Source organism: Malania oleifera, chromosome 10, assembly GCF_029873635.1.
Source record: "Malania oleifera isolate guangnan ecotype guangnan chromosome 10, ASM2987363v1, whole genome shotgun sequence".
In the NCBI taxonomy this organism is placed as follows: Eukaryota; Viridiplantae; Streptophyta; class Magnoliopsida; order Santalales; family Ximeniaceae; genus Malania; species Malania oleifera.
The window spans coordinates 55,851,304-55,923,392 of NC_080426.1; the positions used below are offsets into that span (position 1 = coordinate 55,851,304).

The following is a 72,089-nucleotide window of genomic DNA, read 5'->3' on the forward strand; positions in this document are numbered from 1 at the left end:
ACTTAAATACATCTGATTTAAATTAACGTACGAGAATTGGATTATATCCATTTTAATTCAAATATACCTGGCTTAAATTAACATATGGGGATTGGATTATATCCATTTTAAATCAAATATACCTGATTTAAATTAAAATATGGGGATTGAATTATAACATTTTTTTTTATTAAATATACCAAATTTAAACTAAAAGTATGGGGAGTACATGAAATTGTTTTAAATGAAGTATTTTAATCCACTCAGGTAAATAATAGTGTTATAATTAATAATAAATAAATTAGCATGTAAATCGTGTGATATGAACTTATTTTCATACATATTAAATAAATAAGTAAGGATGAGATTTTTATGATGTTATGTTACTTGTTTTATAATGAATAATGATGGAATTTTATTACATGTTTTATATTGAAAAACGATGAAATTTTTATGATACTTATTTATTGTATAAATTATAATGGTATGTTTTAAGAACCCTGATGGCTCGACGAATACAATGCTCAGTACCATAGCTTACAAATGATGATGTTACAGATGATTATGAGTGCACCCACACTGTTTATAGAGTGATTTTATATGACAGTCAATTTCTACTAAGTACACACCTGGATCGGACCAGGACTGAATAGGAAAAATCATACTTAATGATGATGCTTGATTTATTTTAGTCAGTCAACCAACTAAATCTAGTCTTTGGATTGCACAACCCATTCATAGGGGTAAACATGTCATACAACTATAGGCTAAAAGGAGTTTTTTATACATATTTATATATTTATGCGATCAGGGCCATTTAATAGGCATAAATGATGATTTGAAGGAAATATATGTATATACCGTATTTAAAGAGCCTACATGATGATTTAAAGTAAAGAAAGTATACAAATATTTATATATGTGAACAGGTCCCGTTTAGTAAGACTAAATGATGATGCGAAAGAAAAGTATAAAGGGAAGTACATATATGCATAAGGTTATTTGGATGAAAATAATTTATAATTGATTTACAGTTGTTCAAATGTGGTTTTTAATAGTCATAGTATTAAATATTAATTATTAAATGAATTTTGATATTGTAAAACTCATATTAGTTATACATTGATATTATTCTTTTCCACTTACTGAGCGTCGTCTCACCCTAATTATTATTATTTTACATTATAGATAGCTTTGAAGAACGTACAAGAAATCAGGCATAACAAGCGCGTGGATGGGATTAGAAAGAGCAATTTATATTAAATATTAAATTAATTATATTTTTATATTTTGAAATTTTTACAGATGTTAAATTTGATATTGGTGATAGTTTTGTAATGAAGTTATTTAGCACTTTGGTATAAAAGTATTAAAGGTTTTATTTCTTTTGCTGCAAAAACTTTATAGAAAGTCGCACCCTAGACCCCTACTAGGTTTGGGGCGTTACATTTTGCTATCAAAGCAAAGAGGTAGTTATCTACAATTCCTGGGAACTCTCACTTATGAATGATTGTGGCGAAATAACACTCTCTACTTGGGGGCTTGTTGAGTAGGCCTATCGAAAGGAGTAGGGTGCTTGGTAAGTGTTCTGATAGATACCCAGTGTCGCCACGAGCGAAGCCCACATCGAAATAACAAAGCCTGAAAAGGGGTTTGACATTCCGCATTATTGAAACTTGATGAATTGGAATAAAAGAGTAGAAGAGATACATCCAAGTTTGATTGACCCCATAGAAATAGTAGAAGGTATCTCATACTTCATTTTCTGTATCCTTACTTGATTATGGTTCATAAAATAAGTTGAATATGCTTTTTTATGTAAATTTTCTAACAATTCCTCATCCTAGTTCTAATACATTTAGATCGTCAAATGATCCTTAATAGGATGAGACAACTACACCTCCTTTAGTTCAATTTCATCATTCTACATGGGTAAGAGAACAATTATTGATATGCATGGTTTCTATTGTTATTATTCATTTGATACCCTTCAACAAGAACCTAGCTATTTCCTACGAAGAAGCATTTACTAACCCTAGTAGGCAAAAGGCCATGTTTGAGGAATTACATGCCTTGGAGAAAAACAACATATGGGATCTTGTCAATTTGCCTCACAAAAATTTTGGGTTAGAAGTATATAAGTAGAAAAAAAATAAAACTATGGTCGATGATTTAGTGGACAGTAGTTGTAGCTATATGATGTTGGTCATTGCTTGAAATATATGTTAGGAAAAAATGTTCCTTGATAGCAATTCCAATAAAGATGTGCATATACACACATTTATAATAATTCTTGTTACAAATGATGCTATATATAATTGCAAACTTAAGTAACAAAGTATTTAAGATAGGCTGTTCTAAAATAATATAAAAGTTACTTTGCTTCTTTCATAAATGTTAAGAGATTATTAACAAACTATATATGATGTTTAAGTAACATAGACTCAAATTTTAAAGGTTGAAATATTTAAAATTTTTAAAAAATATATGATGAAAAGTAAAAGCAAGTTTTTTTTGCCCTTTTATTTTATTTCATTTTATTTTATTTTATTTTAAAAAAACCAGATTTTGTTCAGTTTGACAATGTCTAAAAAATAAAGCCAGGGTTTGTCTACCCTCTTAATCTACCTGGTAATTTCAATCTTTAGAAGACAATTCCATTTTATTGAACAACGCGTGAGTCTTCAGAAGTCAATTCTATTTTATTGGCCAATGTGTGGGGACAGTGGTCAGGAGACCTTGACTCGCGAAGACTAGGCCTGTGGCTATGCCTCGATGAGAATGGTAATTTCCTGGAGGCTCCCTTGGATCTCTCCTCCGCTCCCTCTTCTCTCTCTCTCTCTCTCTGTTTTACTCTGTTTCTCTCTGCTCTCCCTCTCTTTATCTCCCAGTTCCACGAAATTTCTCCGTGTTGCAGCCTTTACTTTTCTTGACTGATAAATAGCATTTTGAGTTAAGAACATGCATGTAACTTTCTATTTGCTTCGTTGAACATTCAATGGCAGCAACGGCGCCTACAAGGTGGCTGTACAAGTTGTCGTAGTTGTATATATATCGTTCACTCTGCCACTGCCGCGTTTGGATGCCGGAAAATTCCATTGAGCAGAAGGAAAACAGATTGAACCCATAAGAAACAGAGTGGTGCTGCTTGAACTGTGAGCCCGGGAAGCGCTTACCAGAGGTGGGTTTTTTTTTTTTTTTTTTTTTTATGTTTGTTTTCATTTTTTCATTAGGTTCTGATCAAAGCTGTTGTTTTACTCTTCCATATTTCTCAGCTACCATGCGGAAAGTTAAAATTTTGGTTTCGTGTTGTTTCGCCTTTGTTCATTTCTAGCTTGAATTGCGCATGCATGGCGGACTGTATGTGCTTTTATGCTTTAACTGAACCTAAGAGAACCACTTGTTGAGGTATTTTTATTGATCATTGGGTTCGAAGGCTTCTCTTTTTCCTTTCTTCAATCCTTAATTTTCTCAGCAACCGAACAGGGAGCCGTATTTGCTTTTATAATTTCTCGTTCGGGTTATTTTCCGGCTTGGATTTTACATTGAGGGGAGTTTGGTTTGCGAAATCAAAAAGATTTCTACGGAATCGGGAAAGGGATGCTTGCCCGGAATATTTTTGTTGGATTCGTGATGTTAGATTCCCAAGAATGTACGGAATGTCCTTTTAGATAATTTTCATGAGAAAGATTTAGTTTTACTTTATGAACTATAACCAAGTATGATGTAGAAATATAATTCATGTTATACTTTGCTCTATTTCAATTCACTTGAGGGAACTGACATTTGATGAAAGTACCTCCTCTTTCTTTTTGTTAATTTTGATCAAATATCTATTATGCAAAAACTACTTAATCTTCTTTATATAATTTGATTCATTTTTATGTTTAATTTAGTGATAGAAGTTTTATCGAGATGTTGGTGGTGGGTCTGCTAAACATTCTAATGAGGGCATGATGGTACTTGGTAGTAGGAGTTCTAAAAAAAGAAAAAAAGAAAAAAAAACATGGAAGCATAATAGGATTGGCCAAGAAGTGGGGCCTTGTCTGTTCCTCCCCACCAGCCAACCCCGACTAAAGAAAAAAGAGATTTTGTATGACGCCGAATGCTCGGTGATGCAGCCTCGTCCCAAACTCCTCTCCTTCCACTGCGATGGCTGAACTTCGGAGCCGACAACGGCCGAAACAGCCACTTGAAAAACCTTCTTGGTCTGGAGTTCACGCTTGCGACCGCCAGAGATTTCTTCCAAAACAGGTTGTGCGTTGGACTTGGATTCTAGAATTGAAAGATCGGCTAGCACTTCACTGACTTAAACCTCCTCTTTCTTCTCTCCATTGGTAAAAAGGTGCTGAGGCTTTGGGATCTTTTATGCTTCTCGCTCCTCTTTACTGGCGTAAGAGTTAGGCTTCAGAGGTTTCAAAGTGCACATCCCCATGACGCAAGCTAGAATCACAATCTAGGTGCTCGCATTCACGGCATTATTTGTAGAAGATCAAGTGAATAATCCAGAGTCTATAGATTCATAAGGTGGAGTGACTTCATGGAAACTAGCCCTTCTTCGTCTTTTCTTCAGAGAGAGAGAGAGAGAGAGAGAGAGAGAGGGAATGACTTCAGAAATGGAAGAACACTCACAAGAGAAGAGAGCCAAAGAGGTGAGCTAGAGATGCAAGCCAAGCTAGGCAAATGCCCTAGTGATGCTGCCCCATCCCCATCCGTGGCCCAGTCCAGTCAGTTGAATATTGGTATTTTAGTCTTTTTGAATCTTCAGCATATTCTAAGATATTGCAATTCAATCGTGGGTAAGGACAATATTAATAGGCAGGCCGGTTCAATCTAGTTAAGCCCAGTTCAGTCTTATAGGCCTTAGCCATAGAACCAAACACACCCTTAGTGACTCAATCCATTAAAGGGTCATAAATGTGTATATGACCTTTTCCTTCTTCCAACTACTAGGGTGAATGTACCTTTAATTTTTTGATTTAATGTGATATATTCCTTAAAGATACATGGATTAATGAGATCCCACGACTTCGGCCTATGTATTTTCATTATTCCAATGTGTCTTGAGAGACTATTCACTGACTAGTAAGGATAAATGACTTCGGTTATTATATCTTGCACATCTTAACTTTGGTCAATGTACCTATTACCTATTCATGAACTAAGATATAACTTATTAATTAATTATTTATAATAGATACACACACCCCATGTGATAATGAAGATTCCACACATATACATATAAAATCCAACATTGTCCCACTTGATCAAACGATTGCGTTGAGAATCATAGGCCTTTAATTTAAATTAAAATTCACAATATACTTAACTATACAAGTAACTAATATAAATCATAAAATTTTTATGACAATTATTTGACATAATTCCTTCTATGTATCATACGGTTAGCATTTATTTAGATAACTCATTTTCCCTAATTTATCCATTTCAATAATATGCACATACATAAATTACAAAACATTAGCTCGATCTGAAGAACGTACAACCTCATTATACATTCTACTATGCTAACACTTTAATAAATGGGTATGCTGTCATCATTTTGACACTAGTTTTCTCATTCAACACCTTTTATCTCTTATTCTTTCTCTAACAACAAGATCTCTCAACTCTATTTGTTTTGATTGAGTTAAACATGTTGTTTTAGAGAAGAAAAAATCACATAATAGTTTGATGGATCTTGAAATAGAACCCATTATTTGAAGTCTCGAAGTGAAATTCCTCAACCAAATTTCTTGGGAAGTTACCTCATGGCATGCTACAAATGCTATTTCCATTGTAGAAGAGGTTGTAGTTATAGGTAAGCATACAATCATTTGTTCCTTGGAGATACTGCTTTTTTTTTTTTCTGTAAATTTCTGGTGATCCATTCCTAAATTTCTTTAATTAACATTCTAATACAAAAATAATTATCTTTGCAAGTATATAAGTATGAGCATAACTCATGCTTCCAACAGCTAATGCATATGGAATATATTCCATTTGCTTTCATTCCACTTCACTGGCAAGACTTTGATTTTCAATTAATTTCTCTCCTTTCATGATAAGGACTATAAATGTTAAACCTTCAAGAACTTCTTTTTAATATAAGTCTTCGAAGATAGACCAATATTCTCGTAGACCTATCACGACATATTTCAATGCCTGACATAAATGAAACATCTTCCATTTCTTCCATTTCAACTTACAAATAAATCTTTTAGTTTCATGTAATAAACCAAGAGTATTATTAGTGAGCAGTATATCATCCACATATAAAATCAAAAATATTAACTTGCTAACATTGATCTTTAGATATATACATTCATCAACATCATTTACTTTAAAATTTATGGAAGTAATGGTATAAATTAATTAAGATACCATTGGTGGGAGCTTGCTTAAGTCTATATATGGATTTCTCTAAAGTTTCCATTATATGCTCTCGCACACCATAACCCCATCATATTTCTTAGTAGAAAAAGTTGCCGTTAGTGTACCTACTAATGCTTTGTTAGAAGTTTGATATTGTCTTCCAATAGATGCCAAATTTTCGCACACATTTCTGGTTGTTGAAATTAACTTGCAAATTTTTGGTTCTCATTGTCATAAGGCTTAATCTATTAGAATGCTCTCAGCTTTCATAAAGACTTGTCTCTGAAGCTTAACTAGAGTAATAGTTTGTAAACATGCCAGGACTCATAAATAAAACATAATGTGACATTTAATTATATTTATATTAAGCAATCCATTGTATCATCACATCCATTCCTTGGGTTAGATAATGGCATATCATTAATTCACTCTGTAATACTTTGAAACTTTTAATGCCATAATTTTTTTTTTTCAAAATAATTAAAGAAAAATATATAGTCAACCAGACATAAGAATTATATCAAATGTGGGGTGAGAATAAAAAATGCTCCAACTATTTTCTCAAGATTAGGAAGAATGAGAAAATTGTAGCTTTCACCAGTGATGCCCATAGCTTCGTCAAACCAGAGGTTAGACATGATAGGCTTGGTTATGGGTATCCACTATAAAACTGAAGCTTTTAGTTTTCTTTTATCTTGTTAGAATCATATTATTTGGATGGGCCGCTTTGGTGACAAATTCAATCAAAAGCACAATGGTTGATTACATATTTAGGTTGAATACATGAAAATAGCTCTTATGGGTTTATAAATGAACTTAAACCTACTTAGAAAATTTCCATGAGAAGGATCTTTTGAACTATAACCAAGTAAGGGTATATAAAAATAATTCATGATATACCTTGCACAATTTCCACCAAGACAAGTGATCTTTGATTCAAGTACCTTATCTTTTCTTCCATTTGTTTCGGTCAAGTATCAATTATGCGGAAAATACTTTGTCATCTCTACCCTTACTCACCCTTATGCTTGGTTTAGTTTGAAATTCTATCAAACTTGGTTGAATGGTAAGAGAGACCAAGAGCCCTTTATATAGTTCCATAAGTGAATCAATCCATCCAAGAATCATAAATATATATATGACTCTTTGATTTCTTTAATTTCTTTGATTTAATGTGATACATTCTTTAGTGTTACATAGATTAATGACATCCCATGACTTTGGCCAACGTATCTTCATTATTCCAATGTATCTTGGGTGACCATTCATTGATCAATAAGGATACATGACTTTGGTCGTTGTATCTTGCACAAAAATAAATATGGTACTTACTTTTGTCAATGTACCTATTACCTATTCATGAATTAAGATATAACTTAATTAATTATATATAGAGACACACACCCCATGTGATCAATTAAGATCACACACATGTGCAAATAAAAATCTGACATGTGATCATAAAGATCACACACATATACATGTAAAAATTTAACATGTCCATGTCAAAGATTGATTTAAAACACAAACATTTGAAGAAGATGGCTATTATACCTTGACCTCTATATGAACATATATGAAGAATAATCATATTTTAAGCACAAAAAGTTGGGGTGAATTTCATAAATATTCAAACTTTAGTTAGTTTCGAATTGGTTGCCTAACTTCAATTTGTAACATATAATGAACTTTAGACATTGTTTCAATGTCATCCAATGTGCAGCAATAGTCTCTCTTACTAATGAATGCTATGTTGATGTCTTGATAATCATCCTACTAAGCTCTTTTGTTCCACTCACATTCATTTACCACTTCATTACTTTTTTTTTTTTTTCCAATCATATTGGGGTTAGAGATTAGGATTTTTCTAGTAAAATCAAGAATAGCGATGCTTTTGATGGATTTTTTTAATTTTTATTGCCATAAGGGTTGTCCAAGATGGCTTAGTGGGATGCTAGGAGAGTTATCCATCAATTACAAGAGATGATGGTTGCACATTGGATAAGATTGAAACAATGTGCAAAATTCAGTGCATAATGTATTGCAAATGGAAGCTTAGAGACCACTTTGAAACTTCTAGTAAAGTTCAAACCATTTAAGAAATTTACTCCAAAAATCTATGAAGAATTTGTACCTATGCCCTAAAATTTCAACCATCATAAATTGGAAAATCAGCACTAGCTTATAATCTAATTAACTGAAATAATTGAGGGTAATATAGTCTCAAAATTTCAACTGTTGTATGTTACTATAACATATAATATAAAATACTATTTTTTGATGAATTTCTACTTTTTTTTTATAATAATTTATTTTAAAGACATAATAATAATGTCTTAATGTCCGACTAGCCAAAATCATAAGGGCACTTTAGTCCAAAAAATAGAATTCCTATGGGAATGAGATTCTATGAGACTTACCTATGGCAGAGACTAGGAATGAGATTCTTGTGTTTTAGTGGGATTTAATATTTTGTTTCTAAGAAATGTGAGATTATGCCAAATCAGATTCCATCCCCAAAACAACCATGGGATGTGATGCCATACATTTCACATTTTCAAAAATGTTGAACGATGTTGTGGACCAAATGCCTCCTAAGGATAAGCTTTTAGTAGTATCCCTATTTTCATGAAAAGAACTGTTTGAAGGTGAATCTTGCGGTTGCAAATTTCATAATTGTTTACTTATTGTGGTCTATGTGAGGTTTTATTTTCTGTTTTTTTTAATAAATATTTGACATTGTCATATTTATTTCCATACCAGTTTTTACTTTTCTTTTTCATTCAAATTTGCTTTTACCTGCCTTTGCAGTTGTGGTTCCATTTTCAGATTTACAAAGAATTACAAAAGTACCACATTATTTTCCAGTTTTTCAACATTTGTACAAAAAATATGAAAAATAATAAATTTTCAATTTTTTTTTTCACAAATGTTGAAAACTGAAAAATAAGGCGATGTTTTTGTAATTTATTTTAAATTAGAAACTAGAAATGGGAAAGAAACTCGTTTTTCACAAGTGAATATGCCCTTAGATTTTATTGGATCACTTGTGAATTGTCCCATATATCAAAGTGAGTGAGGTGGAGAGGTTTACATACATGGTGGGCCCAACAGCCCTTAACATAATGGCTTAAGCAATTGGGCTAACTTGGTACTCATCCATGTATATTAAACCTCCACACTCCTTTGCCAACAAGTGGTATGAGAGCCAATAATTTGTGATTAGGTGGATGGTACCACAAATAGAGGTATAAGATCTTATCCTCCCAAGATGGGAGATCGCTTCTGCTCAGGGTAGGGTGATTGAAACTCACAAATAAGGGAATGAGTGTTTGAATATCACTTGTGATTGGAAATTATTGTTTGAAATTTCATTTGTAAATTAGAGTGAAGAGATGCTGTGGAGCCGGACTTACATCTTGAAGGCCTAAATTTAGGCTACTTAATTTAGTTGTTATTTTAGCCTTGATTTGATTTGATTTTGTTTTGGGATTTTATGAGTTGACTAAAAGTTTAGTGTGTTGTCTTGAAGGCTTGATTTTAGGCTTAACTCTAGACCCAATTTTATTAAATTTATTCTTGATTTCAGGGTTTTGAGGGCTACAAAAAGCCTTGTAATATTGTTGGCTATACCCACTATTTTTTGATTAATTGAAAGTTCAATTTTTCTTCTATCCTTCCTCACAGGACCCTTACAATTGATCTGGGACAGGATGAACCGTTAAGTGTCAATACTTTAAACCCCCTATGCTTTCATTTTATGTTAGTTGGTATCAGAGCAGGCTTACCTTGACTGATGGCAAATGATGGAAGAGGAATTAGTAACTCTGCAATGAAGCTCTTAGAAGAGTTGAGTTCATGGAGTATGTGCAGCGGAATGAGCATGTTGCAGGATCTACAAGCTGCAATAGAATGACTCACATAGGTCCTAATAAACCCCCAACAAACCCTGCGCAGCACGCTCACATGGGTGCTGAGGGACGTTGATGGGCTGAACCAAGCCCTCAGCCACCATGAAAACAGTGCATAGTTAACGATGACTCGTATGAGGAGGAAGTAGTGAATAATTTCTGTCTAGTTGAACAAGGTCGAATTTCCCTACATATCCTCTAAACTTTAGATGAAGCATATAACTTGACTTTCAAAGTAGAGGTGCAGTCGGAGAGGATTTCCTCAAACTCAGTGTATGAGCAAGTCAGTTCCTGAGTCAACTCATGGTGTAGCCAGCACAGCCAGTAAAGAAAGGCAAGTTGTAGAAGCCCAACTTAAACCAAATATTGCTGGAACTGGGAGGGAAACAATAATAGGCCTAAGGCTGGAAGAATGAAAACAAGCACAGGGAATGAGGGAATTCTTAATGCCAAGCCAATTCCTAACAAGTAAAAGAGTATTGTGTTGATCCGACCAGTGTCCAAATAAAGATAGGGGAAGCGATTGGAGTTAGGTCAATGTTGTAAAGTGTGAACAACCCAACCCAAAGATGATGCTGAGTGTGATGATGAATGGCCAGAATTGTATATTAATCCAAATGATGTGCAGGATGACGAGTGAAAATCTTATTCCATTATATATTGATACAAATGATGTGTAGGATGAGGAAATAGAATCTTATTCCTTCATAGTTAGGAGATTGATGTTAGTCAAACCCAAGCCCAATGAGACAAAGGAATTCCAACTCGAAACATTTTTGGACTTGTATAATGTCATTATAGATAGTGGGAGCAATGAGAGTATTGTGTCCAAAGACACAGTTAGAAATTTGCAGTTGCCAACTAAGAAGCATCCAAACTCATATAAGAGTGGTTGGATTAAGGCAGTTGGTGAGATTAAAGTAAGCAAGTGATGCTTAATTTCTTTTTCTATTCGGAAGTATCGAGATAAGGTTTTGTGTGTCATGTAAGATCACTTACTCTTAGTTAGGCCATGTCAGTTGATGTGAATGCTGCTACTCACAAAGGTAAGGATAAAGTCTATCAGTTTCTAAATGACAGGAAAAGAGTTACAATTGACCCTTTGACTGATCGCCCAAAGCTACCAAAGCCAAGGGTAAGTGGAATTCTTGACCGTCTCAAGCCCAGTGTCCTGTGTAAGATGTAAAGCAGGTCCCAGTGAGTTACACTCTGGCAGTAAAAGACCCCAATAAAAGTACAAACTACAAAGTTTACTAGAGGAGTTCAAGGAAGTAATCTGCACGACCACCACCTATGTGGAATATACAATTCCACATCAACTTTGTTCTGGTCCTCTGAACTTGCCACACTACTGTATGAGCCCATAAGAGTACATCATTACAGGAGATTTTGGAGGGCCTACTGCTAAGGGAAGATTCAAGAGAGCATGAGCCCTTGTGTAATGCCTGCATTGTTACCCTAAAGAAGGATGGTAACTGGTGAATGTGTGTCGATAGCAGGGGAATAAAAAAAAAAATCATACTAACATATTGATTTCCTATTTGGTGCTTGGAAACCTGATTAGATGTGTTGGCAGGTTTGGTAGTATTTGAAATTGACTCACAGAGGGGCCTTCACCTAAATTAATGTGAAAGAGATGAGTGGAAGACAATATTAGATAGCAGGGGAATAAAAAAAAAAATCATAGTAACATATTGATTTCCTATTTGGTGCTTGGAAAACTGATTAGATGTGTTGGCAGGTTTGGTAGTATTTGAAATTGACTCACAGAATGGCCTTCACCTAAATTCATGTGAAAGAGATGAGTGGAAGACAATATTCAGAACCAAGGAGGGTCTGTGCGAGTGGTTGATGATGCACTTCATACTGTCGAATGAGCCTAGCACCTTTGTGCGCTCAGGGATCAGTTTCTTAGACGATTCATTAGGAATATATTTTTTTTGTAGTTTATTTTAATAATGTTCTGATTTATAGTTGAAGTGAAGATAATCATTTGCATCACTTAAGGTGCATATTAACTGTATAGGAGAATAAGAAAGTTAATGTAAAGGAGTGTAGCTTTATGAAATTTCAAAAGAAAATAAGGGTAGATGATATTGTTGATAGATTCAAATGTCAATAGCTGTGGGGTTCACACAATAAGAAGGCATTAATTATTTTGACACTCCTATTGCTAGAAGTTCCACTCCTAAATTATTAATTGTTTAGCTTCAATTTATAAATTAGTTAGTTAGTAAATGGGTATTAAAACAACATTTGCAAATGGAGAACTAAATGAGGAAATATGATTGCAACAACTTGAAGGTTTTTTCATACCTAGATAAGAATAAATAGTATGTAAAGATCCTTATACAATTTAAAACAACTTTAAATAGTGGCATAAAAAATTTGAGAAAGTAGTTATTTCTAATAAATTTAGAATTCAATCATATTCACCAAATTGATGTTAAAACAAAATTTTTCAATAGAGACTTAGATAAAATATATTTGCAACAGCTTGAAGGTATTTGCATGCTTGGACAAGGACAATAAATTATGTAAATTAATTAGATCCTTGTATAGTTTGCGACAAGCTTCAACCAGTTGCATGAAAAAATAGGGAATGTAGTTTTGTCCGACAGATTTAGAATTCATAAATTACATAAATGTGTATGTCACATGTTTATTAATAATAGAGGTGTGATAATTGTATGTCACATGTTTAATCATAATAGAGGTGTGATAATTTGTTTGTATTTTGATGTTTGATTGAGATTCAGAATATGTAGAAAATACTGAGAAATTCTCATTATCTAATTTTGATATGGAAGATATGAATGTCTTTGATTTTCTAAATTATTTTGGGTATTTGAACCATAAGTGACAATGGCTCAATTTTTTCTCAAACTCACCATATAGCATGGTCTTAAATTTCCACGAAATTGTCGAAATTTCCGTCGAAATTTACGATTTCCGTCACCCTCGAAATCGAAATGGCAATCAATTTCCGTATTGCATAATTTCCGTTGAAATCTCAACGAATCATCCGAAATTTATTGAAATCTCCAAATTTTAGCGAAACTTGTCGAAATTTTAACTATACGCTGAAATTTTGTCAAATTTCAAATGAGAAATTTAGGAGTGAATTGAAATTTCAATCTTAATTTATTTTATCGAAACAAAAGATTATTACAAGTTCTTTTGAAATTATTACGGTAACATTTTATTTAACCATTCATGTCTAAATTATCATTATTTGTATAATAAATAATATTAAAATGATTTATGAATTTCATTTGTATTAACTGAATATGTTTAATGTATATTATCTTACAAATATGTTTAATGCACATACTATTTCACAACTTTTCCACCTCATACAAAACATAGATGTATTTAATTTGTAATATATTAGTCCTAAAACTTATATTATCATGTTTTTTAACCATTTCTAAAGTTTCACAAAGAATTTCATGCTTCACTACTAATTTCCGTTATATTTTCAAATCGAAATCGAAATTGTCATCGAAATGGAAATTTCCGTCGAAATTTCCGTACTTTTGGAGCTTCAAAATTTGAGTTGAAATCGAAATTTAAGACCTTGCCATATAGGGAAGATGCTCAAATTTTTTTAGCATTTTAATTGCAATACAATTAATACTCTGTTTGACTCTAGTGTAAAATTATGTAAAAATATTGATAGACTAGTTGGAGTATACTAGAGTTATTAGATGTCTTATGTGTGTCATGATGAGTACTAGCTTTGATGTTTTATGTCTAGTTGGCAAATTTTGTTGTTATTCTAGCTATCTAAATAAATATAACAATAACAACAACAAGCCTGAAGTCCCACTAAGTGGGGTAGGCTACATGAATCCTTTTTTGCTAATTCACTCGATTGAGAGCATTTTTCTCTACTAGATTAATTAGATCCTCTCTCACTATCTCATCCAAGTTTTTTTAGGCCTACACCTACCCCTTTTCATGCCAAAAGCAGTAATTAATTCACTCGTCCTCATAGGTGCTCTACTAGGGCTACATTTCAAATACCCAAACCATCTAAACCGTCCCTTCCTTATCTTGTCTTCAATTGGTGCTATGCCTAAATTATTACGTATATGCTCATTCCTTAGTTTATATTTTAATGTTATACCACTCATCCACCTTAATATTGCATTTTGATAACTTCTACTTTTTGTATATGTTGTTTCTTAGTTGCCCAACATGCTAAACCATATAGGTGCAGTTCAAAACAACTATTCCCTAGACGGAAGGTATTCTTGATTATATACATTCTGATGTTTGGGGGCCGGAGGGAGTAGCATCACGGGGTGGACATGTGTATTTTATGAGTTTTATTGACGATTACTTAGGTAAGGTCTCAGTGTACTTCATGCGGCACAAGTTAGATACGTTTGCTAGGTTTAAGTTGTGGAAAGTTAAAGTGGAAAACCAAACCGGGAGGAGAATTAAATGCCTCAAGTTAGACAATGGGACCGAGTACGCTGATTCTAGGTTCATGGAGTTCTGTGAGCAGCAGGGCATTAGGGGACATTTCACTGTTCGTCGGACACCTCAACAAAATGGTGTGGTTGAAAGGATGAACTGAACTCTAGTTGAGAGAGCTCAGTGTCTCAGGCTGATTGCAGGGCTAACGAAGAACTTCTGGGTCGAGGCAGTTAGTATGATTTGTTTCTTAGTAAATTGATCGCCAAGGGCATCACTAAAGGGGAAAGTGGCTGAGGAGGTATGGACAGGTAATGCGGTAGACTACTCCAGCTTGAGGGTATTTGGATGTCTAGCCTATGTAATATCTAGTGAGGAGAGATCGAAACTTGACGTAAAGTCTAAACGTTGCATTTTTCTGGAGTATCAGAAAGGTGTGAAGGGGTTCAAGTTATGGGATCCGATGACAAACAAGGTGGTGATTAGTAGAGATGTAGTTTTCGATGAGAAATTTATGGTGAAGCGTACTCAAGAAGTTGGTGAATAGAAACAGAAGTCAGAAAACTGGAGCAGAGATGAGCATGTTGTGCAGGTGGAGTTAGAAACTTAGGGCAATGATCTTGGTCCCCCAGTTGTAGGGAGTTCTAGCTCGAGAAATCAGCAAGTTGACAGCGTTCCTATATGGAGATCTAGGCGCACTATCAAACCACCGCCTAGGTATGGATTTGATGATCTGGTATCTTATGCTTTCATTACTAGCTGCAAAAATCCAACTACTTTTCAAGGGGTAGTACACAGCCAGGAGAAAAGTAGGTGGATGAGTGCTATGATTGAGGAAATGGAGTCATTACATAAGAATCAAACTTGAGATTTGGTGGAGCTTCCAGATAGGAAGAAAGTGATAGGCTGCAAATGGGTATATAGGAAGAATGAAGCAATTTCAGAAAAGAAAGGAGATAAATTCAAGGCACAGTTAGTAGCAAAAGGGTACTCACAGAAGAAAGGAGTAGATTATGATGAAATCTTCTCACCCGTGGTCCGACACACTTCCATTAGGGTAGTGTTGGGATTAGTAGCTCATTATGACTTACATTTGGAACAAATGGACGTGAAGACAAAATTTCTCCATGGTGACTTAGAGGAGCATATCTACATGGTACAGTAAGAGGGATTCAGTCAACTCGGGCAAGAGCATTTAGTTTGCAAATTGAAGAAGTCTCTTTTTGGGCTGATTAGTCTCTAAGGCAATGGTACAAATGGTTTGATTCATATATGATCCGGATAGCTACAAGAGGTGTGAGTATGATTGCTGCGTATATGTGAAAGATCTTGATGATGGCTCTCTTATTTTCTTATTGCTATATGTTGATGACATGCTAATTGCTGCAAAGGACATAACTGAGGTAAATTAGTTAAAGATTCTGTTACATAAAGAGTTCGACATGAAGGATCTTGATGCAGTCAAAAAGATACTTGGGATGGAGATTCGCTGGGACAAAATTGCAGGGAGGTTGTGGTTATCTCAGGGTGGTTATGTGAAGAAGGTGTCGGAAAGGTTTAGCATGTCTGATGCAAAATCGGTATGTACACCTTTAGCGAATCACTTTAAATTGTCTATTGTTGAATGCCCATGGACAGATGATGATATTCAGGACATGTCAAAGGTCCCCTATGCTAGTGCTATGGGGAGTTTAATGTATGTCATGGTATGTACAAGACCTGACTTAGCACATGCAGTAAGTGTGGTGAGTAAGTTTCTTTCTAATCCAGGTAGACAACATTGGGAAGCCGTCAAGTAGATTTTCAGATACTTACGGGATACTTCTAATTATGGCATCATGTTCGGCAAGTAACAGAATAGTCCATCAATTGTGGGGTTTGATAATGCTAATTATGCAGGGGATATGGATAACAAAAGGTCTACAACGGGTTATGTATTCATCCTTGTGGGAGAACCTATTTGTAGGAGGTCCATGGTACCATCCCTGGTGACATTATCTACAATTGAGTCTGAATACATGGCAGTCGCCGAAGCTGCACAAGAATCGTTATGGCTTACTGGTTTAGTCAAGGAGCTGGGTATTCAGTAAGGTGGAGTTGTACTGCGTTGTGACAGTCAGAGTGCCATCTATTGCTTGGACTTGCTTCATGTCTCCAGTTGCTAAAAGGGAGACAGTCCCAACCTAATGTCCCAAGGTCAAGGTGGAGCATCGGGCTATGTTTTCGATATCTCCTAAGGGGCGTATACTCTCCAAAGTGGAGATTGTTGTGATATGTGGCTCATATACTGAATGAGATGCATATAAAAGGAGAGAACATAGTGAAAAATCTAAGTGCTGAGGAGCAGCAAGGAAATCGTCGACGACTCTGACCGTCGACGATTTGGCACCAATTTCAGACAATTTCCATTTTGTTTGAAACCGTCGATAGTTTGGCTCGGGAACCCAACGCAGATTTTTGAATTTTGAAAGAGGGACGTTAAGTTGGTTAGGGTTTGGAGAGAAAGTCTATGGGAACTTTCTATATACATTGTTCTTGATGTATTTGTGATGTTGAAAACATTGTAAGTGTCTTTGACACCAGATAGTAAGAAATCTTTGCTGATTGCTCCCGTAGATGTAGGCATTGCCGAACCACGCAATTCCTTGTGTTGTTTCTATTGCTTTCATACATACTGCGTGGTTGTGTTCTGTAATTGTACTTTTATTGATTGTTGCATTTGATTGATTCAATATTCCGCTGTGCAAATACAATTTATACAACAATACTTTGTTACATTTGTTGACGACTACTTTAGGATGACATGGTTGTATTTTATGGAAGAATAGTTCAAGTTATTGAATACCTTTTTGTGCCTTTTGTTCTTAAATAAGGACTCATTTTGATATGCTAGTTAGGATACATTGTAGTGATAATGCTAAGGAGTACTTTCACTACTTATATGACTAATTGGTATAATCCATCAATCATCTTGAGCCCACATTCCACAAGAAAATGGAGTTAGGGAGCGAATAAATAGACACATTCTTAAAGTCACTGATACCTTATTGCATCAAATGAATGTCCCCAAAGTCTTTTGGAGTTGTGCCATTCTTACAACTTTCTATCTTATCAAAAACGCCATCCCATATCCTTGATGGTAAAATTCCATATTTAGTTATCTTTCCAAAGGATCCTTTTTTCTCACTTTCTCCTTGTATATTTGGTTGTGTCCTTTGTCCATTAGTTAATTCTGGGAATGACAAATTGGATTCTCGTACGATAAAATGTATTTTTTTTTGGGCTATTCCCATACTCAAAAGGGATATCGATGGTATAGCCCTACTTTGCATTAATTATTTATCTATGCTGATGTCACTATACTATTTTGATTCCTCGAGTTCTGTTGACGTTGATGAATTCATTCCTTTACCTAGCCTTCTAGACCCTAGCCTTCTAGACCCTAGCCTATTATCTTTGCCCAATCATCTTATATCTTCATCCATTTTTGAGTCCTCATTGCTTGAAGCATCCCAATTTTCAAGTGTACACACACCGTTTAAGGAAGGAGAGCCTCCTCCAACTTCTAATTTTATGCCTCTAGTTCTCTTACCAGATGATCCTATTTCTTGAGATATTGGTCTTCTTATTGTTGTTCAAAAAGGTAAACACATTGGTTCCCAACATCCACTCTCAAATTTTGTTTGTTATGATTTCTTGTTTCCTTCATACTATTGTTTTCTTAGTACTTTGTCTTTTGTTGCTCTTCCAAAATCTACTTTTGAAGCTTAATCTCATTTTGAAGAGATGCATGCCTTACAGGATAATGACACTTGGGAGCTAGTAGCTCTTCCTCCTCATAAGTCTGTGTTGGTTGTTACTGGGCATATACTATGAACGTCAATCCAAATGGTTCCATGGTACATTTTTAGGTCCATTTTGTTCCTAAGGGGTGCACTCAAGTGTATGGTTTGAATTATTCTACCACTTTCTCCTCGATTGCCAAACTTGCCTTTGTTCATTTGTTTATCTCCTTAGGCACCACATGCCATTGGCTTTTATATTAGTTAGATATGAAGAATGTCTTCTTATAAGGTGATCTTCAAGAGGAGGTCTATATAGAGCAACCATCTGAGTTTATTGCTCAGGAGGAGTCAAATTTAGTATGTCATCTTAAAAGATCCTTGTATGGTCTCAAAAAGCCTCCTAGAGCATTGTTTGGTTGATTCAAGGCCCTAGTACTTGAGTTTTTTCTTGAGCGTGCGCAATAGATCACTTTATATTTTATCATTATGCTTCTAGTAGGATTCCGCTCATTGTAAATGTGGATGGTATCGTGATTACTAGTGATGATGATTGAGGCATCCAAGGTCTTAAGCATTTACTACAGCTAAGATTTATATCAAAGATTTGGGACCATGGAATAACTTCTTGGGTATAGAAGTATCCATATTTTGTGTGGAAGTAATTGAACCATTTTGTCAAAGAGGAAGTATGTTATTTATTTTTTATATGAGACTAGGTCCACTAGGATGTTGGGATATGAACCTATTGATACACACATGGATACTAACGAAGTTGGTGCCATATATGGGTGATTAGTTGCCTGACCTTGGCTTATATCCGAGACTTGTAGGAAAGTTGAATTATGTCACAGTTGTTAAGCTGAAATGGAAATAGAGAAAATTTGGAAATAGAGAAAATGGAAACGCCTTGAAGAGGATGAGCTGCAGCGAAGGAGAATGATAATATCGCGTGCCAAATTCATTCCATCAAAAACACAATTATCACGTGCTAAAATAATCCATTAAATACCACGTGCTTATTATCCCATTAGAATGTCCTTTCCTTCTATATTTATCCTATGTATTTATAAATAAGAACATTTGTGTTGTGTGTTGAGTTGAGTGTGTGTCTCCTCCTTTTGTTTTCTCTCAGGTTATAGTATATTCGGTGTGCTCCGTGGACGTAGGTTAGATTAGACCGAATCACATAAATCTGGTGTTCTTATTTTGTGTGTTTATTTTGCTTGTGTGTGTGATTATTGTTCCTAGATCCCTAACAACAGTTACTTTTGCAACAAATGTTGTGAGCTCGTTTCTTGATTCTCAAAGAACAAGTCACCAAGATATAATAATTTGCATCTTGAGATATTTTAAAGGTGTATATGAAAGGTCTCTTATATCAAGATTGGTGTCACACTTATACTCGGGGGTATATACATGCAGAGTGGGTTGTGTTGCCTTCAAAGATCCATAACCAAGTACTGTATTTTTGTTTATGGTAACTTTGTTTCCTGGAAGAGTAAGAAACAAACTGTGGTGACCTGGGCAAGTGTTGAGTTAGAGTATAGGGCCATGCATGACTTACACTTTATGTGAACTTGTTTGGAAGAACCCGGTTTGCTGCATTCTCATTCTATGGAGTTGATGTGTGATAATTGAGCTGCTATTCATATTGCCTCCAACCAAGTCTTCCATGAGCTGACAAAATACATTGAAGTTATACCTTGTTCAAGAGAAGCTTGTATAGAAGCTTGTTACAAGCATTTATGTGAAATTTGAACTCCAATTTGCTAATTTATTCACTAAAACCTTGGGGGTCGCTCGAGTTAAATTCATTTGTAACAAGCTAGGAGCATATAATATCTATGCTCCATCTTGAGGGGAAGTGTGGTAGATTATTTTGTCATTTAGCATTATTAATGTGTTATTGTTATGTTTGTAAGTGTGAGTTAGTACAGGTATTATTGTCATTGTTATGCACTTGATATCTATTAAATATAGAGGAAGAGGCCTATTTTTGTGATAAGATCTTCTAATTTATCAAATACTTCAAAAATTAAAGGGACCATCTAGGCTAGGTAGATGAATTTGAATGGACTTAATAGATTATTCAAAAGGCACGTGAAATGTAATCCAAGGCATGTTAGGCATGGTGATAATGCCCTCAAATGTTAGACAATTAGGCTTGCTTCGAAGGATATAGCTTCCTCTCTTCCTCGCAAGGGGAAGTGGTTGAAAGATACAAGTAAGGTGGAAATTGGAATAAATTTCACTCATGAATAGTCCCACATCTTTTGAAAGTGAGGAGGGAGGCTTATGTTGACGAAAACAGTAAGATCTAAGGGATTAAGTTTTTGGATCAAGTTTGTGTTCATCCATGTATGTCGAGCTCACATGCAATGACTTTTACAAGCCCTGAAAAGTTGTATCAAAGCTGATGATTCATGAATTGTTGAGTGGCAACATAAGAAGAGATGTTAAAGCTAATTCTTGTGACATGCTAATAGTTGAAGGACTAAGATTGATTAGGCTAATAAGGATCCTCTGGACTAGTTAGATGAATCCAAATAAGATTAGGACATGGATGTTGGATCAGTCATGTGAAAATGCAATCCGAGACAAGTAAGGCCTATTGTTAAGGCCCACTAGAGAAATTGTTGGAGAATTAGGATTGCTCCTAATAGGGAGATAGCTTCCACTTGAAGGGGTGATTCAAACTCAAATGTGATGAGGAGATTGTTGGAAATTCCATTTGTAAGTTGTCTTACATCATATAAGAGTGGAGAGGAGGAGAGGCAAATATATACGGGTGAGCCCAACACGTAAAGGAGTAAGCTTTGGGGTACTCCTTGGTCAAGTTGCTGCTCATCCATGTATATCAAGGAGCTTGAGAACAAGAATTCTCCTATGCCCAACAAGTGGTACCAGAACTCATGGTTCATGATTGGGCAAGTGGTGATATAAATAGTGGTGTAAGTGCTAATTCTCATTACTAACAGTTGGAGGACTGAATGTATGATTGAGACGTGTAAGGATCATCCAGCTCACGTTAAGACATGGGAGCTTTTAGATTAAGTTGGTGCTCATCTATGTATATAAAGCTTGTTCATGAACGCTCTTCCATGACCCAGCCAATTTTCCTTATGAGAAGTAGAAAATGCAGTTGGTGTGATCGGATGAATTGGATTTGGACTGAACTATGTTTTACATGGATAAACCATTCATACTGAAATATATTTGTTTTTTCTAATTAAAGAGTAGCTGTTTATTGCGTCTACACTGTTGAATCAACCTTGTTGATGATAGCTAATCAAAATCAATAAAGGAAACATGTGCTTTATATAATTAGGCTGTATGTATCTAATATAGGGCTGTATGTTTCATGTGTATATTCCCCCTTTTTTTTCTTGGGTTTCTTTATGGGGGGTGGATTATTTAATCCAAATTTAAAGCTAAAGATCAGAATTTTGCAGGGCCTTGATTTTTAGCAGGCGAAAAACAAAGTGCATCCAATTTAAAGGTCTGACTCCACTTATTGGGCAGTTGGACAGTGCACAGAAAATAAGCAGGATTTATGGATAAATCTGTAAGGTTAGTTTCTCTGAGGTCTACAATCTTACATTGCTGCTAGTGTTGCTTTATTTTACTGATATTATCCTACATTTAACTCAGTTTGATCTATTAATCTGTCTTCTATTCTCCTGTATATGCATAAGGGTTTTTTTCCTCATAAAAAGATGAAATGGTTCAGTAACTTCTTAAACAGGTAGGCTATTGTTGGGTAGTGTCTAGCCCATGTAGTGGGACCTGCATCCCCTTGCAACATATACTTTTTTTTTTTTTTGAAAAAATAGAGAGAAAATATAAGAAGTCAAAATGGTTAGTGCGATTGCATGGAAACTTGCCACATGTAATATTCGTAGTTTGTTTGAGTGGATATTTTCTTGGGTGAGAGAATCAAAGGATCATATTTGTCTTGCATTTTTTTAGGGTGTATTGATTGCACAAGGAGTAAATCAATTTCTTGGGCTTGGTATGTTTTTTTGTGTCACCCCAAAACTACTGATAGTCAATGTTGTTGGCAGGCATTAGATATTAGTGCTTAACTTCTCACGAAGGGTTGTTGCACAATGGACTTATATAATTATTAACTCAATCTGAGTTTGAAGGATACTTTGTAATATAAATGAGGTCATTTTATGTAATATAAATAATGTCCTAAAATGACTCATGTAGTTTCTAGGTATTAAAATTGCAAATATAAATGTAATATTAGAACCCTTAAATTCTGTTTGCTTATGGAACAGTTTGAAATCTGCTTAATTATTTGTGTCCTTAGTAGCACAACTATGAAAACTTCTGCCATGTATTACGATGGAACATTAATGAGAAACTTCCACCTAAATATTCTGTTTTCTAGATTTCCTTTGTTGATTTATTTTCAATGGAAAATGCTATCTTGGTTTATCCATTTGAATTATGTGGCAGCTGGCGTAGAATTAAAAATATGGACTAATGATGGTCTATTTTTTTTATTTTATTGTAAGATAAAAGAAAGAAAGTTCCACTTCATGTAAAATGGATCAGATTGAGGCAATCGTAATTTTTGGCATTATCTATTATTTTGAATAATTATAAGAAATTTATATCTGGATGAGGGGACAAGTTCAAGCCTATGCTATCTGCCTTGAGTAGTCTTCATTGAAGAAGGAAAAGTAAATGAAGGTAAAATATTGCTGTGTTAGGACCGGAGGAGCCTATAGGTGGGCTTGATACACATGGGTGACACCAACTTGACCCAAAAGTTTAAACCTATACGGTCTTGGGCCCAACCTTGTATATAAGCACCTATCATCCACTCAAATTTTCCAATCTGGGACAAGCTCACAAGTGAAATTCTCAAAAATCTCCCCCCTCACTTGTGACTTGTGAGTTCCAACCGCTCCCCCTTGAACGGAAACCATCTCCCTTATGGGAGTAAGCCCAATTCCCCAACAGTTGCTCAAGTGGGTCTTACCATTGGCGCCTTACGTGCCTCAGATTGCATTTCACATGCCTCCAAACCGATCCTACCTCCCACGTCTTGACCTTATTTGAATCCATCCTAGGCTTGGATGATCCTTATTGGTCTCGGTCACACACTTGGTCCTCCAACTGTTAGTACATTAGGAGAATTAGCTTCACGTCTCTCGACTTTTATGATGTCGCTGACCTAGAGTTACAAACCGTCGGCTCTGATACCGCTTGTTAGGACCGGAAGAGCCTATGGGTGGGCTTGATACACATGGGTGAACACTAACTTGATCCAAAAGTTTAAGCCTATTGGATCTTGGGCCCAACCATGTATATAAGCACCCATCATCCACTCAAATTTTTCAATGTGGGACAAGCTCACGAGTGGAATTCTCAACATAGTGGTTCTATAGTTTTTTTTTTTAAATTGCAATTGAATTTTATTTTCTAGTTGATCATCTGAATTCCTTGGGCATTTTTCAACAGGATCATGGGCATTGTCTTGTGGACACTGCCTTATTTACTACTAAAAAGTAAATTCCTTGGGCGTTTTCTGTGCATTGTTTGCATTGTTTACTACTAAAGAGGTTGAGCTCAAAATGGCGATGGTAGTAATACAATTTACAATTTTGATATATTCTTTTCTTTTTGGAAAAAAAGGGCATAACATGCAAAAGAATTTGCAAGAATTGGTAACATTCATGACAATATTGAAAATATTCATATTAAAGTAACAGGATTTTTGAAATCTTAGCCGTGAAATAGCCTATGAAATTCTTTCCTTAGTTTACTTGATAATCTTAGCCATTTAAGAAAGTAACAGGATTTTTGAATGTTTATTATAAGTATTGGGAAGCAGCCACGACATGAGATTTTCTATTATCTTGGAAAATTTAGGCAAAGATATTGCCAACCATGGCACACATGAAAAGTATAGCACCGAGAATTTAAAAGAAACACCTTTCGTTGAAGTTTTTCAATATTTATCATAATTATAGGCAGTGTTTATTCAATTTGTATCCATATATGTATCATCATCTTGTATTCGTATATGATGTCATGAATTTCTACTTCTGTATAAGTGTAAGTAAATTTTATGTTATTTTGAAGTGACTCAACATGACTGCACGTTCAAATGAACAGCTATTTAAGAATTTCTATCTTTTAATCTCGGTAATGATCATTTATCATTCACAGAACCTATAATCAGAAATACATACCGTCTATTTGTACTTAAACAGAGAGAGATCATGCCAATTGAGGCATTCTGCTTAGGTGATTTGACCAAGTGTGAAGAAATTCAGAATGTGAAATAACATAAAGGAAGAGAAGAAGAGAGGAAGAGAAATGTATATCTTATATATCTCGGTATGAATATTACAATGCACTATAAGGGTATTTATACACAGATTTACACACAAATTACTTAAATCAAATCCAAATCACTACAAATCAGCCCATGTCTGGTGAGTATTCCTTTTGTGTTATTTTGACCAATTCAAAGCATGATTTCTTGCATTTATTTGCTTCCAGTGAATTTGCCTTTGTCCGGGCAATTTCCTTAACACTCCCCCTCAAGTTGGAGTAGATATTTAATGACACCCAATTTGTCAAGTAAGAGGTAGAATTATTTTGGTCCCAGTGCTTTGGTAAATAGATCTGTGGGCCGCTGACTTGTGGGTATGTGGACAGTTTGAATAACTTGAGTTTGGACTTTCTCTTGAATGATATTACAATCAATTTCTATATGCTTTGTTCGCTCATGAAATGCTGGGTTTGATGCAATATGAATAGCTGCTTTGTTGTCACAATGTAGCTTGACTGGTTGTGGATGTGCTATCTGGAGATCCGTCAGAAGTTGCTTTAATCAAGTGACTTCACAACAGGTTGATGCCATAGATCAGTACTCTACTTTAGTAGGTTCTTTCTTTCTGAAAACCCACTTACAACCAATCAGCTTCCTGTCCTTGGGCTTCTGAACCAACACACAAGTGTTATTCTTATGAAGAGACTCCATCTCCTCAACCATGGCTCCAAGACAACTATCTGGTTCAGAACTTTGAATTGCTTCTTGAAAATCAGAAGGATCTCCACTACTAGTAATCAGAGCAAATGCAACTAAGTCCTCGAACCAATACCTGACTGGAGGCTTAACATTCCTCCTTTCTCTGCCAGTGTTTAGCCCTGTAGGCTCATGTCTATCACCTGTCTGAGAAATTTTCTGAGGAACTGTAGTCTGTCTCATTGTATCCTGTGCAACATAATCAACAACAGTAGTCTGAGTATTACACATACTTGAATTCTGAATACTATCCAACTCCACCTGAATAGGTACTCCCGCTGAATTAGACTCCACCTTCTTATTAGCATTCTCCTTCAACATGTCTTCCTCATTGAAGACCACATCCCTACTAATGACCACCTTCCGTGCCATAGGGTCCCACAACCGGTATCCCTTCACTCCTTTTTGGAAGCCAAGAAATACGCACGATTTGGACTTAGAGTCCAACTTTGATCATTCATGTTCCTGCACAGGCACATACGATGGATAGCCAAATATTCTCAACACAGAGTAATCTACTAGCTTACCTGTCCATACCTCCTTAGGAATCTTTGCATTAATAGCTGCAGAAGGAGACCTGTTTACTAGGTAGCATGCCATACTCACTGCTTCTGCCCAGAATGACTTAGGCAGATTAGCCTGAATCCTTATACATCTTGCCCTCTCTAGTAATGTTCTGTTCATCCTTTCAGTCATCCCATTCTGTTGTGGCCCATGTAGAATTGTATAGTGCCTAGTGATCCCCTCTTTCTTATAGAACTCAATTAATTGGCTGTTTTTGTACTCTAGTCCATTGTCAGATCTCAGAAACTTCACCTGTTTCATTGTTTGTTTCTCTACTTGAGTTTTCCATTCCCTGAACTTACTAAATACCTCACTCCTGTGCTTCAAAAAATACACCCAGACTTTCCTGGAAAAGTCATCAATAAATGAGACAAAATAAATAGCACCACTGTGAGACTGTACCTATACTGGACCCCATACATCCGAATGAATGTACTCGAGCACCTCCTTGCTCGTGTGCTTTCTTGTTCTGAAACTCGCGTTGCGCTGTTTACCAAACAAATAGTATTTATAGAACTTGAGCTTACAACAAGAATTGCCTCCCAGTAAGTTCCGCCTGTGCAGCACCTACAAACCACGCTCATTCATGTGACCCAGCCTCATATGCCATAGAGTAGTATCATTTGTATTTGTATCTGAAGAGGTACTAGCTGCAGCTCCACCTGTCATTGTGCTACCCACCTGAGTATAGAAATTGTTCTTCAAATGACCCTTCATTACTACCAGTGAACCTCTAGCCACTTTCAGCACACCATCCCTAGTTGAAAAAGAGAAACCATTACTGTCCAAAGAGCCCAAGAAAATCATATTCTTTTTCAGATCTGGAACATTCCTCACATCCCTGATGGTTCTAACCACACCATCAAACATCCTGATTCTGACCATTCCAATACCAAGAATACCATAGGACGCATCATTACCCATCAACACTGTCCCTCTAGAGATTGGTTCATAGGAGTCAAACCATTCCTTGTATGGACACATATGATATGAGCACGTCGAATCCAAAGTCCAGGTATCAGCTAAGTAACTGGAACTTGTAGTAATAACCCAAAGATCCCAATCAAAAATTGATGAACTGCTCTCCACTACAGTAGCCTGCTCAGTCTTCGTCCTGTTCTTTTCCTCTAAATCTCTTTTCCTCCTTAGACGGTCCTTCTTCATATGCCCTTCTTTCCCACAATAAAAACAATCACTCCTTCAGTTCCCATTCTTACCCCTGGACTAGGATCGAGATTTCCCTCGATTCCAATTACCCCTGCTTGAACTCCTGCCTCGTTGTTGGCTAGACTCACCCTTAGCCACCAACTCTTCTCCATGTCCTGGATAATCTGGTTTGTGAAAATTCTCACTCTCCAAAATGGCAATAGTCACCTCATCAACTGTAAGAGTCTCCTTACCTAGCAGTAGTGTGGTTTCAAAGTATCAAGTGAACTGGGAAGCGAATACAACAGAATCAATGCTTTATCTTCCTCCTCAATTTTTACCTCAATACTCAGCAACTACGTGATTATCTTATTGAAATAATTGAGCTGGTCTTTGACTTCCGTGCCCGTGCCCTCAGTCATCCTCAACTGATACAACTGTTTCTTCAAATACAGCCTATTAACTAAGGTCTTGGACATATAAATATTCTCCAATTTTTTCCAAAGCTCAACTTTTGATGTTTCATTCAGCACACTGTATTTAATTTCTGGAGCTAAACTTAAGCGAATGGTACTTACCGCTTTCATTTCCAGCTCCTCCCACTGATCATCTGACATGGTCTCTAACTTTTTGTCTTTCCCATACAGTGCCTTAATCAGTCCCTGTTGGACCTACACATCCTTCACAGTGCTCTGCCACAAAATGAAATTATTTTTTCCATTAGAGGGCTCCACCTTTAACTTGGCCGTCGAAGTACTTGCCATTTAAAATAAAAAAAATTCTTTCTCCGCTTTTTTTTTCTCTCCTTTGATGTTAGCACTTGTCAGGATGACGTTAGCGTGACGTCAGCGCTCCAGGGGAGTATCTGCTCCTCGACCCAACCAGTTCTGCTCGACCCCGATCCCTGATCCACTACACATGCGACCCGCACGTGTTCTAGCCGACCCGAATGCTGACTCGCGCCTTGACTCGGCGGGTTCCACTTGGATCCGACCCGCAATCCAGCCTCTTGACCTGTGTGTCAACCCGTTGTATTTCGTACCCAACCTGATTCTAAATCCGGCTCTGTCACCCAATTCTGGCACTGTTCATCATGTTCTTCATCCGCTAAAAATTTTTTTTTCTTCTTCCGATTTTTTTTTTCAAACCTTCAAATGAAAAAATGATCCTCCTTCAATTGAAAAAATTCCAAAATAATTTTCTGACACCTGATCTGAATCTGCGTACCTCAATTCGATTTTTCAATTGAAAAATTTCGAAATAATATTTCGGCACCTGATCTGAATCCGTGTACCTCAATTCAATCTGAACAAACCGCTCTGACCTTGAGCACTCCTGCAAAAAAACTATCCAAAAAATTTATTTCGATCTGATATGATCTATCAGATCTACACCCAATCGAAACCGTGCTCTGATACCACTTGTTGACGCGCAGCGATTTTAATCTTCCGATCAACAAAATAAATAGCACAAAGAACATTCACAGAAAAAATGTAGACGAGAGATTTTACGTGGTTTGGCAAGATTGCCTATGTCCACGGAGTGTGCACTTGGAGAAAAATTCACTATGAAACAATGACAGTACAAGATCTGATCAGACTCTCCCCGATCCCAGATCCCCTGTACACCCCTTCACCTGTCAAACCAATGAAGAAAAAATCTTCATAGAGAGAAATCCCCCTCTAGCTCTCCTTGCACAAAATGACAAGAAATACCCTTTTTTTTCCATGACTTACAAACATATATATGACACCACACAACCATTAGATTTAGAGATGATCCAACGGCTGTGATAAAAGCCACAATAAATAAATAAATAAATAACATATTTTTTAACAACCTCAAAAGTGTTTAGGCATGTTGGCTTGAAATAGGAGGGCCCGAGAAACATTCAAAAGGTGACAATGTTTACGTTCCACTATTCCATTTTGTTGGGGAGTAGAGACGCAACTAATTTTATGAATGGTTCCCTTTTCTGAATAGGAGGAAATATCAAATTTTGGCCCATTATCACTACGTATAATCTTTATAGTGGTTGAAAATTGATTTTCAATGAGCCGAATGAAAGATTAGAGTAAAGGACAGGAGACGCATTAAATATACCCAGGTACATCTTGTGTAGTCATCTACAATGGTCAGAAAAAATTGATCCCAGTGAGAGATGGAACACGATAACCGCCCCAAATATCCACATGTATTAAATGGAAAGTTGCATGAGAAGAAATTGAACTAGAAAGGAATTCAATGCAAGTTTGTTTAGCCAATGGGCAAATAAAACATGGTTCTAAATTTGAACAAATGCTAGAAGCATTATTGGAAAGTGAAGACATAATTTTATTGGATAAATGGCCGAGTCGACAATGCCAAAGTTGGGAATTTTGATGTAGCCACTTGACAACGAGCAGGATTTTTTTTTGTAAAGTAATACAAGTCATCCCGCTCAGTTCCTAGTCCAATCATCTTCATCGAGCGTAGGTCCTGAATTAGGCACATATGAATAGAAAAAATGATTAGACAATTGAGAGTTTTACATAATACATAAATGGATATAAGATTGAAGTGGGATGAAGGGACACATAGGACATTTTTTAAAATGAGAGAGGGAGAAAAAACAATGGATCCAATATGGGCTACCACAACATTAGATCCATTTGGTAGTCGTACAGTACGACCATGCACAGGGATAGTTAAATCAGCGGGAGAACACACCATATGGTTGGTGGCTCCACTGTCTAGAATCCAAAGAGTTTCAGGAGAAAGACGGGATTGTATACCTGATAAGGATGACTCAGCATTACCTACATGGTGTGCCATAGAAGGTGTCTGGGTGGCATGGTTAAGCATGACTAGAAGTTGTTGGCATTGTTCGCTAGTGAAAGGGAAAGTGCTGGTGGATGGTTGGTTGTCAGCGAAAGAGACTTGGTGAGCACTTGGTTTGGGACCTAATCCAATCTTGCGGGAGCTAGATGGGAACCCATGGATGAAGTAGCAACGATCAATAGTGTGGCCTTTTTTGTGACAGTGAGTGCATTTCAATTTGGTTTTACGAAAAGGTCTACCATTATTTGGAGTGGAAAGGATTCCTTTGGCAGCTAATGCAATGGGTGGAGGAAGTTGAATGTTTCGTTGACACTCCACTTGAAGGACAAATCCATAGATTCGATTGATTGTGGGAAGGGGATCTATCAACAACATTTGAGCGTGAATGGCTTCATAGGATTCATTAAGGCCCATGAGGAACTTCATGGTTCGCTAATACTATTGGTATTGAACTATATCTCCTTCGAACAAATGAGATTGAAGTGATGCAAGTTCATGCCATAAGAACTTTAGCTTAGTAAAGTAGGTGGCTATCGATGTATTGCCTTGGACAAGGTTATGAATTTCTTGTTCAAGGTGATACATTCGAGGGCCATTGACTCGTGAGAAATGGTCCTTCAAATCGACCCTAATATCTCTAGCAAGATCACAAAAAATAACACTAGCAAAAATATCCTTTAAAAGAAAATTAATCAACCATGCTTTTACCATATTTTTGCAACGTAACCACTAGCGATATTCTGCAGTTGAGGATTTTGAAGGCTTGGGAATGGTGCCATCAATGAAGCCGACCTTGTTTTTGGTGTTGAGTGCAATGAGCATGGATTGACTCCATGAGGTGTAATTGGTTTCGGTCAATGGATGAGAGACCAAAGTAACACTCGGATTGTCAGAATTGTGGAGATACAAGGCATGACTTGGATCATCAAAGTGTGAAGAACTTTGTGTGCTTTCAACATTAAAAGCCATTGGGAAGGAGGAATCAGAGAAATTTTTTTTTTTTTTTTGTGAATCACGGGCTGGTCACGTGATCTTTTTCTTCAATAGCCTTGAACAGTGAATTTCAGATGGTGTATTTCACTTGTTCGACAAAAGAACTGAGAGAAAGAAAAATTTCTGGTTAGAGGTGTTTAGGGTGGCACCTGTACTTCGACTTACAGAAATAAAAGAAGCCCCAATATATGAAGGGGAAAATGAATGCCAATCAGCGTGTGATAGTCACATTGATGGTCAATCGAAAAGAAAAAAACTCTGATTTTTCTTAGGTGAAGGGGAAAATGAATGCCAATCAGCGTATGACAGTCACATTAATGGTCAATCGAAAAAAAAACCTCCGATTTTTCTGAGCAAGAACAGAAAGAAATTGAGAAGAGAAAAGAAATTTTATCCCAAAGAAATTTCACGCTCTGATACCATGAAAAAATTCAGAATGTGAAATAACATAGAGGAAGAGAAGAAGAGAGGAAGAGAAATGTATATCCTGTATTTCTCGGTATGAATATTACAATGCACTATAAGGGTATTTATACACTTAGATTTACGGACAAATTACTTAAATCATGCTTAAATCAAATCCGAATCACTACAAATCAGCCCGTGTTTGGTGAGTGTTCCTTTTGTGTTGTTTTGACAAAATCAAAGCATGATTTCCTGCATTTATTTGCTTCCGGTGAATTTGCTTTCCTTAACAAAGTGCATTGCAATGCAAAGAGTTTTATGAATCAAGTTCAAGGTGCAACAAGGACAAGGGGCAAGCCAAAACAGAAAACAAGGTTCAAGTTTATTAGAGCAGACTTAATGGCTGATGATTTGACAGAAGATTGGAGCCATGTTACCAGGGACAGATTGGAATGGGAAAAATATATCAGTATAGTCAACCAAAAATGGTGGTGATAGAGATTTTGCAGGGTCAAGTTGCAACCTCCATGTGAAGACATATAATTGTAGTGCATGCGTATGATAAAGGATGATGAAGAATATGCCTTGAGTTGTTTGGTGCAACTTAGAGAGCTCTGACACTGGGGGGAAGTCTTGGATTTGTCACTTCAACAGAACATATGATTAATATTAAGCACAAGTTATTATAATGATAAATCTCTGCTTCTTTGAACATATTTGGGTAAATTTGGATTTAGTCTTCCCAACAATCAGCATGATGAGTATCTCTTTATTTTTAAAATAATTTTTTAGTGTAGATTATTTGCATCGATGCAATTCTCACGTTTTCTTAATAAAAATGTCATACATTTCCCCTACTGTAGACACTAAATATATACATTTTTTGGTCATTGCCCACAAGGTTGCCTTTTCCATGTTTGTGTGTTGAGCATGACAGACCATCAACAAAAATTATCTGAATCTGTAGCACCACTGCTGGGTCATTTACAAAGTTGTTGGCCGTTTTTGCATAGAATATATTTCCCACTTTTATTGTTTGGTGTCATAATTAATTTTTTTCTTTATTTTCTTTGTCAAGCGTCCATCTATGGCTAGATACCTCCTTGTGACACTTGGGAGTTTACTTTCTAAGTTGCTATATTGCCCTTTTTCTTTCTTTTTGCCAACTTTTTCAGGTTTCAGGATAATAATTCAGAGAGGTCTCTAGGTTCTGAGCAGCAATATTCCACTGAAAATGGATTTTCTCCCAGGATTGGAAGACCAACTGGAAGATCAGTTGTCAGGAGTATCTGGATAGGATTTGAGAGGTGTTTTGAGAGGATCAAAAGCTTGAGGAAACCATCAAGACTTGATTGTCTAAGTGATCAACTGGAAAAAGAATTGGTTCCCAGGAAGAAAATTCTTGAATCTCTGAGTGATCGGCCAGGAAAAGTATTAACTTTGAGGAAGAAAATTCTTGATCCTCAGGGACGATTTCTTGAGTCTTGGAATAAAATATTTGTATTCTTGTGTGTGATTGCGGTGTCCCTGGATCCACTGTTCTTTTACATCCCAGTGATTGATCATGAGCAGCAGTGCCTTAGTTCAGACAAGGCGTTAAAGATAACTGCTTGTGTTCTTCGTTCATTTACTGATATATTTTATATTCTTCATATTATCTTTCAATTCCATACTGGGTTTATTGCTCCTCCATCTCGAGTTTTTGGAAGAGGTGAATTAATAGAAGACCCTCTGGCTATTGCTAAAAGATACTTGTTCTCCTACTTCATAATTGACATTCTATCAATTCTTCCCCTGCCACAGGTACGTAACCTTTCTTTAACAAATCCAGGATATTACTAGCATTGTGTGGTTTATATGAATTGATGACATGCTAAATTCAGACTAACTTTATCTTAGGGGACTGTAATTGCTGGGAAGAAACTTTTTTCCCATCCTGTCATGCCATTGGTGTGTGGCACTGATTCTTCTATCTTTTGTCTCACAATCTAATTTTCTTTCCATTGGCACTCAAAAATATGTGTCTGGAGTTCTCACCAAGAGAAAAATAGTTTCCTCTGTGAATAACCTCTCTTTGGTGATCAACCCTAATATTAATGCATGTGACTTGATTAAGAGGTTGGATTTGCATGCCTCAATGCTTCTGACTCTTAATGCATGTCATATAAGTAGAGAACTACTGCTAACTATTTCTCATGTTAAAACTATTCTTGGTTAAGCATTTGCTATGAAGGCATGGATTACCACAATTTTTGCTAGTTTTTCAATTCAATGGGTCCTTTTAAATCCATTCAGGTGGTACTTTTAGTCATCATCCCCAAACTGAGAGGTCCTGTTCCATTGGCTACAAAGGACTTGCTGAAGTTTGTAGTTTTCTCCCAGTATGTGCCAAGAATTATTCGGATTGGCCCATTATTGAAAGAAGTAACAAGAACTGCTGGCATGTTTACTGAAACGGCATGGGCTGGAGCTGTTTTCAACCTCTTCCTCTATATGCTAGCCAGTCATGTAAGTTCCAGTTAATCATTCTGCTTTTCCATTATCTAATACCCGCTCCAAAAACATTTCAAGATGTCAAAAACTCAATTTAACCAGGTCTAACATAATGATTTCCACTTTATTTTAGGCTGCTTTGGCTTGTTCATGTGTGTGTGTGTGTGTGTGCGCCTGTGCCTATCCTATCCAAGGTCTTACATTTCTAGGGTCCTAGAGTGGAAATTTCAATGTAAATTTTGATGCCAATGTCAATTTTGATTTTGATTTTTCGAAATGATGGAAATTAGAAGTAAAGCGTAAAGTTCTTTTTATAAAAATTTAGAAACTATTAGTAGACATAATAATCCAAGATTTAAAACTAAGAGATTATACACAATAAATATATCAAAACTGGTACTAGGTATATAAGGTGCAATAATTGTAATATATAATCATTTTAAGCATATTCAATTAGTATAAATGAAATTTATAAAACAATTAAATATTATTTATTATACAAATATAGATAATTTGGACATAAATAGTCAAATAAAATGTTGTAGCTAATATCTAAGTTTAATTTTTCATATAATTTCAAAAATCTAAAAGCTATAATTCACATCCTTCTCACTCTTTAGTTTCAAATTTTTTTTTTTTTTTAAAAACATAAATTAAGAGAGAAAATTCAATTTTGGTTTTGAGTCTCAAATTTGAATTTCAAGGAAATATCAGTTTATAGTGAAATTTTGACAAATTTGGCTGAAATTTCAACATTTTGATAACAAGATGATTTTTGTAAATTATGATGGAACTTCCATAAAATGAAAATTGACTGCCATTTTGATTTTGAGAGAGGTGGAAAGCGAAAATTTCAGCAATTTTGTGGAAATTTTGAGAACATGGTCCTATCTACCTAAGAGCAGTGTATGGAGAAAAATGTAATATGAATTAGATTCTTGGGCAACTAAGAAACAATATATTCAAAAAGTAAATGTAGAACAAATTAGAATGTAAATTAAGATATGAGCAGTATAACTTTAAAACATAAAATAAGGAGTGAACACATTTGTTAAATTGCGCATAATGCCTATAAAAGATAAAATGAAGGAATGACAGTTAAGATTGTTTAGGCACTTGCAATGTAAATGAACTAACACTTTTGAAGAGTGATTTAGCTGATGTTGAAGCTAAAGGAGGCTAGGAAAGGTGGGGCCAAATTTAGAATAACATGGATTTTTTTTTTCGGTGGGGGGGGGGGGGGGGGGGGAGCAAGGGTAAATATGGAATGATAGCACTCCAACTAGTCAGAATGCGGATATTGCCTTAGATCATGTTAAGTTTCGGAAAAGGAAGCACGCAGTCACCCCACTTAATGGGAATTAAGACTTTATTGTTGTTTTTTTGTTATGTATATTCCTAATTTTGTCTCTTTTAGCATTCTCGGAATACTGAGGCCCATATAGATCTATGTTAGGACTAGAAGTATGATAATTGAGAAATAAAGAAGTAATGAAAGAGAAATTCAAAATCTAAAAGACACAAGATTTACGTGGTTCGGCTTATAGCCTAAGTCCAAGGGAAAAGATGGCAAGACAATTTTACTATTGAGGAAGAGCCAAAACACAAAAGCTTGAAAAATGTCACTCTTTGTCACTATCTAGAAATACCCAAAAAAAAAAAGCCATTAATACAGCCCCTCAAAATTAGCTCCCTCCTAAAATCAGAGGCAAATTAACTCTCCCTCAAATAAATTAGCTCCACCTTGAAGTCAAAATTCTCTTTATTATTATTTTTTTCATCTCTTTAAATGATGGAAAAATTCTCTATTTATTAAGTCTTCTATTTGAATAAGTGGGAACAAAGAAGAGGAGCCTTGGCACAACATAGAGGTCTCTCTGTGTGACTTGGAGGTCATAGTTTTGAGACGTGGAATTAGCGTTTTGCAAAAATGGAAGGTAAGGCTGTAAATTGTAGACCCATCGTGGCCTGCCCTTTCCTCGGACCCCACATAACAGGAGCTCTGTGCATTGGAATGAGGGGGACAAACCCTCTATTTGTTACAAATAGGTCTCCTTTAATGAGGGATTTATTATGAAGCATAGGTGTATTGACTAAACATAGAAGAAGAAAAAAATGTGAGCCTTTATAAGAGGTTGTCCCATGATAACAAACCTATTCCTCCAATCTTATATGGGATGATAAATTTCTTATTTCATCTTTTCCATCTTATGCCCCTATAGGGTATATTTTTGGAATAAAAAATTTTAATAGAGGCCAAGCGAGGCTTGAACTTAGTTGATGCTAGAGGCTTTGTCAACATATTTGCAAGATTATCAATGGTGCCAATTTTCTTTGCAATATTTTGTATTGTGAAATAATTTCATGAGCAAAATGGTACCTCTATCAATATGTTTTTTCCTTTCACAAAACATTTGATCCTTAGTTAAATGAATTTAGTAAAATGAATAGAACTTCGGTCGTGATAGAACAATAGTCTTGTCCCAACAAGATGTAAGCTCAACCCCTTAACCAAACAACTTCTTTGACTACCTTTGCTATTGCTATATATTTTTCCTGGTTGTAGATAATGCAACATTTTGTTGTAGGCTAGACTTCCAACTTATGGGACATCCTTTAAAAGTGAACGTATAACTAGTTCTTGATTCAATTGCACAGCGGAAACACACACAACTTGAATCCAGAACAAGTAATGCAAGCACTCAACGATGAATATACGAAAATTAACATTCAACTACAAAGATAATAAAATCAAACAATAAGAACACACGATACAAGAATTTACGTGGTTCGGCAATGTGCCTACATCCACGGGAGCAAGCGGCTGATTTTCACTATCATATTGTCAAGCTTACATTAAGGGTTACAAATATAGTTTATATATAAACCCTATGCGTACATAAGACTTAGACTATATCTAAAACACTCTTGTAGCAATCTTTGGAGGAAAATCCTCCGAGATTCAGAGAGTTTTGCGAGCAGCTAGGCATAAGGAGGTATTTTATTGTGCGTTGGACACCACAGAAAAATAGTGTGGCGGAGAGGATGAACCGAAACCTGGCTAAAAGAGCTCGGTGCCTTAGGTTGCAGGCTGGGCTCACCATGAATTTCTGAGTCGAGGCGGCTAGTATGAAGTGTTTCTTGGTAAACAAAACACCTAGGGCATCACAGAATGGGAAAGTTGCTGAGGAGGTGTGGAAAGGAGAAAAGGTAGACTACTCTGGTCTTAAGAGTATTTGGGTGTCCGGCCTATGCTCACATTCTCGGTGAGGAGAGATCTAAGCTTGAGGCAAAGTCTAAATAGTGCATTTTTTGGGACATCAGAAAGGTGTGAAAGGGTTCAAGCCATGAGATCTAGGGGCAAACAAGGTGGTGATCAATAGGAACGTGATTTTCGATGAGAATGCCATGTTGCGGCGTACTCAGAAAGAAATAGAGAAATAGAAACCAGAAAATTGTATCAGCAATGAGTGTGCGATTCAGGTGGAGTTAGAGACTCAGGGCAAACATGCAGGGAGTCCTAGCCTAAGAGATCGGCCAACGGTGCTGGTGGAGTCAGAAACTCAGGGTGCAAATGACACAGGGAATTCTAGTTCAGATAACCAGCAGCCACGTCGTAGCATAACTATAGATAGACCTAGACGCGTCGTTAGGCCACCCCCTAGGTACGGTTTTGAAGATCTAGTGCCTTATGCGCTTGTCACTAGCAGCGGGGATCCTACAACCTATCAGGAGGTCATGCACAGCCAGGAGAAGGGTAGCTGGATAGGCGCTATGGTGGAGAAGATGGAGTCGTTGCATAAGAACCAAACATGGGACTTCGTGGAGTTTCTAGCTGGGAAGCGGGCAATTGGATGCAAGTGGGTATATAGGAAGAAGGAAACAGTTTCAGAAAGGGAAAAAGAGAAGTACAAGGCTCGCTTGGTAACGAAGGGATACTCGCAGAGGAAGATAGTAGATTATGATGAAATCTTCTCCTCTATGGTCAGGCACACTTCCATCAGGGTAGTGTTGGGACTGGTGGCGCAACATGATTTGCATCTGGAGCAAATGGACGTAAAGATAACGTTCCTCCATGGTGATCTAGAGGAGCCGATTTACATGACACAGCTAGAAGTGTTTAGCCAACCTGGACAGGAGCACTTAGTCTGCAAACTAAAGAAGTCACTGTACGGGCTAAAGCAATTTCCGAGGCAGTGGTACAAGAGGTTTGACGCCTATATGACCCATATCGGCTACGGGATGTGTGAGTACGATTGTTGCGTCTATGTAAGGAAACTTATGGACGGGTCTCTTATATGTGTGTTTGTGTATATTTATATATTATCAGTAAATGGTAAATGTATTGATCAAAACGAATATGTACAGTAGACACTGGGCATACACAAGAGGCCTCGGGTCACAGAGGCTTCAAGACGCTAAAATAGCAAAATCAATCAATTTGAACACTTCAAGCAGGCTCGGGTGACCGAACCGACGCAAATCTGCCAATAATCAGTCGACTGATCCGAAAATTACGGACCACCACATTCAGGTCCACTGTGCCTTGGCTCTCTTGAGTAGGCGAGCAGGGGAAATCTTTTGTGGACACCGAGTGCCCTTGGCAGAATTTGTTCGGAGCTGGGTAAACCCCTTTATGCAGACAAGATGACCACAAACAGGGGAAAGACTTACCTACGCAAGAGTGTTGGTGGAGGTTGATGTTGCAAAAGAAATTAAGCATGAAGTCAAGATATGGCTGCCAAATGCTAAGGTGATTACCCAAGAGGTTATCTATGGAAAACTTCACAGCTTCTGTAGGTTATGGAAATCTTTGGGGCACTTAGAAGGCTTGTGCAAATCAAAGAAGACGAATGAGCAACATAGGAACACAAAGGAGCAGACTATGGGTTCTTTTCTCACTGAACCTGCAGCAATGGAAGGCAGGGTGGAGGGTGCAGGCACTGCAATAAATTCCAAAAGTCCAATAGTGTTGGCCACAGCAAAGTCAGGAAAGGACAACAGAATTGTAGAAGCTGAGAACACAACCATGAATGATAAGTCTGGAGATCAACAAAACAAGGCCAAGGCTTCCATTGTGTCATCTGTAGATAATTCAGGAAAGGACAACAGATTTTCAGATGCTGAAAAGGACAGAGAAAAAGCTATTGTTAATGCTTCTTCAGGAGCAAAAGGGGGTGGAATGGGGATGGGTGTGTCCACAGACAGAGGTAAGGCCATCCAAATTTTTTCCAGGGAAGAAAAAGAAAGGATGCAAGGAGTGGAATTTGTTCCAGTAAGGAATAAGAAAAACACAAAGGAGGGACGGGCTGTTAACCAAGCTGAAGGGAAAGGAGAGGCTGCCCTCCTACCTGCATCATGAAGAATGCCGCGTGGAATGTCAGGGGTTTCAACAATCCCCTGAAACATAATTGGGTTCTTGACCTCGTTAGAAGTAATATGATCGATGTGTTTGGCATCCTTGAATCAAAACTCTCACCAATCATCCTTGAAGAGTTAATGAGGAAGTTTCAAAGTTGGAGGCAGGTGAATAATTTTATGCATCACAGAGCTGGCAGAATTCTGGTTTTTTGGAATCCCCTTAAGGTTCAGCTTCAGCTAATTTACTGCAATGCCCAGGTTGTTCACTGAAAGTTAAATTACTTGATTTCTGCTAAGAGTTTTCTTTGAGTTTTATATATGGATTCCATTCAATTGTAGCAATACGTAACCTGTGGCAGGATTTAATTCAGTTTGGAAGCTCTTGCCATAGTCCTTGGCTTCTCTTGGGAGACTTTAACAATGTTATTTCAGATGAGGAGAAAATGAATGGCCTCCCAATTATAGCCTATGAAACAAAAGATATTTTGAATTGCTTCATGGAAGCTGGCCTTTCTGAAATAAATTCGACAGGCTGTTTCCTGACATGGTCTAATGGCAGAATATGGAGCAAGCTGCATAGAGCTTTAATAAATGCAGATTGGAATATTGCAAGATTTGGTGCTCATGCTCATTTCATGCTTCTTGGGCACCTTTCAGATCACTCCCCTTGCATTGTGTCTTTTCTTGGGGATGATTGCTTAGGGAGAAGACCATTTAAGTTCTTCAAAATGTGGACTCATTACAACAGATTACAGGAGATAGTTAGAACTGGGTTGTTTACCAGATTATAGGGTTGTAAACAGTTCAGATTAGTGAAGATGCTCCAGGCTCTAAAAGACCCTTGAGAACTCTAAACGCCATTCCTTTTTCCCATATCTCAGCTGGAGCTGAAAGAGCAACCACGGAACTTTTGGAGACCCAACAAAGGCTTCATGACCATCCGAAAGATGAGAACCTGTAGAGGGAGGTCTTTTTGAAGAAGGAAGTGGTTGTAAGGCTTGATGGGATGAACAAATCTTTCTTAGCTCAACAAGCAAAGAATGATTACCTCAAGAACTGTGACAGAAGTACAACCTTTTTTCATTCCTTGATGAAGATACACAAGAGAAGGAATCATATTGCTGCTATCACTAAGAGTAATGGGGAATGTACTACCTCACAGAAGCAAGTAGTTGAGGAGTTTCTGGTGTTCTATAAAGATCTGCTGGGTTCTAAAGAGAGCTGTTGTCCTGTGGGTCCTTGGGTTATATATAAAGGGAAGACTCTAAATGATGTGTAGGCAAATCAGATGTTAAAGGATGTCGCGGATGAAGAAATTAAAGAAGCCTTATTTAGTATTGGTGAGGAAAAATCACCTGGCCCTGATGGGTTCTCCTCGGGTTTTTTTAAGAAGGCTTGGTGCACTGTTGGCAAGGATTTCTCTCAAACTGTGAAAGAGTTTTTAAAAATGGGCAAACTCCTAAAGCAAATAAATCATACTGCTCTGGCTTTGATTGCAAATACTAAGCATGCCTCTTCGGATCAAGACTTCAGACCAATTTGTTGTTGCAATGTCGTCTACAAGGTGATAGCAAAAATCATAGCTAGTATGGTAAAACCTTGTCTTGAATCCCTTGTGAACCCAGCTCAGTCGGCCTTTGTCAAGCAGAGAAGTATGATTGAGAATATATACCTAGTGCAAGAGCTTGTGAGGAAATATGCTAGGAAAAGAATTCTCTCCTAGATGTATGCTTAAAATTGATCTAAGGAAAGCTTACGACTCTATGTCTTGGTCTTTTCGTAGACAAATACTTGTTCATCTCAGGTTCCTTAACATTATGATGGATTGGATTATGCGATGTGTTTCTTCCACCTCTTTCTCTCTTGCTCTGAATGGAGGCTACTATGGTTTCTTTTTGGATAAGAAGGCCCTTAGACAAGGGGATCCTTTCTCCCCTCTTCTGTTTGTTATATGCCTTGAGTACCTTTCAAGACTTCTAAAGTCTCTTGAAGAAAATTCTGATTTCAACTTTCATCCTAAATGTGCTAAGTTGAAGATTACCCATTTGGTGTTTGCGGATGACTTGATTATGTTTGAGAGGGGTGATATCCCCTCAATAGAGTTGATTATGGACTGCCTTCAGAAGTTCTCAGATTGCTCAGGGTTGAAAGCAAATAGCCTGACATCTAATCTTTTTTCTGCTTGCAACATTGGTCAGGACCGCGAGGAAATTAGAAGAACTGCTCCATCTGATTCAAACCCAGGAATTGTGCCACAACTTTGGCGCTGCCTATTATTTGCAAAGAGACTCACCCATGGCGCTTTTAGATTGTTTTTCTTGTAGGTTTTACCATCTAGTTCCTTCTGTTGGTCCTTCAAGTTTTTATATGGGTTCTATTCATGCCTAGCAGGCAATATATCAATATGGACAGAAACTTCATCTTCATCCTCCTTAACTTCATCTCTATTATCCTCTCAGCCTAGGGTTTCCGATTCAATGGAATCCTCATCACCAACTTCTCTGCTCATCAATGGAGGTATCCCACAGACATCCTCCTTTACCTGCATCTTACTACATAATGGTACACCTACAACTTCAACCTGCTCCTGTGACATCAAATCCATATTCGCAATACCCATATATGCGATACCCTTTGACCCATTCGAAGCCTTATCATCTACAAAATTCAGGCCATCTATCAAGTCATTCTTCAAGTTCGTATCCTTCTGGGGGTTCTTCTCTGCCCTGCGCGCACTTTTGCACACCATTGCAGAATGGAACACGCTCAAAATTTCAAACATAGATTTGGCGGGAGAGGAGAAATGGCGTGTGAGACGAACGGAGAAGGGAGAAACAGCAACGAGAACAAATGGACATTCGGGATGGAGGAAGGAAGAAGGGAAGGGGATGGGGAGGCTGCCAGTGCCGGTGATGGGCATGGTGGTGGAAGATGGGTGGCGGAGATCAGTCCATAGGCCGAACATCCCTTCTAGAGAGGGATGAGAGCTTCTCTCTACACGTTGACGATATGCTAATTGCTGCTAAAGACATGACCGAGGTAAATCGGTTGAAAACTCTGTTGGGAAAGGTATTCGACATGAAAAACTTGAGTGCAGCCAAGAGGATACTTGGCGTGGAGATTCGCAAGGATAATGCAAGGAGACTATGGTTATCTCAGGGCGGTTATGTGGAGAAGGTGTTGGAGAGGTTTAGCATGGCTAATGCTAAGCCGGGGAGCACGCCTTTGGCGAGTTATTTCAGGCTGTCTACCGTCCAATGCCCAAGGACGGACGATAAGGTCTGTGATATGTCGAGGAGTACCCTCTGCTAGTGTAGTGGGGTGTTTGATGTATGTCATGGTGTGTATGAGGTCGGAACTGACAATTGCCGTTAGCGTAGTGAGCAAGTTCTTCTCGAATCCGGATGGACGACACTGGGATGCTGTGAAGTGGATTCTCAGGTACTTAAGGGGTATGACCGGATATGGTAGTGTTCAATGTACAACAGAGTGATCCGTCGGTAGTAGGGTATGTGGATGCTGATTACGCAGGAGACCTAGATAACAGGAGGTCTACCACAGGGTACGTATTTACCCTTTTGGGAGGACTTATTTGTCGGATGTCTATGGTGCAGTCGCTCGTAGCATTGTTTACTACTGAGTCGGAATACATGACAGTGGCTGAGGCTGCTAAGGAAGGGTTGTGGCTTACAGGGTTGGTCAGAGAACTGGGTGTCCAGCAAGGTGGAGTTCGGCTGCAGTGTGTTAGTCAAAGTGTCATCTACTTGGCAAAGAATAAGGTGTACCATGCGAGGACAAAGCACATTGATGTGTGGTATCATAGGGTTAAGGAACTGATTGCTTCAAGGGAAATCCTTCTTGAGAAGGTGTTTATACGTTTGACAATGCGGTTGATATGCTGACGAAGCCGGTCATAACGGATAAGTTCAAGCATTACTTGGACTTGATCAACGTCTCTAAGTTCTAGATGGGAGATGGACCCAATCTAATGGCTCGGGTCGAGCAGTGGTTATGCTTTCAAATTTCCAATGTGGTGAATATTCGCCAAGGTGGAGATTGTTGGGGATGTGGCTCATATTCAGAGTGAATCACATGCACCGAAGAAAACTACGTGAAGCGAGGGATTGTTGTTTGTCGTTTTTATACTTCAATTTTTGTAAGCAAAGAAGGAAGAGGGAAAAACATGAAGGGGCAGCACAGCAGAGCTTGTCGACGAATGCCCTATGTTCGTTGACGAGGATACAACAACAGTTCGCCAATGAGAGCTCTGAATTCGTTGATGAGACAATACTGAGAGTAGGAAATCTCATACTTATGGACTCATTGACAAAAGCCAGTTATCGTCGACGAGAAGTCTTCTACAGTTTGTCGACGAAGTTCTGTACTCGTCGACGAGGGGCACCTAGGTTGCGAAAGTTTTCTGAAATTTTGAATTTTTGAACATTGGGTGGTTGGGCAAACGGAGGGAAACCTCCGAGGAACCTTTATATATGTCATCTGGGCAGATTTTGAGGGTGTGTGCGATCATTTGAGAAGTGTATTGTGTACATTTTGATTTCCATAGTGACATTTGTGTGTCATTGCTTTCGTGGATGTAGGCTTTGCCGAACCACGTAAATCTTCGTGTTGATCTTGTTCTGGTTATGTGTTATTTACATTTACTTGTTGTTTATTCCGCTGTGCGTCTTCATTTTTAGATCTGTATCTCAATAAATTGGTATCAGAGTGATTGTTGTTATGGCATCAGGATCATCTTCTGCAAGATTTGACGTAGTCAAATTCAATGGAATCAAAAACTTCGGTTTTTGGTAGAGAAGAATGAAGGACATTCTTGTGCAACAAGGAATGACTAAGGTTTTGCTTAATACTCAACCAGAAGGAATGGATGAGACAACATGTGTAGATTTGAAAGCAAAGGCAACATCCACAATACACTTGTGTTTGGTCGACGAAGTTCTCTATCCGGTGATGGAGGAGGATTCTCCAGCGGCTATCTAGAGAAAGTTAGAAAGTCGGTACATGTCCCTCAATAACAAACTTTTTCTTAAGCATTATATTAGCTTAAGATGGTTGAAGGATCAAGTCTGGATCAACACATTAATTTCTTTAATCAAATTATAAGTGATTTGATTAGGGTTAATGTGAAGTTTGATGAGGATGATAAGGCTTTGATGCTGTTAAATTCTTTTGCCCTTGATTCATACCTACGAAAATCTTGTGACCACTCTTACGTGGGGAAAAGAAACACTTGATTTGGAAGAGGTAACAAATTTTTTGTTAAATTTTCATCAAAGGTTGAAAATATGTGATGAAGGAGAAAGACTTGTGGTAAAGGGTAGTAATGAGCAAGGCAAAAGAAAGTTTAAAAATGGGTTTAATCAGAAATCCCGAAATCAATCCAAGAAGAAGAAGGAAATCCGATGTTATAAATGCTATAAAAAGGGGCACGTGAAACCGGAGTGTCTGGATTGGAAGAAGGGAAATGCTAATAAGCATGAGGGGATTTCTAAATCAGTGAATATTGTTCAAGAAGAAGATTCAGCGGATGGTGATGTTCTATCAGTTTCAACGGAGTCGGGTAATCTAACGGACTCTTGGATACTTGACTCGGCATGTTCTTATCACATGACTCCAAACAAGGAGTGGTTCAGCTATTACAGGTTAGTAAATTCGGATTAGTTCTTATGGTTAATGATGCTTCTTGCAATATCGTTGGCATAGGAAATGTAAAGATATAAATGTTTGATGGTGTTGTAAGAATATTGTGTAATGTTAGACATATATCTGAGTTGAGAAAGAGTTTTATATCTCTTGGTACTTTGGATTGTAATGGCTTTAATTACAAGTCCAAAGGTGGAGTCGTAAAGGTATGGAAAGGTAATCTGACTTTAATGAAAGGGCAGAAACTGGATGGGAATATTTACACATTGTAGGGAACTACTGTTGTAGGTGGAGTTGCAGTCATGGATGCTGAATTAGATGAGACCGTCTTGTGACATATGCGCCTTGGGTATATGAGGGAACATGGCATGAAAGAACTACACAAGAGAAAACTCTTAAAGGGCTTGAAATCATGTCAGTTGGAATTTTGCAGGATATGTGTTCTTGGAAAACAGAACAAGGCAAAGTTTATATCAGCTACTCACAAGACGAAAGGAATTTTTGACTATGTGCATTAAGATGTTTGGGGCCTGATAAGAGTTGCATCAAAGGGTGGACATGTGTATTATATGAGTTTCATTGATGATTACTCATGGAAGGTCTGAGTTTACTTCATGCGTCACAAATAAAGTATGTTTGCCAAGTTTAAGATTTGAAAGGGTGAAGTGGAGAACCCAACGGGGAGGAGAATCAAATGTTTAAGGTTGGATAATGGGACTGAGTACGCTGATTCTCGGTTTATGGAGTTTTGTGAGGAGTAGGGCATTAAGAGACATTTTACAGTTCGTCGGACACCTCAACAAAATGGTGTGGCAGAACAGATGAATCGGACTCTTGCAGATAGGGCTCGGTGTCTCAGATTGAATGCAGGGCTTTCAAAGAACTTATGTGTCGAGGCAGTTAGTATGGCTTGTTTTCTGGTAAACTAATAACCAATGGCATCACTAGTGGGTAAAGTGGAGGAAGAGGTTTGGACGGGAAATGCAGTAGACTATTCCGAATTGAAAGTATTCGGGTGTCTAGCCTATGTCCACGTGTTTAGTGAGGAGAGGTCTAAGCTTGACCTGAAGTCTCATCGTTACATCTTCTTGGGATATCTAGAGGCTGTGAAGGGGTATAAGCTGTGGGACCTAGAGGCAAACAAGGTGGTGATCAGTAGAGATGTAGTCTTTGATGAGAAGGCTATGGTGAAGCGTACTCAAGAATGTGATGAATAGAAATAGGAGCCTGAAAGCTGGGGCAGTAATGAACATATCGTGCAGGTGGAGTTGGAAGCTCAGGACAAAGGAAATGATCATGGTCTTGTGGTTGCAGGGAGCTCTAGCTTGGAAAACCAGCAAGTCGACAATATTTTGTTAAGAAAATCCAGTCGCACTATTCGGCCTCCGCCAAGGTATGAGTTTGAAGAGTTTGTGTCTTATGCTTTTCTTACTAGTTGTAACGATCCAATTACACTTCAAGAGACAGTGCACAGCCAGGAGAAAGATGGATGGATGGGAGCAATGATTGAGGAAATGGAGTCACTACGTAAAAATCAAACTTGGGAGTTGGTGGAGCTTCCAGATAGGAAGAGACTAATAGGGTGCAAATGGGTGTACAGGAAGAAGGAGACAATATTAGAAAAGGAAGGTGAGAAGTTCAAGGCACGGTTGGTGGAAAAAGGATACTCACAGAAGAAGGGGATAGATTATGATGAAATCTTTTATCCAGTGGTCTAACATACTTCTATCAAAGTTGTGTTGGGGTTAGTAACTCATTATGATTTTCATTTGGAACAAATGGATGTGAAGACGATGTTTCTTCACAGTGACTTGGAAGAACAAATCTACATGGTTCAGTCCAAGGGATTCATTGAACAGGGAAAAGAAAATTTTGTTTGCAGGTTGAAGAAATCTCTTTATGGGCTAAAATAGTCTCCAAGGCAATGGTATAAACAGTTTGATTCCTATATGATAAAAATTGGCTACAAACGATGTGAATATGATTGCTGCGTATATGTGAATAAACTTGATGATGGCTCACTTATTTTCTTGCTATTGTATGTCGATGATATGTTGATAGCTGCAAGAGATTTAATTGTGGTGAATCAATTAAAGGACCTATTGTATAAGGAATTTGACATGAAGGATTTTGGTTTAGCCAAGAAAACACTTGGGATGGAGATTCGCCGAGACAAGATTGCAGGGAGATTATGGCTATCTTAGGTCGGTTATGTGCAAAAGGTGTTGGAGAGGTTTAACATGACTGATGCAAGACCGGTGTGTACACCTCTAACGAATCATTTCTACTGCAGATTGCCCAAGTTCGGAGGAGAAAATCATGGACATGTCAAAGGTCCCCTATGCTAGTGCTGTGGGGAGTTTAATGTATGCCATGGTATGTACAAGACCAGATTTAGCTCATGCAGTGAGCGTGGTGAGCAAGTTCCTCTCTAATCCAGGAAGACAACATTGGAAAGCTGTAAAATGGATACTCAGATACTTGCGGGGTACAGCAGATTATGGCATCATGTTCGGCAAGCAACAGGGTTGCCCTTCAGTTATGGGGTTTGTTGATGCGGATTATGCTGGAGATATGGATGACAAAAGGTCTACAACGGGATATGTGTTTACCCTTGTAGGAGGACCAGTATGTTGGAGATCCATGGTACAGTCTCTGGTAGCATTGTCCACAACTGAGGCGGAATATATGGCAGTTGCCGAAGTTGCAATGGAGGCCTTATGGCTTACTGGTTTAGTTAGAGAGTTGGGGTTACAGCAAGATGATGTGGTGCTGCATTGTGATAGTCAGAGTGTCATTTACTTGGCGAAGAATTAGATATACCATGCTAGGACCAAGCACATTGATGTAAGGTTCCACAGAGTTCGGGAATTAATTGCTTCGTGTTAGCTTTATCGTGATCCCAAGAGGGGGGGGGGTGAATTGGTACTTTTAAAATTTAAGCCCTAGGTAAATTTCCTAACAACAGTATATTCACAACCCTATGGTCAATCTAGTGCAAGTAATGTAAATCAATTGTAATATGTACCAGTAATTAAATAAAGTAATTTAATTAACAACACAAGCACCAGAAAGCAGGAAATTAAGAGTGACACGCAGAAATGTTATCGAGATTCGGCCAATTACCTACGTCCCTCCCCGCTTTGGCTAACAAGTACAAGGATTACCACTATAATTGCTCACTTAAACGAGTGGAGCGGCACCTAAACAAACCAGGTCAATTATTATAGAGCTGACCTCAACCTTTACAACCAATCCTTATCGGGCTGGATTACCGCCCCCTCAGGCCACGCCTAGAAACACTCAGATTTTACAATCAAAGAATATTGGTACAGTGATTATGCTTTCATGTAAAACTGATATGTACCCAGTTACACGCAATCACATACACCACCAATATGAAATAATATGTAAGCTCAATGTGGTTTAATATATTCTCTCAAATAAATATTTTCTATCAATGTAATCGGTGCGTGAGAATGCAATCAATATACTCTTTGTATCACAAGATGTATTCAATCAAAGCGCTCACAAAAAGATATTAATCAAATCTCATATATTTCAACCAAATAGGTTTTCTCAATCGTGTAAAACTCAAATAATGTATATGCTTGGTTTGCAAAAGAAGTTTAATCTTTTTATTCAGCAAATGATATATAAATCAAGGAATATTGCAACAAAGATTTTTATCACATGAACAAATATCTTTTCAAAGGTATGTCAAGATAAATCACACAAGATATTTGAAAATGTTTTGAAAAGATTTTGCAATCCAAAAACAAATACAAACTTCCCAAGATATTGTAATGAATATGTAATACTCAGAAGTTTAATGAAAGTCTTCTTAGGAGAGACTTATTAACAAAGTCCCCTAAGAAGACTTAGGTTTGGCTCTCAAGAAAAATTGTATCAATCAATCACAAACCAAAGGAGAGTAAACCCTTAGAGCAAACAATCACTCAAAACAAACTTACGAAGGATTTTGACAATAGTAGAAGGTAGGTATGAGTGAATGGAGCTTTGAAATGAATAGTAGGAATTTTGAAATTTGAGAGAGAATTTTTAATCAAGTTTTCTAATCGAGTTGCTGCTAATCATTCCAAATGAAGGGGTATATATAGATTTCCCCTGAATTATAACCGTTAAGGACATGGTTGGAATAATTAGAAAATATTTAATATTATTTAATTATTTTAACCCTATTTTAGTGAGTTAATCACAGTAAAAAAATAGGTCCAACTCGAGAGCACCGGTCGACCAGGACAAGTTCGGTCAACCCAAGTTCTTGGGGTTCGGTCGACCGGGCGTGAAATGTATTGTGGTCTCGGTCGACCGGACATATAAGTCTGAAGGCGATTTTTCAATTCTTGTGAGGTTCGGTCGACCAGGGTTAATTTAAACTAAGCTCGTCGGTCGACTAGACCGTTGAATTCCCACACGTGGGAACTCGGTCGACCAGGTTGGTGGTATTCAAAAAGTGTTCGGTCAACTAGGAGGTCAATAAAGTTGACCACTGGGGTGTTCGGTCGACCGAAACCAAATGAACTGCAGGATCGGTCGACCAGGCTGTGGTCAACCAGTTGACCAGGTCCATGTTTGGTCGACTGAGGGAAAAATGAATGTGAGGTGCCGGTAGACCGAGTGTGTACATTTTGTGCAATTCGGTCCTATTTCATCTAACAAACACCCTATTCAAGTCACGAACATATACAAGTGAGTGAGTGAGTGTCCTAAGGTCATTTCTAGGTCCTGTTTCAGTTATGTTTCGGTTTGAGCTTACGTATTAGATCATGCATGTGATGTGTGTGTGATTATTACAAACCATAGACCCTAATTACTATTACAAACCCTTTGCATAAAAATGAAATACAATACAATACATAAAAATAGGGTCTTCAACTTCACTCTCTCTTTGTGCATTATGATCTGTCAATCTGAGTTTCTGCACATAATCTCAAATATGCATTAAATACAATAGGTATTTGTCATTATTAAAACTGGGTGTGACCTATAAGGTCAACACTTCGGGTGAACTTGTGTTGGAGAAAGTTCACACGTCTGAAAATGTATCGGATATTCTAACGAAATTAGTTACTTTTGAGAAGCTCAAGCATTGCTTGAACTTACTCCATGTCTCCAAGTGATAAAAGAGAGACAAGTCCAAATCTAGTGTTTTCAAGTTCAAGGTGGAGAAGATCATGTTTTTCAGGATTCTCCTAAGGGGCGTATAATCGCCAAGGTGGAGATTGTTGTTTGTGGCTCTTATACTTCAATTTTTGTAAGCAAAGAAGGAAGAGGGAAAAACATGAAAGGGCGGCACAACATAACTCGTCAACGAATGCCCTGTGTTCATCGACGAGGGTACAGCAATGGTTCGTCGATGAGAGCTCTGAATTCGTCAACAAGACAATACCAAGAGCAGGAAATCTCATACTTCTAGACTCGTCGACGAAAGCCAGTTATCGTCGACGAGAAGTCTTGTACAGTTCGTCAACGAAGTTCTATAGTCATCGACAAGGGGCACTTGGGCTGCAGCAGTTTTCTGAAATTTTGAATTTTTTAACGTTGGGTGGTTGGGCAGACGGAAGGAAACCTCCGAGAAACCTTTATATATGTCATCTGGGCATATTTTGAGGGTGTGTGTGATCATTTGAGAAGTGTATCGTGTACATTTTGATTTCCATAATGAAATTTGTGTGTCATTGCTTCCGTAGATGTAGGCTTTGCCGAACCACATAAATCTTCATGTTGATCTTGTTCTGGTTGTGTGTTATTTACATTTACCTGTTGTTTATTCCGTTGTGCATCTTCATTATTTGATCCGTATCTCAACAGCGGCAATGGCTAAGAGAAGTCTACAGGTCAGAGGGCAAATTGTTGATGGAATGGGTTCTAACTGTCGACGGTTTCAGGTAGAATGCAGAAGGTGTTTTTCTCAGCACCACAACATCGACAGTTTGGCTAAACTATTGATGGTTTCAGGCGGCGTAGATCATGTAAATTCGAATCGGGGGTCAGTAGATTGGGCTAATCGGAAGGATTTCCTCTAAGGATTGCTACAGGGATTGTTTAGATGGGATCTAAGGTTCCTATACGTTTAGGGTTCGCATATAATCATTGATTTGTAGCCCTATTGTAAGCTTTGACATTGTTCATAGTGGAAAATAGGTTGCTGCTCCCATGGACGTAGGCAAATTACTAAACCACATAAATCTTGCGTTTTTGCTTGTGTTTTTTATTCTTCTCATTACTGAATGTTTGCTTCCTGAGCATATTTCATCATCGAGTGATTGCATTAGTGGTTGTTGATTGATTCGTGTGTGATTGTGTGTTTCCGTTGTGCGTATCCGAGAACAAACATCAACACAACCCCTCAAATTAGCTTCCTCTTCATATCAAGGGAGGCAAATAAATTAAGATCAAAGAGGCAAATTAAGTATCCCTTGAAGTTAACATTCACTTTATTTTTTTCTCCCCCCTTTAATGATGGGAAGGAAAAAACCCTCTATTTGTTACAAATAACTCTTGTCCTTGAATAAGAGAAAAAACTCTCTATTTATTAACTCCTCTCTTTGAATAAGGGATTAATTATTATGGGTGCCTTGACCAAGTGTGTGAGAAAAAAACTGGGAGCATTCATATGGGGCTGCCCCTTCATAACTATATTCATATTACTTGCAGTGCCAAGAAAGGGTTTTGGACATGCTGACACAATGAAGGTTGAGAATGGCAATGCTAATCCAGCTATACTACGAGGATTGATGCGAGGATTAATTGAGTTATAATTTTGACCTCTATGATACATGGACATATAGGGAGAAATGTAGAGAAAGAATATATTCCAAGACCCATAACTTTGTCAAAACAGAGAATATATGAGAAAAAAAAAACATTGAAGTTTATTATTTAAGTGTGAGATAACAAGGAAAAACAGCAATGATTGATTTTCTATTTGAAATCATAGTTCAAACTGTCAGCAACAAAACACATAATAAAGATATTGCAATATATGTAAGTATATAGTGTTAGGAAATCTAATAAAATAAAAATAATAAAACTTAAATACAAGTAAAAATACAAATATAAACACGATTCACAAATAGGCTGAGGCACGAATATCGTACTCTCTTTAAGGAGATTCAAGCCCTCTGCCATTTTTGGCTTAGCCCATGAATCGGTGCAGCAGAACTCCTCAAGACTTAACTCCCCCAGGATACAAAAGCCTAATTTGAATCGTATGATTCTCTCCAATTTTACACAAACGGAGGAGTCCAAAGCTCCACTAAAAGAACCTTTCTTTGCTTGTCAAACTCTCTAAACTCAAAAGAAGGATGTTATGATGAGAATGAAGAGAAGAGATTGGTGTCTAGTTCCAATGCCTTAAGGTTCTATTTATAGGCACAAAATGACCTTTCATTCCCCATGCACTTAATAAATTTTATATATATATATATATATATATATATATTAAATAGATACACACCTAGATTTAAGATACATTCATGTAATTAATCTTATGCATTTATGAAATACATAAGTGAAAGACCTAATTAAATGTAGATACATAACCCACTCCAAGATACATACTCTTTTCCAAGAAAATAAATAAAATAATAATAATAAAATACACCAACAATTCCCCTCTCATTTTAATATTATGTATGTACAATGCATGTATAGAGTTTAACAATCAAAGATGAACAATTATGCATAATGAAGGTGTGCTCTACATTGAACTTTCACTTAGTGAACAATAATATTTACTCCAGAGTCAGTAGTTGTCTCAGACTTGAACTATGACTGTTTAAGGGAAATAAAGTATTACTGCTCACACATAATCATTCAAGTGTTGACATGAGCTTTAATAGCCAGCATGTTCCAGCTTTGTGCTAATCCTGGTTTCATGAGCATATTTGAGAATAAACCCAATTCTCATAGAGAGCGGCCCCACTCTCATGCTCACATAGGTGAAATCTGTCAAGGGTGCTCCTGTAACTCTGACACCCCACTCATAAGAGATACAAATTATCATTAAGAGTTTCAAAAACTCAACCTCCTCCATTACAGGATAAATGCACTTAATCCATAGGGATGAGCTTAAAAAATAATAGTGCATTTCTTACGATCACCATATGATTCGTTCTTCCCATTGAACCCAATTACAGGATCTTTGGTCCTTGGGTTGGATATCCTCATATGTTGTTCATCATTTTATGGGCTTTAATCCCATCCCATCCCCCTCGATGTATTACAGATCATTTCTCTTGCTAAGGCCTTAGTTAATGGATCTGCAAGATTTTCAGACGATTTTATATAATTCACATTAATGATGTCACTACTCAAATATGATCTCACAGTATTATATTTTTTTCTTATGAATCTAGATTTATTGTTATAATAACAGTTATTCACTCTACCAATTGCAGCAGTACGATCACAATTAATTAGGATAGTTGGTATTAGTTTTTCTCAAAATGGAATTTCATACAACATATCTCTCAATCAACTTGCTTCCTCAGTAGCTGATGCTAAAGCAATAAGCTCAGCTTCCATAGTGGAGTTAGCAATTATTGTTTGTTTTTTAGATTTCTAGAAAATAACACCACCACCTAAAGTAAAAATATAACTAGTGGTAGAGAGAGAATCACCTGACAAAGTATTCCAATCAACATTACAAAAACCTTCAAGTACAACAGGATACTTAGTAAAACACAAACCATAATTTTTTAGTACCAACTAAATATTTCATTACGCTTTCAAAAACATTCCAGTGTTCTTTACCTGGCTTGCTCAAAAATCTAATAAGTATTCCTACTGCATATGCAATATCAGGTATAGTTAAATTACTGTATATCTCAAACTACCAATGATGCTATTATATTCCTCTTAATTAACCACTCCGTTTTCATTCTCAATAGGAAATAAATGATTACTTGAATCAAAAGGAGTAGTAACATGCTTGCACTTATCATAGCCATTTTTATTCAAAATTTTTCAACGTAATGTGACTGATTGAGAAATATACCATTGCATGATCTTGTAATTTTCATGCCAAAAATGACAATAACCTCACTTAAATCTCAAAATATTTTTTTGAGCATAGTTTTGGGTTCCTTAAAAAGAGTGTACACCTTGAGCCGAGATTTATCATAACAGAGATGCCTCTTAGCACCTGAGTCTGTCCACCACCCCTCAATACCATGGACCATATTTATATCAATAAGCATCGCCACAAATGGTCCTCAACTATATTAGATTGAAGAATAGACCCACGTTTTCGAAATTTGCAAATTTTGGCAGTATGCTCACTTTTGCCACAAACATAACAAACTTTGTTGTTTTTCCTTTTTTATTTTTCATTCATGTGGGAACTCCAGCCACCGACAAACCCTTTAGACCCCCCGATGCGACACCAAACCCACGGATCGGCGGCCTTCCCCCTTGATGCGCCTCCCAATGTTAATTTGGATGCGGTCACTACTTATTCACACTTGCGTTGACTTTCGGGAAGCGGTCATTCTCCCATGGCCCCTCCTTTACGTCATGCGAATGGGACCTCCTGAGGGGCTACAAAGCGCACCAAGACCTTGTCACCACAGGGAATCGAACCTCCGATGCTCATGTTATCCCCGCTTGCTTTACCACCGCGCCATGCCCGTGGGGGCAACCTTGTTGTTTTTCTTGTTATGATTGTAAGGGGCTCCTTGGTTCAAATTCTTTTGATTAGGGTTGGCCCTATTCATTATGTGAGGTCTACTATTATTTTCCATATTTCTCCTCTTAGACTTTAATTGAGGGTTTTTAGGAAAAAGACTATTTGGTAAAGTATTATGTTCGGAAGCAATTAAATTTACCTTTATGGTATTACCGTTATTGGTATTACCATTTTCTTGTAGAATTGCATCTTACCCTCTTGCCTCCTCGTTATCATATTTATTCTGTAAAGCCTTCCAGTTTTTCTTGCCTTTCCATCTCTTAAAGTAGGCTCCTTTAAATTAACCAAAAAATCTTGTTGAGGTCTCCAACATTTTCATTCAATTTCTTAACTGTAAGCTCCATTTTTTGAACCTCCTTAAAATTGTTAGAAAATCTAATAAAATGAAAAGAATAAAATTTAAATACAAATAAAAATACAAATATAAGTATGATTCACAAATAGGCTGAGGCACGGATATATCACTCTCTTTAAGGAGATTCAAGCCCTCCGCAATTTTTGGCTTAGCCCACGAACCAGTGCAACAAAACTCCTCAAGGCTTGTCTCCCCTAGGATACAACAGCTCAATTTGAATCATATGACTCCAATTCTGCACAAACGGAGGAGTCCAAAGCTCCACTAAAAACGCCTTTCTTTGCCTGTCAAACTCTCTAGACTCTCAAGAAGGATGTTATGATGAGAATGAAGGGAAGAGATTGGTGTGTACGGTCAATGCCTTAAGGTTCTTTTTATAGGCACAAATGACCTTTCATTCTCCATGCACTTAATAAATAAGATATATATATATATATATATATATATATATATATATTAAATAGATACACACCTAGATTTAAGATATATTCATATAATTAATCTTATGCATTTATGAAATACATGAATGAATGACCTAATTAAATGTAGATACATAACCCAATCCAAGATACATACTCTTTTTCAAGATAATAAATAAAATAATTATATTAAAATGCACCAACATATAGTAAAATACTTCTTTTAGTCAAAGGATGAGATAAGAAGCTAAAAACCTTTCAGCAACAATAAATTGGTAATTTGTTGTAGTTATTGTGAGGAAAATCTCTGTTTAAAAGACTTTGTGCCGTTTCTTGGATGTCAAACTAATGTATGGTGTCCCATCAATATTTACTGATTAAAAGGTTTTAACTGGAGAAACATATTATGCTATATTGAAATTTGTTTTAATACCGAACGAGATGACATATTTGGATGACTAATGGCTGGTGGCTCAGAAATTTCTAATTGCTTGTATGCTGTGTTGCTCACAGTGCGGAATTGGACTCTATGCAATCAATGGCGGTTTTCTTCCAGATTATAAACAGGAGAAGCAACTTCCTAAAATAATAGATAATAATGAACAAATTAAGGAAGTTGATTTTATTTATTTAGAAAAGTATACATCTTGTTTTCAAAAATAATATAAATAAATATATATATATATATTCTCAAATGTCAAAAAAAGTTAATCAAGTTATGGCTGCATAAAAAATACATGTTTTCTTGTCATATGGATTTGAATATTAACTTAGAATGAAATAGTAAGGAAAGATTTAATAGCCCTTAATCTAATAGAAGAAAATGCTCTTAATCGGGTGAATGGGCAGAAAAGGATTCATGTAACCGACCTTACTTAGTGGGACTAAAGGATTGTTGTTGCTTTTGTTGTTGTTGTTGTTGTTGTTGTTGATGGATTTGTTGATTAAATGAATCTGATTTACCAGATTGTTGGAGCCTCTTGGTACTTGTTCTCAATAGAGCGAAAAGATACGTGCTGGAGAGAGGCATGCAAGAGACCTGTCTGTCACCATGAATATTTATATTGTGGAGCAAAGCGACCAGGAGACACTTCATTTCTAAGTGTTCTAAATGCTTCTTGCCCTCTTCTTGAACCAGAAAATATTAAAGATCGGAATGTCTTCAACTTTGGAATGTTCTTTGAGGCTCTTCATTCTCGCATTATAGAATCAGAAGATTTTCCAAAAAAATTCTTCTTCTGCTTTTGGTGGGGCTTGCGAAATCTTAGGTTTGTGCATAACTGATCTATAGCTATTATTATACTTGAATCAATTTTCTTTTTCGATTGACTTTTGCTCTAATACACAACCACCTTTTTGCAACAGTTTGAATTGCTAATCATGGAACACCATTGCTGCATTTAAATTTTGAACTTGTGTCCCTTGGATCCTACATGTCTCAACCATGTTAGAGGGCTATGTGAAAATGTTAAAGACTCTGGTTTAACATGCATATGTTACAAATATTTTACCAACTAAGATGGGGTTAGCAGAAATTGAACTGGCCTCTACAGGCTCTTTTATTTGATAGGACAGGACGAATATATTATGGATTGCTTCAAAGAAAAAAAGAATACTAGTCCAACACTACAATCTCAAATGGCTGTTTAGTGCTATCTCATTGATTTTTTTTCTTGAGAAATTTGGTAACCAAATCTCCATTTGGAACTATCCTCATGGGAGAATGACATGAATAGCCGATGGAAGGGGTTTCAATGGACTTCTTCTGGAAATTATTAGGGTTTTTTTGGGGAAGTTCTAAAATTATTGTTATTCCCATTGTTAGCACTTGCACATGGCTTGAACTTGATATACATGGATGTGCACCAACTTAACCCAAAAGCTTAAACCATTTTATCTTGAGACCATCCATGTATATAACATGCCACCCATTTCCCTTTCTTGAGAATTTATATTTTGATCATGAAGAGTACATGTTTTTCCTTCTCGTCTCATTTTCAAGAAAACTAGATTTAGCCACGCCCATTATCACCACCCTATTTGGTTCCGTGAATGCCACCAACATCTCAAAGCTACTCAGAAGTTAACTTAGTAGCAGTGCAGGGTGATAATGCCAAGTCTAAGGATGTGTCTGATAAGAAGTGGAAACTCATGAATGGCCAATGTGTTGGTTTTATTCAGCAATGATTTCAGTAAAAGTGTTTCTCTGTGGAGAATGAGACATCGGCTAGATTTATCCATGCTCATTGTCACTAATGCCAGATCACTTGAATGAAATGCAAAGGTTAAGTGATTCAACTTCCAACCATGAACATGGAGTTCGATGGTGAGTTTATAGCTATACTATTCTGCAGATTCTCTTTAGATAGCTTTGAGACATTGATGGTGACACTTTGTATCTCAGCACAAAATGGAGTGGTGACTATGAGTATCATCGAATCTAGTTTTCATCAAAGTGAGACTAGAGGGAAGGATGTGGACTCTTCACAACAAGAAGTTATCTCGAAATGGAGTGAAGGAGTGCCATATATGCATGGATGTACCCAACGCTTTTAAGCTTTTGGGTCAAGTTGGTGAGCTATTTAATTTGAAACATTCGAGGTGGGTCATATTGATTCTAGAGAGCAGCTGATACTTCTGTTTCCAAAAAATCATCTCAATGACAATATCCCAGAAAAATGCTTGCTAAGTTGTTTCATTGTTTTAAAAACCATTTGCATGACATTCTCTGGAGCTACTTTTCCTTGATCTGGTCCTCCAGCAGGCTAAGGTCACTTGCAGGTTTATTTTACATAGTGCTTTTATTTGTGAAGATAATGATCCAATAATAGTTTACAAAGGTTTGCTGAGTTTCTTTTTCTTTTTTACAGTTCTCTTGGCCAAAACATCAAAACAAGCACTTTTGTTGAGGAAAAAATCATTTCCATTTTCATTTGTGTCTTTGGACTGTTTCTGTTTGCATCACTTATTGGCAATATGCAGGTATGTACTTGATATTTTATTTAACATGCTCCAAAGTTAATATTGTATATGTGTGATGCAAGCATTAGAAGTAATGAATTATTTGTGCGTATTACCCACTTCAAAATGCCTGTCATGTGATTTATTCACAAGGTAGGCCAACAATGAATATCTTGACAAGAACCTTCTACCAGCTTCATTTCTGTGGGTTGTATGGGCATCAGGGGACCAAATGTGTTTGCAGTAAGGTTCTATCATTCTGCTTCCATAAATGTTTGCACCTTTATGCTATCATTCTACTGTCTTTACCCATTGTCATTAACTGTCTGGAGTAAATCTGTTCAGGGTAGTTAAAGATTCACCTCCAACCCATCAACTATCCCAATGCCATGTCTTCAACTTAAGTGCAAGATTTTAGTCTCTTACTGAAAATTCTATTCATATCATCTTTAGCATACTTCTATGTACTCATACATCCTTCCAAAAGCTGACAATGTTGATTTTAATAATTTAAGTGAGAAATGTCTTGTGCTGTTGCAGAAACATATCCAGACCAACTCTGTTAGGGTGGAAGAGATGAGAGTGAAAAAGCAGGATGCAGAAAAGTGGATGTCTCATCGGTCACTGCCTGACCACCTCAGGCAGCGTATTAGGCAACATGAACAGTACAAATGGCAAGAAACTAGAGGTGTAGAGGAAGAAACCCTGATTCGTGGTCTTCCTAAAGACCTCAGGAGGGATATTAAGCGTCATCTGTGCTTGGATCTACTCATGAGAGTGGGTGTTTTTTTTATGTAGCACACGTGTTATTTTCTGTGAGAAATTTACTTATTTATTTATTTTTTACCTTTTGTTTGCTATTGTGCTGGTTTCTTAATTTTTTTAATTTCATGCAAATTACTTACCCTTTGTTTGGGGGCATTGGAGTTTGAATCTTAGATTTGGATTAGTTTGGATCCGGATGGCTATTGAGTTTTATCCAAATCAAAGACTCGAAATCCTTGTACATAAATGAGTTTTTCCCACAAGTTTTGGCTATGAAGCCTGACAGACAATTTTTTTTTTTTATCTCAGGTTCCCATGTTCGAAAAAATGGATGAAAGACTATTAGATGCATTGTGTCATCGCCTCAAGCCAGTTCTTTACACAGAAAGGAGCTTCATACTCCGTGAAGGGGATCCAGTTGATGAGATGCTTTTTGTGATGCGAGGCAATCTCTTGACTATGACAACTGATGGTGGAAGAACTGGTTTCTTCAATTCTGTCCATCTAAAGGCTGGTGACTTCTGTGGAGAAGAGCTTCTTACATGGGCCTTAGATCCCCACTCCTCCTCAAATCTCCCCATCTCTACAAGAACAGTGGAAGCTCTCACCGCAGTTGAAGCATTTGCTCTAATGGCTGATGACCTGAAGTTTGTGGCGTCCCAGTACCGGCGTCTCCATAGCAAGAAGCTCCAGCACATCTTCAGGCAAGATTTAATGCAAATATTTTATGATAAAAAGACCAAAGGTGGTTAATTATTTTACTTTTTGTATCCTTTTTGTTGTTCAATTACTCAAGTTCTGAGGAGGTGGGACTGGATGCAGCAGGAAATATTTTGGGAAAAGAAAAAAAGAGACAATAGCTATTAAATTGCCACTTGTTTAGCATTAATCATTATCATGAGTTTACTTTCAGATTCTACTCACAGCAGTGGAGGGCATGGGCAGCCTGTTTCATACAAGCAGCTTGGCGCCGGCATTGCAAGAGGAAGCATGATAATTCTTTCCACGAGGAGGAAGATTGGCTGCAGGATGCTTTGGCAGAAGAGACTGGAGCTTCCCCAAGCCTTGGAGCCACTATTTTTGCATCAAGATTTGCAGCAAATGCATTGCGAACTTTGCGGCGCAAGAGTGTACGCAGTAATAGAGTGCCTCAGAGATTACTGCCACTGTTGCCTCCGAAACCAGCTGAGCCTGATTTTACCTCTGAAGAAAATCATTAGTAAGGTGTAATACTTACCTTTCTTGAGGCTATCTTTCATATGTAAGCCTACTTTCAGAGGTTCTGTATATAGTACCTATATGTGGTGTAAATCAAACTTCCTCCCTCTGTATTTTTAGTTAAATATTGTGCTCAGAACCTAAGTAAACATTCTTCTTAGATTGTATAGAAAAGCACTGCAGTTGTCTGGACCAGTTTGCCTATTTTTTCAATTGCATTCTTTGCATGGTAAGCTCTCAAAGGTCATCCCTTCACAGCACATTGTTTTTGTCCTCAACCCAATGTTGCTTCTCGTTCCTCCTTCATCCAACTTCTCCTTCCCGTTGACTGGTTCCTTTCTCTTGCTCTTTATCTGTACTTCTGTACTACAATAGAAGGAAATTTCTCTATTTGGCATCATTTTTTAATACTTAAAATTAACTTTATGTAAAAGAACATATTAAAAAATATACGTTTAACTATTCCTAAAAAGTTAGAAAGAAGTTTTCTTTTTCCTTTAATCTCTTCGTTCAGCTTTCAAAATGTTCTTATACTATTTATACAATATTTTGATTTTTTTTAAAAAAAAAAAAAAAAAATAGAGAACCATATAGCACGCAATAGTGTGTCAATGACCAGTTTAGCATAAAAGAGATCAATTTGGTGTCTAAATGTAATGTTACAGTTGATTTTTTTAAAATAAATAAATAAATTATTTAATTAATACTCAGTTTGGTAATTGATTTCTAATCCTCTTAATTGTTATTGGTTAATCCTTTTACTCAAATAAACACATGCTACTAATTGGTTGATTCTTAATTAAATTTTAAATTTATCGTACAATTTTAAAAATTAATTTAAACTGGTAGTTACAAAAATCTTAAATTCAATTACAATTAGTAGCTATATAAATATCATTGGTGGTTACAAAAATTAAAATTACAAATTTATTTTTAGTTTCAAAATAATAGAATATTAGTGATTTTATGTATGGGTTAGTTTTAAAATATTAAAATTTAAATCACATTTTGAATTAGTGTTCTAGTGGTTAATCCTTTTACTCAAACACTGCTAGTTTTAAGATATACAAAAAGTTGATTGATTTTTAATTAAATTATAAATTAATCACACAATTTTGAAAAATAATTTAAGTTAGCAGCTACAAAAATCTTAAATTCAATTACAATTAGTAGCTATATAAATTCTGTTTGTGGTTACAAAAATTAAATTACAAATTTATTTTGCAGTTACAAAATGTTAATAATTTTATCTATGAGATAGCTTTAAAACATTAATCAACTTATCAAATTACAATTTATTGAAATATTTAAAATCACATTTTGATTAAGTGTTTTAGTGGTTGATCGTGCAATTAAAGAATCTGTCATTCTCAAATTATTATAACGACGAACACATTAACACAAAGTTTGATCTACATATCCACCTAATAAGTTCATGTTGTGCTTAATTAAGTTATATAATTTGCTTTGATTTTGATCTAATTGTGATTTAAGTATAAAAATTTTTAATTAATTTATCATTAGTTGTAACAAAACATGAATTACAAATTTATCATACAATTTCAAAAATAAATTACAAATTCCTGAGCGCAGTTTTGAAATAAATTCATCTTATTTATGGTTGAGAGCTATTTCAAAATAATAATTATGAAAAAAACTTATGCTCCATAAGTTAATGGAATATATATATATATAAGGATTGTAGAAATCAACTTATATTGGCATATACAAAGATTTTGAATTCAATTACTTTTAGCAATTATAAAAAAATATTCATTTAATTATCATTAGTTCAAAAAATTATTTTGTACCTTTATGCTGTAGTTTTAAAATATTAATAACTTTACTTATGGATCAGTTTGAAAATATTAATCAATTTATTAAATTATAATTTATTTTTAAAAAATTAAATTTTAAAATATCAGTCTTTTATCCTCAAACTATAATAATAACAAATATGTTAACTCAAGTTCGATATACATATCCACTATCCAATTATAATTTATTTATAAAAAATTTTAAATTTATCATTGATCGTGACAAAAATTAAAATTAAAATTTATCATAAAATTTCAAAAACTAAATATGAGAGATATGGTGTGATCCCAAGAGGGGGTGAATTGGGATTTAAAAATTCTTTGCTAATTAAACTTCACCATTAAAGCGTGTATAAAAAAATAAGAATGACAATAAATAAACATTCATACACATGCAAAAATTAAAGTGCGGAATTTAAATGAGATAAAGAGACGCACGCAAGATTTGTTATTGAGATTCGACCAATCCTGCCTACGTCCCCACCTCAAGCCAAACCAGCTTAGAGGATTCCACTACCTTTGCTCACTTACCGGGTGGAGCGACACCGCCACAACCTACAACTGCACCTTACAGGACGGTACTCCTAGTTTTCCTAACCAGGTCTGAACCAATCCGGTGCACATTAAAGGCCAGTGCAATCCTCTTCCGACCACACACCGAGAATACAACAATAATAATAATAATAATAAAAGTTTGCGTACAAATAAGTGCTTCTCAAATTAAGCAAAGATGCACTCAATGAAGAACTAAAATGCACTCTCATATGATATTAAAATGAAGCTTGATAGAGTATGATATTCCTCTCAAAATTATTTTCAAGTAAACCAATGAGAGTATAGAAAACGATTTTTTTTTATTTATGAAAATGACCTCTTATAATTTAATTTAAATAAGGCTTCTGAGCAAAATATATGGAAGTGAATATTAGTTCAAGCCGTTGTCAAAAAACTTTTCAAGCACAATATATATATATATATATATATATATATATATATATATATATATATATATAAATGAATATATATGTTAAAAATATTCTTGAACTAATCCATGGATTTTCTCTAATAAAAATATTTCCAAATAAATTAATAGGAGAAGTTAGGGTTTTCATTTAAAATAATTGACCTTTATAAAAACAAATTCAATAGGGCTTTCTAGCAATATATGTATGAGTTTAAATATATGTTTAAGCCTTCAAGACAAAAAATAAATTTCTCCAAAATATTTTCAAATAAAAAGTACGGGAGAAATTTGATCTTTGAAGAACATGATAATAAAAAGGCTATCAAACTATATATATAAACTTGAATATAAGCTCAAGTCTTTCTAAATAAAACCTACAAAATATTTTTCTCCAAAAATATTTTCAAGAAGAGTAGGAGAAATTTGATCTTTGAAAAACAACAAAAATAAAAAGTAAAGGTCTTCAAGCAATATATATGAACTTGAATATATGCCCAAGTCTTTTCAAAATTACCTCAAGAAAAAGAAGCCTTTGAAGTAAAAATATATGAGTGGATATATGCTCAAAGCTTTCTTCAATAACCCACAATAGTTTCTCTAAAAAAGAATTTTCAAAGTGAAAGAATAGGAGAAATATGAAATTTAATGTACAAAGGGGGTATGAAAAATGAGAGAGAAACAAATAATGTGTAGATATGCTCTCAAGATATTTCTCCTCTATTTTTCAAGTGTCTTTGGCTTGTATTTATAGGAAAAAACCAAAACTAGCTGTTTTATGGCCGTTTGGGGTATTAAAATATTATTTAATTTGAAAACTAGTCTTTTTTCGGCCTTTGGGGAGCTTTTTGTGCAGACGTCCTTCAGTGTTTTGATTATAACTTTTTCTCTACAATTCCAAATTGGATGTTCTTGATATCAACAAAAATCTAAGAGAGTCACACAACTTTCATGTTGATCAATTTTTAAGATAAGAAGTTATGGATTGAGAAAAATGCTCATCACTAAGACGGAAGAAACATGAAGGGAATTTTTCTGCTACAAATACCTTTCAGTGTTTTGGTTATAATTTTTTCTATATGACTCTAAATTGGACGTTCTTGATATCAACAAAATTCCACAACTTTTATGCTTAACACTTTTTAAGATAAGGAGTTATGGATTGGGAAAAATGCTCATTTCCACTGTCTGGTCAGCTACCCAATTGACTGACCCTTTTGTGAAAAATAATTTTTGTCTTCTTTTAACTTCAAAACCATTTAAAAACCTTTGTATAAGTTAGGACTTTTATGAAAAAGGTTTTTCATGTTACTTGGAGGTTCTATAGTCAATCTAAGGTCTTGGTTAAGCTTCAATTTAGATCATATGATATGCATGCGCACATTAAGCCTAAATAATTATTACAACTAAGAAAATAATAAATAAAGTCTTCAATTCTTCTGCTCCTCTAATTGTCCATGGAATACGCCTTGGAATATGATTGTTGGTGTGCATTCAAGGTTTTCATATTTCTTCTCTCATTTGTGCCTTCTGCATTATAAATTTGTTCAAACACTAAATGCGCACATGAGATGTGGTTTGTCATAATCAAAATAGGGATCGGCCTCAAAAAGTCGACAATCTCCCCTTTTTTTTATGATGACCAATAGAGGAGCAAATTTGGGTTAGCCTGAAAAGGCTCCCCCTCACATTATGGATAATTCAAAAAGATATTCAATATAATTCAATTCAAACATGAAGACTTCATCATTTTCCAAGTTATGCATTTAAGTTCAGTGGTTTAATGTGCAGTTTATATATTGAAACGGTTCGGCAGCCCTGGCTCTCGTGATTCAGATCTACAACGGCGGCGATGACTTTTGCGCCATCGCCCGCACAGTGCCTAGCGCCTCCGACCCCTGGCCCTCCCTCCTCACGATTCATGACCAACTCTGTAGCTGCACCACCACCAACCTCACGCTTTCTCTCTCACGCGTATTCGTGTTCACTGCCCTACTGCACTCCTGCAAGACACTGTGCACACGACCACCACTGGCCACGCTACTGCCAATCGCCACACAAGCCGCGCCGCTGCCCTCACCTATGCCACTTGGATTTGAAAAAGAGGTTTGTGACGACAATGGTTGGACGGCGGCAAGTTCGGGAAATCTCGTGATGATGACGACGGGACCCTCAGCCCTTGCGACGATGGCGACTAGGTGCTGTTCAGGGTTTCGTAGAAGAGAGTCAGATGATGCCGTTTCCAGGATTTGCAGAGGAGAAATCCCCAGCCTCCTTCTACTATGAGAATTTCGCCAAATAGAAGAATCATCAGCTGCAACTACGGTCGCCCACTTCGCCGCTTGCTTGTTTTCCAAGACTTTGAATTTCGGCAAGCTTTCTTCTACCAGTACTCTGAATCATTCTAAATCAGGTATGTCTCTCTTCCATTCTCGTTAAAGTAAAGGAGTAGATGGAGGGGCCTACCAGCCTTTTGGGGGATCCTTCACTAGTGGGACCTCTTTTGAAAGGTGGTTCAAGACCTTTGTCGTATGCCCATGTAGTATCACGTTCTAATCCTAATGTTGTTAACCCGTTGTCTTCCTCTTTCAAACTAGCCATGAGATATCCAGTTGATGTTGATGGAGATATTGGTTTTATATTCTCGGAGGCTGAGATGAACAAAGTGGTGGAAGATTTTCGGTTTGCGTTGGTTTTGAAATTTTTGCGATCTAGACCATCCATTGACGTTATATGTTTGAATATCATAAAGTTGTGGGGCCTTTCGAAGATCCCTTCTGTTAGTTTCATGAATGATTTTCATGTACTAGTTTAGATGAAGAATGAATGAGATTTTCTTCATGGATGGTCTCGTGAAGGAAGGATTTTGGCCAGATTTCCGTTTCGTCTTTTTCAATGGACAAAGGATTTCAACCTGAAGCAGGAACCATCCTTGGCCCCTCAATGGTTATTTCTCCCTGGTCTTCCGATGCACATGTACAGGCCTGATTGTTTACAAATTCTAGCCACGAGGTTTGGTTGATACCTGAGAACTGACAATGCTACGCTTAATCGAACTAGGGCTATGGGTGCTAGAATGTGTGTGGAGGTGGATTTATTGGCAAATCAGGTGGATGCTTTTCCGATTGTTGTTTCTGCAAATTGTAAAATTTGGCAGGAAGTGAGGTACGAAAAGCAAGGATTTTATTATGAGAAATTTCATAGACAGGGACATTCAAAGGTGGTTTGCCGAGGGGGTGAAAGGAAATAGAAAATTGGGGATAGAAGTAAGAACACGGAATATGGTAGACAAGAAAATTGACAAGAAGTTTGGCGTGTGAAGAAATTGGATAAAGGGAAGGAATTTCAAAGAGAATTGATAGATCCATGCATTGTTGAAGAACCTGTAAAGGGGGCTCAGGCTCAAGAGGGTGCAACAACATCACAAATTTTTCCAGTGGTTGAGACAGTTCCGCAACGTGAGATGGAAGAGGGGGAGTTTGTTCCTGAAGATCCGAGGCCTGAAGTGGAGACTTTGCAGCGAAATACAAATCAGTATGAGATTGTGCAGAGGGAGGAGAGTTTTGAACCAGTCTTGGGTGCTCTTGACGCTGATATTTTGATAGTGGAAGATGGCATACTAGTGTGTGATCAGTTGATGACATTTAGTAATATGGTTATAGAAATTTTGGAACAAGAGTGTACCTTCATAGCCAAGTGTGTCCCACATAATTGTGAATCGAGTAGGGAGGTGGAGACAAATACTTTAAAGAAACTCCCATTGGAAAAAAGGCTTTTTTTTTTATGATGATTTACATGTTTCGATTGTTAAGTTCAGGATATTAATGGGCAAAGTGAGAATAAGTCTCAATGGGTTATTACCTGTCCAAAGAAACTTGATTTATGATTAATACAATTCTAGTGTGGAACATGCAGGGTTTAGGCACGTCGAAAAATCATTTACATAAGTTAATAAGGAATTTTTCTCCTTCTATTTTGGTTCTTTCAGAGCCATTTTTTGATGAAAGTCTGATGTCGCAATGGGCTGACTTTCTAAATTTTCTGAATTTTTGTGCGAATGCTTCAGTGGGGGGAAAAATTTGGATATTTTAGGAAAAGGAAGTGCACTTTGAGTTACAACATATGTCTGATCAAGTTATTTCAAGTATTTTTAGTTCTATGGACCAGATTTTCTTGGCTTCTTTTGTTTATGCTAAATGTCGTCAAACAAATCGCCGGGAACTTTGGAATGATTTGGAGTTTGTAAAGAGGGATGATTTCCCTTGGTTAGTGGCAGGAGATTTTAATATCATCTATTCAGATTCGGAACGTATTGGTGGTCATATGAGGTCGTTATCGGCTATGGAGGAATTTAACAATTGCTTGGACAACTGTGGTCTTATGGATATGGTTGGTACTGACAACAACATGTCTTGGTGTAATGGTCACAGTGATAATTCTCGGAGTTAGGAAAAACTGGATAGGGTGCTCTATAATTCGAATCTTCTCCAATTTTTTCCAAATATTTATTTTGAGTATGGAAAGAGGAGGACTTTAGATCATAACCCATTGATTATTCGATTTCATAGAAATCTGCATCAGTATGGTCCTTCTCCCTTCAGGTATCAAAATATGTGGAGCACGCACGAGTCTTTTAAGTCTTGCGTGGAGGAAGTCTGGAGGGAGGAGTCTCATGGTTCGGGTTTAGTTATACTTGCTGGTAAATTGAAACATATGAAAGTTGCAATTCGAAACAAAAACAAACAAATTTTTGGACATGTACAGCTAAACATTAAAAAATTGGAGGAAAGTATGGAGGCTCTAGAGGCTCAGCTTCAGGAAGGGTATTCGCCAGAAATGAAGGAAGATTTTTTCCTTACTACTCGAGTTGGAAGCATAGGAAAAAAGGGAGGAGATTTGTATTTCTCAGCTAGCCAAAAAGAAATGGTTGGAGGTGGGGGATAACAATACAAAGTTCTTTCATCCATTTGTGAACCAAAAGAGGAAGAAGACAATGATTCATTAATTGAAACTTCCAAATGGAGAAGTGTTGGATTCTATGGAGGCTATTCATGAGGGTGCAGTAAGGTATTTTTGAACTTTCTTAATAGCTGTAGGACCCAATCGAACAACTAACCTTGTTGATATAATATCTCCTATGGTTTTTGAAAAAGAGAATATTGATCTTTGTCGTGAACCGTCTGAGGTGGAGGTAGGGATGCTATTCTTTCTATCTCGAGAAATAGTAGCCCAAGTTCGGATGGTTTTGGTTTGGCTTGATATTATAAAAGAAGACGTGATCGATGCAGCTAGAGATTTTTTTGCTGGGTCTTCTCTTCCCAGATTTTATTCTGCATCTTACATTGTTCTAATCCTAAGAGTTAAGAATCCTCATAGTTTTGACAAGTTTAGGCCTATTAGTCTTCGAAGTGTTATCTACACAAATTTTTCAAAAATTATTATTGCAAAGATGACAGGTTTATTGTCTGCATTGACTTCTCCGGAATAGGGAGCTTTCATTCCTAGTAGAAGTATATTTGAAAATATTTCTTTGGCATATGAAATGGTTCATTCTCTGCATAATAAGTCTAATGGTGGAAATTTAATGATCAAAGTGGACATGGCTAAGGCATATGATAGGGTCGATTGGGATTTTTTAAACTTGGTTCTAGACAGCTTTGGTTTCTCACGAAGATTCTGTAGTTTAGTGGAGGAATGTGTTTCCTATCCTTGGTTCTCCACTATGATGAATGACACTTATAAAGGTTTCTTTAAACCTTCTCGAGGGCTTCGCCAAGGAGATCCTCTATCTCCTTATTTATTTATTATTTTACAGGAAGTTCTCTCTCGGCTTCTAATAAAAATTTTATGGAAAGTAAGATAAGGGCTTACTATCATCCTCGTGGGGCGCCTTTGGTATCTCACCTTCTTTATGCGGATGATATTCTTATTTTTGCCAAAGACAAGAGAAGTTCCATTCGATTGCTTATTAAGACTCTGAAGAAGTGTAAGGATTGGTCTGGTCAATTGATAAATAAAGAAAAGTCAAGTATTTTTTTGTCAAAGAGAGTTGCTTTTGCTTAGAAGAGATCTCTATTAAGGACGACTGGCTTTGCGGAAGAAGGTTTCCCTGCTACATACTTGGGTGTTCCTTTGGTATCGAGACGCCTTACGGCCCATATTTTAGAACCCCTAGTTGATAAATTGAGGAAAAAGATAGCAAGTTGGGAATTTAAGCTTTTATCTCAAAGGGGCCGCCTAATTTTAATTAAGCATGTATTATCATCAATGGCGGTTCATTAATTGGCGATATTGGACATTCCTAATACTGTCTTCAAAAAGATAAATTCTATGTTATAATTTTTTTTGGAGTGGAGTAAATGACAAAAGGAAAAGGAATTGGTGTTCGTGGTCTAATATATGTAAGCCTGTTTGTGAGGGTGGTTTGGGTGTTAGGGATTTGGAGGAGGTAAAAAAATCATTTCATATGAAGTTTGTGTGGAGATTGTTAACTATGGATAATCTGTGGACTCAATTCTTTAAAGCCAAGTATTTGTTTAAGAAACACCACTTGACAGAAATGAAACTAGATAAAGGTACCAGATGTTGGAGATCGATTGTTCGTGTGATTCCTGAAGTTTTAAAGCATGTCCGTGTTCGAATTAAAGAAGGGTCGGCTTCTTTCTGGTTTGATCGTTGGTTAGCCTCTGGTCCCCTTTGTGCTAAGGTTTAGGAAATCAGTAACCATAAGCTTCAAACTCGAGATTATTGGGATAGAGATGGGTGGAATGTTGATTTATTAGTAGATCTGTTGGGTGAAGATCAGGCTGAAGAAGTAATGAACTCTGTTATTTCTTGCAAGGAGGGTCCAGATACAGTAATTTGGGAACCTTCAACAGATGGGAAATTCACCACGGCAAGTTCTTGGGAAATTATAAGGGAGCATAAAGAGGAATTCTCAGTTACAAAGTGGATTTAGCATCCTATGTTGCCAAAAAGGCTGTCAATTTGTATGTGGAAGTCTTGGTTTGCTTTTCTTTCAGTTGATACTCGTATTAAAGAAGTAGGTGTTCAGATGGCCTCTCGATGTGATTGTTGTTTAAATGCCAAGATTTAATCTCTAGATCATGTGTTTTGCACTGGATCTTTTGCTCATGAGGTATGGAAAAAAGCAGCGGTGGCGTTGGGTGTTAGTTGTATGAGAACGAGTACTTGGAAAGGTAGAGTTAATGTTTGGTTTAGTTGTGCAAGACGGGCCTCACAGTTAGGCATTTTGGTAGGTCTTATACATAGTCTCATCATTTGGAGACTCTGGACTCGTTGATGTAGAGCCAGGATGGAATCAATTCATGATTCGGTGAGAACTGTGTGGCTTGATATTAAATATTGGTTGAGATCCATTTCAAACAAGTTGAATAAATGTACACCCGCTTCTTGCACAGATATTACAGTCCTTCATGCTTTGGATATTCAAGTAAAAAATGTGGGGGTTCATCTTCCTCGTGTAGTTAGATGGTGTAAACTTGGGATAGGTTGGGTTAAGTTGAATGTGGATGGGAGCTGTAGAGGTAACCCAGGTAATTGTGGTGGTGGAGGCGTGATGAGAGATGAAAAAAGTTTTTTTAAAGTAGTTTTTTCCTCATTATTTGGTTATGGAACAAATAACATGGCTGAATTGAAGACGATTATTTTACGGATTAATCTGTGCAAAGATCTCGGATTTGATCAAGTGGAGATTGCTTGTGACTCTACTTTTTTGGTTCAGTGGATAAATTCTGGGAAGTGCTCGGTTTGGAACTTATGGGAATTGTGGGAAAAGCTTGTGCTAGCATTGAGAGGCATACAGCTCAAAGTGGAACATGTTTACAGAGAGGCGAATAAAAGTGCAAATTTTTTTGCCAAATAGGGTGAATCTGGTATTTTTCGATCATATAGTTGCTAGGATGATCTTCCTCAGCAAGTCAGGGGAATGATTCGATTGGATTTGTTGAGTTTTCCTTCTTTGCGCTCATGATGTTTTGTGTTATCTTCTGGAGTTTTGTTTGTTTTCCACTTTTAGTGGTTTAGTTCTTAGTTTTTTTGTTTGGTTGCTGGTCTTTGGTTTTTTGGTTTGGTTTATGTTGGTTAAGTTAGTTTTAGGGTCTTGGAGTTTGCTTTTTTTGTCCCAAAGTCTCAAGCTTGGAACCACGGTATTCCTCCGCCATAAGTGAGGGGTTTTCTAATAAAGTTAGGAGGTGCTGCCCTCTTTTACCATATATATATATATATATATATTGAAACTTTCTTTAAAAAAAATACTCAATTAAGCACAAAGTTCATTTTCCATTTTTTGAAACATAAAGGCAGGAGAATGAAATATAATTTTGTTATTTAACCTTCTCCCTCTTTTGTCATCAGCAAAAGGGCCAAAAAAAATATCTCCTTTGAAAAGAAGACCATTTAAAACTGTAAAGCCCTTAAAATGTAAAATTTCATGATACAAACAAATTTTAGTAAAACATGTCATGAATGCATTTAAGCTCTCAAGCAAGAGATAAAATTTAGAAATTATAAGATCATTCTTTCCATAAAAATTTAAAAACAAATTCCCCCTTGGATATTACTAATAAGTTATGGGGACAATGTTTGCTGAAAAATAAACTTTAACATAAGCACTCAAACAAGCAAAGAATTTTCTGGTATACGTTTAAGAACAATCCATAATATAACCAGAAAACCCAACCATATAGATCTAAAAAAATTTTGAAATAAGATCATATGGAAAATTTTAAAAGATTGTGGCAAGCAACAAGTTGTCACTTAAGTTTTTCAATAAAATCATCATGCTTTAAAGTACACAAGTTACAAAGAATTTCAAAATAGATCTAAGCCAAAAATATTGGTGAGCATAACAAGATAGAAAGTTATTTCAGATGCTCCCCCTATCA

At 36.7% G+C, this 72,089-nt stretch overlaps 1 protein-coding gene across 9 annotated transcripts; it reads left to right on the top strand.

Annotated features, from left to right (window-relative positions):
- The first annotated feature begins 2,707 nt into the window (after positions 1-2,707).
- Positions 2,708-60,600, top strand: LOC131166198 (cyclic nucleotide-gated ion channel 1-like). Of its 9 annotated transcripts, XM_058124534.1 has the most exons (11): positions 2,806-3,160; positions 3,255-3,631; positions 3,876-4,721; positions 21,928-22,045; positions 32,633-33,260; positions 33,753-33,965; positions 56,428-56,729; positions 58,332-58,443; positions 58,963-59,199; positions 59,497-59,891; positions 60,101-60,600. In XM_058124534.1, the coding sequence occupies exons 4-11, from the start codon at positions 22,029-22,031 to the stop codon at positions 60,405-60,407; spliced, it is 2,211 nt and encodes a 736-aa protein (XP_057980517.1). In that variant the 5' UTR covers positions 2,806-3,160; positions 3,255-3,631; positions 3,876-4,721; positions 21,928-22,028; the 3' UTR covers positions 60,408-60,600. The 9 variants fall into 9 exon arrangements, with proteins under 9 accessions (XP_057980521.1, XP_057980519.1, XP_057980525.1 ...); XM_058124538.1 differs by lacking the exons at positions 3,255-3,631; positions 3,876-4,721 and adding an exon at positions 2,708-2,763 and having other exon boundaries at positions 2,985-3,160; positions 59,497-59,885; positions 60,095-60,600; XM_058124535.1 differs by lacking the exon at positions 3,876-4,721 and having other exon boundaries at positions 2,774-3,160.
- The last annotated feature ends 11,489 nt before the right edge of the window (positions 60,601-72,089 follow it).

What these genes read in the sequence shown, in the direction of transcription:
- LOC131166198 (XM_058124538.1), top strand. An exon ending in TGGGGCTTGCGAAATCTTAG is followed by an intron (nt 56,730 to 58,331) that starts GTTTGTGCATAA and finishes TCTTTTTTACAG; the next exon opens with TTCTCTTGGCCAAAACATCA. An exon ending in AGCAAGAAGCTCCAGCACAT is followed by an intron (nt 59,886 to 60,094) that starts CTTCAGGCAAGA and finishes TCATGAGTTTAC; the next exon opens with TTTCAGATTCTACTCACAGC.